Genomic DNA, 53,261 nt, shown 5'->3' with positions numbered 1-53,261 from the left:
CTCTGCTGCTGCTTCTACCACCTCACCATACCATGCTGCGTTTGAATTCTATACATGTGTTAAACTGCTGAATGCTGTTTACAAACTGGATACTAAATGCCTATTATTATTTGACATTTGAGTAAATTAGCAGATGCTGTTATGCAGCGCAACTTACAGGAGCACTTAGGGTTAAGTCAGGCGGACAGGACATCAGATGTTTCACCTTGTCGGCTCTGTGAATCGAACTAGCGACCTTTCGGTTACTGGCGCTAGGCTTTACTCGCTAGGCTACATTGCCTCCCTTTTTGTTCTGCTGTCCCCACCTGTCCCCACCTGCTTTGTGTCTGTCTCTATGGGGAATGAAGATTAGTACATTCCTTACCCATTGTTTTGTTTAATTGTGTACTTTGTTATAATGCTTTTGGGTTAAGGATTATTCCAAAAGTAATTTGATATTTTATTCAATAAAATTTGAAAGTGGCCAAATCTTCTCTGTGAATTTTCCTTACAGAAAATTACATTTCAGACCCTTTGGAGAGTTGCCATTCCATTCACTCCGGTCCAGCCATTATTATGAGCCCTGCTCCCTTCAGTAGTCTCCATTATTATGAGCCCTGCTCCCTTCAGTAGTCTCCATTATTATGAGCCCTGCTCCCTTCAGTAGTCTCCATTATTATGAGCCCTGCTCCCTTCAGTAGTCTCCATTACTATGAGCCCTGCTCCCTTCAGTAGCCTCCATTATTATGAGCCCTGCTCCCTTCAGTAGTCTCCATTATTATGAGCCCTGCTCCCTTCAGTAGTCTCCATTATTATGAGCCCTGCTCCCTTCAGTAGTCTCCATTATTATGAGCCCTGCTCCCTTCAGTAGTCTCCATTATTATGAGCCCTGCTCCCTTCAGTAGTCTCCATTATTATGAGCCCTGCTCCCTTCAGTAGTCTCCATTATCATGAGCCCTGCTCCCTTCAGTAGTCTCCATTATTATGAGCCCTGCTCCCTTCAGTAGCCTCCATTATTATGAGCCCTGCTCCCTTCAGTAGCCTCCATTATCATGAGCCCTGCTCCCTTCAGTAGTCTCCATTATTATGAGCCCTGCTCCCTTCAGTAGTCTCCATTATTATGAGCCCTGCTCCCTTCAGTAGTCTCCATTATTATGAGCCCTGCTCCCTTCAGTAGTCTCCATTATTATGAGCCCTGCTCCCTTCAGTAGTCTCCATTATTATGAGCCCTGCTCCCTTCAGTAGTCTCCATTATTATGAGCCCTGCTCCCTTCAGTAGTCTCCATTATTATGAGCCCTGCTCCCTTCAGTAGTCTCCATTATCATGAGCCCTGCTCCCTTCAGTAGTCTCCATTATTATGAGCCCTGCTCCCTTCAGTAGTCTCCATTATTATGACACGTCTCCCTTCAGTAGTCTCCATTATTATGAGCCCTGCTCCCTTCAGTAGTCTCCATTATTATGAGCCCTGCTCCCTTCAGTAGTCTCCATTATTATGACACGTCTCCCTTCAGTAGTCTCCATTATTATGAGCCCTGCTCCCTTCAGTAGTCTCCATTATTATGACACGTCTCCCTTCAGTAGTCTCCATTATTATGACACGTCTCCCTTCAGTAGTCTCCATTATTATGACACGTCTCCCTTCAGTAGTCTCCATTATTATGAGCCCTGCTCCCTTCAGTAGTCTCCATTATTATGAGCCCTGCTCCCTTCAGTAGTCTCCATTATCATGAGCCCTGCTCCCTTCAGTAGTCTCCATTATTATGAGCCCTGCTCCCTTCAGTAGTCTCCATTATTATGAGCCCTGCTCCCTTCAGTAGTCTCCATTATTATGAGCCCTGCTCCCTTCAGTAGTCTCCATTACTATGAGCCCTGCTCCCTTCAGTAGTCTCCATTATTATGAGCCCTGCTCCCTTCAGTAGTCTCCATTATTATGAGCCCTGCTCCCTTCAGTAGTCTCCATTATTATGAGCCCTGCTCCCTTCAGTAGTCTCCATTATTATGAGCCCTGCTCCCTTCAGTAGTCTCCATTATTATGACACGTCTCCCTTCAGTAGTCTCCATTATTATGAGCCCTGCTCCCTTCAGTAGTCTCCATTATTATGAGCCCTGCTCCCTTCAGTAGCCTCCATTATTATGAGCCATGCTCCCTTCAGTAGTCTCCATTATTATGAGCCATGCTCCCTTCAGTAGTCTCCATTATTATGAGCCCTGCTCCCTTCAGTAGTCTCCATTATTATGAGCCCTGCTCCCTTCAGTAGTCTCCATTATTATGAGCCCTGCTCCCTTCAGTAGTCTCCATTATTATGAGCCCTGCTCCCTTCAGTAGTCTCCATTATTATGAGCCCTGCTCCCTTCAGTAGTCTCCATTATTATGAGCCCTGCTCCCTTCAGTAGTCTCCATTATTATGAGCCCTGCTCCCTTCAGTAGTCTCCATTATTATGAGCCCTGCTCCCTTCAGTAGTCTCCATTATTATGAGCCCTGCTCCCTTCAGTAGTCTCCATTATTATGAGCCCTGCTCCCTTCAGTAGTCTCCATTATTATGAGCCCTGCTCCCTTCAGTAGTCTCCATTATTATGAGCCCTGCTCCCTTCAGTAGTCTCCATTGTTATGACACGTCTCCCTTCAGTAGTCTCCATTGTTATGACACGTCTCCCTTCAGTAGTCTCCATTGCTATGAGCCCTGCTCCCTTCAGTAGTCTCCATTACTATGAGCCCTGCTCCCTTCAGTAGTCTCCATTACTATGAGCCCTGCTCCCTTCAGTAGCCTCCATTATTATGAGCCCTGCTCCCTTCAGTAGTCTCCATTGTTATGACACGTCTCCCTTCAGTAGTCTCCATTGTTATGACACGTCTCCCTTCAGTAGTCTCCATTGCTATGAGCCCTGCTCCCTTCAGTAGTCTCCATTACTATGAGCCCTGCTCCCTTCAGTAGTCTCCATTACTATGAGCCCTGCTCCCTTCAGTAGTCTCCATTATTATGAGCCCTGCTCCCTTCAGTAGCCTCCATTATTATGAGCCCTGCTCCCTTCAGTAATCTCCATTATTATGAGCCCTGCTCCCTTCAGTAGTCTCCATTATTATGAGCCCTGCTCCCTTCAGTAGTCTCCATTATTATGAGCCCTGCTCCCTTCAGTAGTCTCCATTATTATGAGCCCTGCTCCCTTCAGTAGCCTCCATTATTATGAGCCCTGCTCCCTTCAGTAGCCTCCATTATTATGAGCCCTGCTCCCTTCAGTAGTCTCCATTATTATGAGCCCTGCTCCCTTCAGTAGCCTCCATTATTATGAGCCCTGCTCCCTTCAGTAGTCTCCATTATTATGAGCCCTGCTCCCTTCAGTAGTCTCCATTATTATGAGCCCTGCTCCCTTCAGTAGTCTCCATTATTATGAGCCCTGCTCCCTTCAGTAGTCTCCATTATTATGAGCCCTGCTCCCTTCAGTAGCCTCCATTATTATGAGCCCTGCTCCCTTCAGTAGTCTCCATTATTATGAGCCCTGCTCCCTTCAGTAGCCTCCATTATTATGAGCCCTGCTCCCTTCAGTAGCCTCCATTATTATGAGCCCTGCTCCCTTCAGTAGTCTCCATTATTATGAGCCCTGCTCCCTTCAGTAGCCTCCATTATTATGACACGTCTCCCTTCAGTAGTCTCCATTATTATGAGCCCTGCTCCCTTCAGTAGCCTCCATTATTATGAGCCCTGCTCCCTTCAGTAGCCTCCATTATTATGAGCCCTGCTCCCTTCAGTAGTCTCCATTATTATGAGCCCTGCTCCCTTCAGTAGTCTCCATTATCATGAGCCCTGCTCCCTTCAGTAGTCTCCATTATTATGAGCCCTGCTCCCTTCAGTAGTCTCCATTATCATGAGCCCTGCTCCCTTCAGTAGTCTCCATTATTATGAGCCCTGCTCCCTTCAGTAGTCTCCATTATTATGAGCCCTGCTCCCTTCAGTAGCCTCCATTATTATGAGCCCTGCTCCCTTCAGTAGTCTCCATTATTATGAGCCCTGCTCCCTTCAGTAGCCTCCATTACTATGACACGTCTCCCTTCAGTAGTCTCCATTATCATGAGCCGTGCTCCCTTCAGTAGCCTCCACAGTACATGGGAGACAGAACTCTGACATCACATACTAAAGAAATGACTGACATAACATAATTTTTGGCCGGTTAAATGCAACAACAACAAATTATTTATAAAATCAAATATATTAAAGCTTCAATATGTAAATTTTTTTGTGTGACTCGACCAAGTTATACACAATATATACAAAAGCATCTGGACACCCCTTCTAATTAGTGTATTTATGTCATTCTTATTGAAAGCTAGTCTGATAAGCTGTAGATATGTTCTATGAGCACTATTTCTATGCTTCACATTCTTAATGTTAGTGCTTGCAGCATTTACTTGTGGTTTTGTTACACCAGCTTCAAACAGCTGAAAATACACCATTTTATGGAAAATATATTTCACAGCGATTTAATTGGTACAATGATTCTCTACACAATGAGGTGCTTGTTTTGTCACACGAACTGAAATTAAGCAAACTACACTGGGAACACTTAAAGGGAACACAAAGGGAACACTTAAACAACACAATGCAACTCCAAGTCAATCACACTTCTGTGAAATCAAACTGTCCACTTAGGAAGCAACACTGATTGACAATACATTTCACATGCTGTTGTGCAAAAGAATAGACAACAGGTGGAAATTATAGGTATTTAGCAAGACACCCCCAATAAAGGAGTGGTTCTGCAGGTGGGGACCACAGACCACTTCTCAGTTCTTATGCTTCCTGGCTGATGTTTTGGTCACTTTTGAATGCTGGCAGTGCTTTCACTCTAGTGGTAACATGAGACGGAGTCTACAACCCACACAAGTGGCTCAGGTAGTGCAGCTAACTAACTAAATAAAAACTACTATTCCCTTGAAAAGGTCAGCTTTGTGCAAGTCTAGTTTAGACCTATGGAACATTCCATTGATAGAACTGAATAAGTAAGTTAATCCCTGCTCTAAACTCTCAACACACTTTAGACCAGTGGTTTCTCTTTTTTTATAGTCCCGTACCCCTTCAAACATTCAACCTCCAGCTGAGTACCCCCTACAAGTAATTACCAGTAGGAGGGGCGTAACAGTGGATTGATAGATGAGTGTCCACACTAATAATTACCAGTAGGAGGGGAGTAACAGTGGATTGATAGATGAGTGTCCCCACTAGTAATTCCCAGTAGGAGGGGAGTAACAGTGGATTGATAGATGAGTGTCCCCACTAGTAATTACCAGTAGGAGGGGAGTAACAGTGGATTGATAGATGAGTGTCCCCACTAGTAATTACCAGTAGGAGGGGAGTAACAGTGGATTGATAGATGAGTGTCTCCACACAGTAGTAATTATTAGTGTCCTGTTCTCTCAGCATCATACAGTAGTAACAACATATAATGATTAGTGTTCTGTTCTCTCAGCATCATACAGTAGTAACAACATATAATGATTACAGTAGTAACATATAATATAATGATTATTAGTGTCCTGTTCTCTCAGCATCATACAGTAGTAACAACATATAATGATTACAGTAGTAACATATAATATAATGATTATTAGTGTCCTGTTCTCTCAGCATCATACAGTAGTAACAACAGAATGATTAGTGTCCTGTTCTCTCAGCATCATACAGTAGTAACAACATATAATTATTAGTGTTCTGTTCTCTCAGCATCATACAGTAGTAACAACATATAATTATTAGTGTTCTGTTCTCTCAGCATCATACAGTAGTAACAACATATAATGATTACAGTAGTAACATATAATATAATGATTATTAGTGTTCTGTTCTCTCAGCATCATACAGTAGTAACAACATATAATGATTAGTGTTCTGTTCTCTCAGCATCATACAGTAGTAACAACATATAATGATTACAGTAGTAACATATAATATAATGATTATTAGTGTCCTGTTCTCTCAGCATCATACAGTAGTAACAACAGAATGATTAGTGTTCTGTTCTCTCAGCATCATACAGTAGTAACAACATATAATTATTAGTGTCCTGTTCTCTCAGCATCATACAGTAGTAACAACAGAATGATTAGTGTCCTGTTCTCTCAGCATCATACAGTAGTAACAACATATAATGATTAGTGTCCTGTTCTCTCAGCATCATACAGTAGTAACAACATATAATTATTAGTGTTCTGTTCTCTCAGCATCATACAGTAGTAACAACATATAATGATTAGTGTCCTGTTCTCTCAGCATCATACAGTAGTAACAACATATAATGATTAGTGTCCTGTTCTCTCAGCATCATACAGTAGTAACAACATATAATGATTAGTGTCCTGTTCTCTCAGCATCATACAGTAGTAACAACATATAATTATTAGTGTTCTGTTCTCTCAGCATCATACAGTAGTAACAACAGAATGATTAGTGTCCTGTTCTCTCAGCATCATACAGTAGTAACAACATATAATGATTAGTGTCCTGTTCTCTCAGCATCATACAGTAGTAACAACATATAATGATTAGTGTCCTGTTCTCTCAGCATCATACAGTAGTAACAACATATAATTATTAGTGTTCTGTTCTCTCAGCATCATACAGTAGTAACAACATATAATTATTAGTGTTCTGTTCTCTCAGCATCATACAGTAGTAACAACAGAATGATTAGTGTGTGTGATCATAAAATATTTATTTTCACCTGAATAAGACCCATTTCTATGTACTGAACACAACCCCTATTACTGTACTCCATTTAGTGTACTGTCATATTCTGATCAATATTAAAACATTTCCACCTCTCTTCTTCCATCTATTACTGTACTGTCATATTGTGATCAATATTATAACATTTACACCTCTCTTCTTCCATCTATTACTGTACTGTCATATTCTGATCAATATTAAAACATTTCCACCTCTCTTCTTCCATCTATTATTCCATCTGTCATATTCTGATCACTATTAAAACATTTCCACCTCTCTTCTTCCATCTGGTTGATTAAATTTATTAGTCACATCTGTCACATGTACATTTCATTCAGTTGATTTGAGTTTAAACACAAACAAGATTGTTGTGTCAAGAATTTGACAAATAAACATGCTGCAGACAACAATATGTACAAACACCAAGAAGCCCAATAACAACAAGATCAATGATTTCTAAATGAAAACAGTTTTACAACACAGTGTGGTGATTCATTCTATTAATGGATGACTAGTTGACAATGTCTGTCAACTTCAATGGTGTTTATTCATGAATATTTACAATCATATGTTTACACACTAGAGAGTTATTCTACATTGTTGCTCCAGTGTGTCTTACTGAACATGACCATTAGAGTGAAACATCATGTTGTGTTTGACACAGGGACCACATGACACAGGGACACTGAAGAGGTGTCATAAACCCTAAACCCTGGATAGAGGGGCTCAGTGAATGTGGTGTTGAATGTGTGCAGGTGGGTCAGTGTGTCAGAGGAGACACTGTAGAAGGACAGAGTGCCGGCTGGCCAGTCCAGATACACTCCTACATGGTGGGAGCTGGAGGGGGGCACGTCTAAGGTAATGTGAGCATTATTGTGCCAGGCATATAAACTGTTGTCAGAGCAGCGTAGACTCCAGGACTTGTCATTCCATCCAAGCCCACAGTCATTACCTCCTCTCCTGCTGATTCCTTTATATGTCACTCCTATAACAGCCCCACTCCCACTCCACTCTACCTCCCAGTAACAGCGCCCAGTCAGACGCTCTCTACAGAGCACCTGTCCACGGTCCTCAAATCTCTCTGGGTGATCAGGATACGGCTGCTTCTGTCTCCTCCGTGTCACCTTTCTGTTCTCCTCAGACAGAGAGAGAGTCTGTGTGCTGTGTTTGGGTTCAGTGTGAGATCACAGGCATCTGGTGGATGAAACCAGACACAATATTAGAAATCATCACCATTCACATTCGAATGTTAACTCACTTTTCACACTCAATCTGGACAGTTTTATCTCCATCTCTTCATTCAAAGACTCAATCATGTACATTCTTACTGACAGTTGTGGCTGCTCTGAGTGATGTATTGTTGTCTCTACCTTCTTGCCTTAGTGCTGTTGTCTGTGCCCAATAATGTTTGTACCCTGTTTTGTGCCAGTATCATTTTATCTGCCATTTTGTGTTACTACCATGTTGTTGTCATGTTGTGTTGCTACCATGTTGTTGTCATGTTGTGTTGCTACCCTGCTGTGTTGTCATGTGTTGCTGCCATGCTATGTTGTTGTCTTAGGTCTCTCTTGATGTAGTGTTGTCACTCTTGTCGATATGTGTGTTTTGTCCTACTGTTGTTTTTTAAATATCCCAGCCCCAATCCCCGCAGGAGGCCTTTTGCCAACTGGCCCAGTGTCATCCTGGTTTGGCTGTCATTGTAAATAAGAATTTGTTTTTGACTGACTTGCCTAGTTAAATAAATAAAAAATTAAATTTGTAATATTTGACCTTTACTTAACTAGTTGGACAACATTCTACAGGCCACAATCAACAGCCTGATCAACTGATCAATGCAATGAAGATGTGTTGCGCTGCAGGAGGAAAATGATGTTCTGCATATTATATATATATATATATATATATATACGTATACTGACTGGTTTTCTGATCCACTCACCCAACGTTTTTAAAGGTATCTGTGACCAATAGATATCTGTATTTCCAGTCATGTAACATCCATAAATGATGGCATTATTTATTTCGTTCAACAGGCTGATTTCCTCATATGAACTGTAACTCAGTAAAATCTTTGAAATTGTTGCTTGTTGCATTTAGATTTTTGTTCAGTATAAAAATAACTATAACATGTATCAATCTTTATCAGTGTATAAACCACCACCCCAAAAGGTACTTAGTGAGGGCAAAGGGGCAGGTGCTGGGGAACAGATAGACCTCAATCGGCAGGGTAGCCTAGTGGTTAGAGCGTTGGACTCGTAACCGGAAGGTTGCAAGTTCAAATCCCGAGCTGACAAGATACAAATCTGTCATTCTGCCCCTGAACAGGCAGTTAACCCCAATGTTCCTAGGCCATCAGTGAAAATAAGAATTTGTTGAACAGGCAGTTAACCCCACTGTTCCTAGGCCGTCAGTGAAAATAAGAATTTGTTGAACGGGCAGTTAACCCCACTGTTCCTAGGCCGTCAGTGAAAATAAGAATTTGTTGAACGGGCAGTTAACCCCACTGTTCCTAGGCCGTCAGTGAAAATAAGAGTTTGTTGAACGGGCAGTTAACCCCACTGTTCCTAGGCCGTCAGTGAAAATAAGAATTTGTTCTTCACTGACTTGACTTTTTAAATAAAGGTTTAAAAAAAAAATAATAATAATCTGTGCAACTGCCTGCACACACACACACACACACATTTAGAATGTAACACAAACATTCCACACACATACATTAGAAATGTGTGTGGCATGTTTGTTACACACATTTCTAATGTAACACAAACATGCCACACACATACATTAGAAATGTGTGTGTGTATGTGTATGGCATGTTTGTGTTACATTAGAAATGTGTATGTGTGTGGCATGTTTGCGTTACATTAGAAATGTGTGTGTGTGTAACAAACATGCCACACATTTACATTTCTAATGTAACACAAACATGACACACACACACACACACATTTATAATGTAACACAAACATGCCACCCACATACACAGACACACACATTGTCAAAGCAACTCTTTCTAAACTTTGGTGTTCCTGATTTCTGCTTCTGTAGAACTACAGCTGATATTTAATATGACCAAGTAAGTAATGATGGTGGTCTTTGACTTGGACTGAACTTGAATTAAGACTTATTCTTAGTCATATTCTTCACAGAAGTCAACACTCACATTTTCTAAGCCCAGGTTTCATTGTGTACTCTCCACCATGTTCCACACTGTAGCGGTAAGCAGAAGAACAGACAGTGATTGAGTGACACACACACACACACACACACACACACACGGTCTGCATATAACTTTGTCCAAGTGGTTGAAGAATGTTTGTCTTAACTAGCCTGATAACTCAAACATGTCTGATATGAACATTGACATAAACCCTCTACACACTTGAGTTTCTCCAGTCTGCAGTGTGGATCCTCCAGTCCAGCAGAGAGCAGTCTGACTCCTGAGTCTCCTGGGTGATTGTAGCTCAGGTCCAGCTCTCTCAAGTGTGAGGGGTTTGACCTCAGAGCTGAGACCAGAGAAGCACAACCTTCCTCTGTGACTTGACATCGGGACAGCCTGCAAAGGGTAAAATCATTTTAAAACCACACTGCTATTCTTTAGTGGTGAAAATACAGTGACAGTATATTTGATCAACATATTCAGATATATCAGTGTCCTGAAACCTGCTATGTATATTCATAAATGAACGTATCATTATTAGATAGAAACATGTATAGTACAAATATTTGAATAGACTGACCAGACCAGTTTAAAAAGCAGTATCAGTCAAAAGACAGACAGTGAGGTGTCAGATTTCGATTGTATTGAGTATACAGTTCACACCATATCTATTTTGACAGTGAAGCTAACATTTTAAACGTTGCTGTACAGTCATGGCCAAAAGTTTTGAGAATGACACAAATATGAATTTCCACAAAGTTTGCTGCTTCAGTATCTAGAGATATTTTTTGTCAGATGTTACTACTAAGTATAATTACAAGTATTTCAAAAGTGTCAAAGGCTTTTATTGACAATTACATGAAGTTGATGCAATCCGCCCTGGCATGCTGTCAATTAACTTCTGGGCCACATCCTGACTGATGGCAGCCCATTCTTGCATAATCAATTCTTGGAGTTTGTCAGAATTTGTCGGTTTTTGTTTGTCCCCCCGCCTCTTGAGGATTGACCACAAGTTCTCAATGGGATTAAGGTCTGGGGAATTTCCTGGCCATAGACCCAAAATATCGATGTTTTGTTCCACGAGCCACTTAGTTATCACCTTTGCCTTATGGCAAGGTGTTCCATCATGCTGGAAAAGGCCTTGTTCGTCACCAAACTGTTCCTGGATTGTTGGGAGAAGTTGCTCTCGGAGGATGTGTTGGTACCATTCTTTATTCATGGCTGTGTTCTTCGGCAAATTTGTGAGTGAGCCCAGTCCCTTGGCTGAGAAGCAACCCCACACATGAATGGTCTCAGGATGCTTTACTGTTGACATGACACAGGAATGATGGTAGTGCTCACCTTTTTTCCGGATGCCCCAAACAATCAGAAAGGGGATTCATCAGAGAAAATGACTTTACACCAGTCCTCAGCAGTCCAATCCCTGTACCTTTTGCAGAATATCAGTCTGTCCCTGATGTTTTTCCTGGAGAGAAGTGACTTCTTTGCTGCCCTTCTTGACACCAGGCCATCCTCCAAAAGAATTTGCCTCACTGTGTGTGCAGATGCACTCACACCTGCCTGCTGCCGTTCCTGAGCAAGCTCTGTACTGGTGGTGCCCCGATCCCTCAGCTGAATCAATTTTAGGAGACGGTCCTGGTGCTTGCTGGACTTTCTTGGGCGCCCTGAAGCCTCTTAGAAATGTTTTTGGGGGGGGATTCAGTTCATTTGCATGGCAAATCGGGATTTTGCAGTTAATTGCAATTAATCTGATCACTCTTCATAACATTCTGGAGTATATGCAAATTGCCATCATACCATCTGAGGCAGCAGACTTTGTGAAAATTAATATTTGTGTCATTCTCAAAACTTGTGGCCATGACTGTATACGCCAAAATTTTGGATTTGAGATCAAATATTTCATATGAGGTGACAGTATATAATGTCACCTTTTTGGGGGGGGGGGTATTTTCATACATACGTTTCAACATTTAGGAATTATAGCACTTTATGTATCTAGCCCCCCCCCCCCAAAAGGCCACAACAAAACATGCTAACCTCTCACCATTACCAATAACAGAGGCTACAACAAAACATGCTAACCTCTCACCATTACCAATAAAAGGCTACAATAAAACATGTTAACCTCTCACCATTACCAATAACAGAGACTACAACAAAACATGCTAACTTCTCACCATTACCAATAACAGAGGCTACAACAAAACATGCTAACCTCTCACCATTACCAATAACAGAGGCTACAACAAAACATGCTAACCTCTCACCATTACCAATAACAGAGACTACAACAAAACATGCTAACCTCTCACCACTACCAATGTCGGGTTCGACATTTTGAACATTAAGATATTTAATAAATGATAGAGAAAAAGCATAGGATTAAAGGAGAAAGTGAAGGGTTCTCTGTAGAAGGACAGCTGTGGAATGTGTTGAAATGTGTTGGGGGATGGGAGCAGAGCACCGTGTTGATACAGGGGAGACAGATGGACATCTGTGGATTATAGGTGAAGGAGGGGTTGAGGTCAGGAGGTGAGAACAGCAATGTGTTGATACAGGGGAGACAGATGGACATCTGTGGATTAGGTGAAGGAGGGGTTGAGGTCAGGAGGTGAGAACAGCGATGTGTTGATACAGGGGAGACAGATGGACATCTGTGGATTAGGTGAAGGAGGGGTTGAGGTCAGGAGGTGAGAACAGGAACGTGTTGATACAGGGGAGACAGATGGACATCTGTGGATTAGGTGAAGGAGGGGTTGAGGTCAGGAGGTGAGAACAGGAACGTGTTGATACAGGGGAGACAGATGGACATCTGTGGATTAGGTGAAGGAGGGGTTGAGGTCAGGAGGAGAGGAGAGCGATGGGTTGATACAGGGGAGACAGATGAACATCTGTGGATTAGGTGAAGGAGGGGTTGAGGTCAGGAGGTGAGGACAGAGATGTGTTGATACAGGGGAGACAGATGAACATCTGTGGATTAGGTGAAGGAGGGGTTGAGGTCAGGAGGAGAGCGTTGGGTTGATACAGGGGAGACAGATGAACATCTGTGGATTAGGTGAAGGAGGGGTTGAGGTCAGGAGGAGAGCGTTGGGTTGATACAGGGGAGACAGATGGACATCTGTGGATTAGGTGAAGGAGGGGTTGAGGTCAGGAGGTGAGAACAGGAACGTGTTGATACAGGGGAGACAGATGGACATCTGTGGATTAGGTGAAGGAGGGGTTGAGGTCAGGAGGTGAGAACAGCGATGTGTTGATACAGGGGAGACAGATGGACATCTGTGGATTAGGTGAAGGAGGGGTTGAGGTCAGGAGGTGAGAACAGGAACGTGTTGATACAGGGGAGACAGATGGACATCTGTGGATTAGGTGAAGGAGGGGTTGAGGTCAGGAGGTGAGAACAGCGATGTGTTGATACAGGGGAGACAGATGGACATCTGTGGATTAGGTGAAGGAGGGGTTGAGGTCAGGAGGTGAGAACAGCGATGTGTTGATACAGGGGAGACAGATGGACATCTGTGGATTAGGTGAAGGAGGGGTTAAGGTCAGGAGGTGAGGACAGGTCACCTGAAGGGAGTAATAAGGGTTTGGGATCTTGTTACTATTTTTCTGTTAAACCGTAAGAAGGATTGGAGAGAAGGAGGAGTGTCTTGAGTGGAATATAAATATCTGGATGGGAGAAATGTTGGGTTGTCTGCTTACAGCTGTACTTTGGGAAGAATTAAACTTGGTTAAAGCTTCTCTAGTGTCTGTGGGTTATTTACTCTATTTACTCGATCACAAATAACAGAGGGGGTATGATCCTCATGCCTCTATAACTTTCTCATTCATCATCATTCATGATTCATTCATGATTATTCATAATCATGGTAGCATCCACATGAATGTAGAAGTGTTCAGAAACATCTTCTATTCCTACTGACAATACAAGTGAAGTGACTCCAAAAAGATACAGGACATTTTTCACCATTCTGTTTCTATTGGGAAAAACATCATTCAAAACACAACCAAACAAACTGCTAGTGCATTGAACAAGTTAGTAGAATCACAAGCTTGATGTAATCACTGCAGGCAAGGAATATGGGACTAAATACTAATCTTATGACTACTTTAATTAATATACTATAAGTGAATTTGTCAAAATGATTATGACATTCTCAAATGGGATAAATAGACACAGAGTGCTTTCATTTCTAAACAGTAACACTTGTATGAAAATACCCTCAAATTAAAGGTGACATTATATACTGTCGCCTAATATGAAACATTCTCTCTCAAATCCTAAATGCTGGAGCATAGCACCACATTTAAAACAGAAAACACTGTCCAAACACGTATGATGTGGACTATGTGTTCCTTGGTAAACACATGTAGATCTGGTGAACAGTTATCACTTGTTGACCAACTACAGGAACACTGACCTCAGAGTCTCCAGTTTACAGTGGGGATTCCCCAGTCCATCAGAGAGCAGCTCCACTCCTGAATCCTTCAGGTCATTGTTACTCAGATCCAGCTCTCTCAGGTGTGAGGGTTTGACTCCAGAGCTGAGACCAGAGAAGCACAGCCTTTGTCCGTGACTCCACAGCCCGACAGTCTGACAGAGAGATCATCATGACTTCACAAACACACTGTTCATTTAACACCAGCAGTGTAGAAGGACAATGGCATATGCATTTAGTTTATTCTCTCAAAAAACATATAGATTCATCTTTAATCTCCTAGAATTGTATGGTCATATTGTTATACTAATGTGAACATCAATGCACTGGTTAAATATGTTTTTCAATAATAAATATTTTCTCTGAACTGTATATTTCTTTCTGATGATTAGTACTTAAATGTATTTGATGTACTCACAGAGCAGCTCTGGAGGCTTTGACCACTGGCAGCAGCCTCAGAAGACCTTCCTCTGATCTGGAGTATTTCTTCAGGTCAAACACATCCAGCTCCTTTTCTGAAGTCAGCAACACAAAGACCAGAGCTGACCACTGTGCAGGTGACAGTTCATCACTGGAGACACTTCCTGATCTCAGGTAGCTTTGGATCTCCTCCACTAGAGAATGGTCATTCAGTTCATTCAGACAGTGGAACAGATTGATGCACCTCTCTGGAGAGGGATTCTCCCTGATCTTCTCCTTGATGTACTTGACTGTTTCTTCGTGGCTCTGTGAGCTGCTTCTTGTCTTTGTCAGTAGACCTCGTAAGTGCTTCTGATTGGACTCCAGTGAGAGGCCCAGAAGGAAGCGGAGGAAAAGGTCCAGATTTCCTGTCTCACTTTGTAAGGCTTCATCCACAGCACTCTTGTAGAAAGTAACTTCAGGCTTGTCTCTAACCAGCGCAGAAATGTTCCTGGACGTTGATTGAGGTTTGCACATTAGATTCCCATTGTTGTTGCTGAATGAAAGGAACACATATACAGCAGCCAGAAACTCCTGAATGCTCAGATGCACGAAGCAGTACACCTTGTCCTGGTACAGTCCACATTCCTCTTTAGAGAGCTGTGTGCACAATCCTGAGTACAATGAGGCTTCATTGACATCAATTCCAGCCTCTTTCAGGTCTTCTTCATAGAAAATCAGATTGTGATTCAGAAGCTGTTGAAAAGCCAGTTTTCCCAGTGACAGAATGCTCTCTTTATTCCAGTCGGGACCTGTCTCTTCTTTCCCAAGATACTTTTCATTCTTCTGATTGGTGTGAAACACCACAAGGTGTGTGTACATCTCAGTCAGAGTCTTGGGCACCTCTTCTCTCTTATGTTTCAACATGTGTTCAAGGACTGTTGCAGAAATCCAACAAAAGACTGGAATGTGGCACATGATGTGGAGGCTCCTTGATGTCTTTATGTGTGAGATGATTCTGCTGGCCAGGTCCTCATCACTGAATCTCTTCCTGAAGTACTCCTCCTTCTGTGGGTCATTGAACCCTCGTACCTCTGTCACCTGGTCAACACACTCTGAAGGGATCTTATTGGCTGCTGCAGGTCGGGTAGTTATCCAGAGGAGAGCAGAGGGAAGCAGATTTCCCTTGATGAGATTTGTCAGCAGAACATCCACTGAGGTTGACTTGGTGACGTCACAACAGATCTTGTTGTTCTGGAAGTCTAGGGGCAGTCGGCACTCATCCAGACCATCAAAGATGAACAGAACTTTGTACTTGTCGTAGTTGGAGATTCTTGATTCTTTGGTTTCCATTGAGAAGTGATTGAGAAGTCCAATCAAAGAGTGTTTTTCCCCTTTCATCTTATTCAGCTCCCGAAAAGGGAATGAAAATACAAATTGGACATCCTGATTTGCTTTTCCTTCAGCCCAGTCCAGAATGAACTTCTGCACAGAGACTGTTTTTCCAATGCCAGCGACTCCCTTTGTCAACACAGTTCTGATTAGTTTTTCTTGTCCAGTTAAGGGTTTGAAGATGTCGTTACATTTGATTGCAGTCTCTGGTCTTGCTTGTTTCCTGGTTGTTGTCTCAATCTGTCTCAGCTCATGTTCATTATTGACCTCTCCTGTTCCACCCTCTGTGATGTAGAGCTCTGTGTAGATCTTATTGAGAAGTGTTGGGTTTCCTTGTTTAGCGATCCCCTCAAATACACATTGAAACTTCTTCTTTAGATTAGATTTGAGTTCACGTTGGCAAATCACAGCAAGCTCATCTGAATGAAGAAATAACACAGATGATATTAATATTATGTATGATTTAATGTTATAAAGTGTTGAACAGTTTTCAATTATATTAATGTATTCTCTTAACTCTGTATAAATGTGTAAATGTTTTCATAATGCATTACACACTGGAGTGACTGATGATATTGTTATTGGTATTTTTGATGGTATTATTATCTCTCTCTCTCTCTCTCTCTCTCTGTCTCTATTTTGGTTAGGTCGGGGTGTGACTGTTACTATAATTTAATTATGCCAATGTGCTTTCTTCAATTGAAAGCCCTTAATCTATTTTCTGAGAATTTGTAAGATTTCTTGTTTGCATAAAATAGACGCAGACCAGTCTTTCAATAATAAGTCATAGAATTTATTCTCGGAGCGCGCTGACACTTAACCACATGCATCAGTTTATATACAGATCATAACTTCATTTCACTGCTTTAACCGAATCCCCTCCTCGACCGGGACAAAGTGAGGTGAAAAGTTCATTCTAACTTACTAACACACTCCCAGATAACTTTTTACCCCTCAACATTATCGATCACCACTGAACTGACAGTTTTATTAGACAGAAAACCTAGGAATGCACTTACTGCCTTATCTAAAAACCCCAGAGCTAAGTTTCAGTTGGGTCAACCATAGGCTAACGACCTTATGTGTTTATTCAGTCCCCAACCCATTTGTTTCTGCCTAGTTGGAATGGTGTTCATTAACATTTTATTACTCCTTGTCCGTGTCTCACAATCCCTTCTTATGAACTCATATTGTTAATCAGATATAATATAACAGAGTATAAGTTTACTTTCAGTTCCATTTAAAATGATTTGTTCAGTCATATTAAATCATAATTTCCTAACAGTGACTAGGGGGGGTGTTCCTTCTAGGTTGTGTATTTCTATGTTGGCCTGGTATGGTTCCCAATAAGAGGAAACTGTTTATCGTTGTCTCTGATTGGGGATCATATTTAGGCAGCCATTTCCCCACTGGTTTAGGTGGGATCTTGTTTCTGTGTAGTTGCCTGTGAGCGCTGTTTGAGGTTCACGTATCATTTATTCTTTGTTTTTTTTTGTTCGGTTCTCTTATAATAAAAAGATGTCGAACCGATTCCACACTGCGCTTTGGTCTGAGTCTGATTCCAACGACGATCGTGACACTGTATAAATGAATCAACACAACACATTCTGTTGCTACTTGATGAGGTCATCAGGGGTTGTGTTAAGGCTGCTACAGTACTTTAGCTACAGCTTTTAAATGTTTGTTGTAAAACAGCATTCAACATGAGGCAGACAGCTCTTACTTTTCTCCAGTGTGTCAGCAAGCTCCTTCTGGTTCATTTTCCTCAGGATGTGCAGTGTGATCTTCAGAGCCCCCTCTCTGGCACTGCTCTCATGCTTCTCATCTTCAGCATCCACTTCCTTATCCTGCTTCTGACTCTCAAAGCCTTGTGGGAGTTCTGGACTAAGAATCCTCTTGAACCTCTTCAGCTCGTTGTTCACAAATGTCATAAAATTCTCCTCAAGCAACTGAAATAAATAAAGTAAATAAGTTAAGCAGGAGAAGAAACACTTTCTCATGAACACATTAATGAATGATTGACAGATCAACCTTACTTGAGGTAAACAAAAACAAATGTACATAACAGGACCACATACACTGAATATGGAGGCCAGGTCTGTTTGATGACTCTGGGAAGACTGACCACTGAGAATCTCTGACTCTGATCTCTCCTGTTGGTCTCTGTTGACAAAACATCCAAGGATTGCACACACACACACACAAAATACATTAAAAAAATTAAGAAATGGGAAAATGGGAGAGGAGAAATGACTAGAGACAGTGTTGTTTAACTCGCTGACCATGACCCCTGAGTTCTTCTTACCTTTGTTCAGTAGAAAAGTCTCCCTTTCTAAAGTTTATAGGTATACCCATAGACCGGTCACTCTTCATGGACACACAGCTGGGTACAGGGGAGGCTGGTCTCTCCTGCTTGATTGGACTTCAACACAACAGAGACAAACATTACATCTCTCATCTACTCTGAGCTCAAATGGAGAAAAATAAGAAGAGTTTCATTCCAAAACACAACATATATATATTTTTTTTAAGTATGTAAAAGTCATTTTCTTGTTTCAAGCAATTACGAGAGCAACAAAACTATTAACAAGGGAAGGACTGGATGAACATGTATCTGCTACCTGTACATATTACAATTCATATACACAAAGACAGCAGGCAATATTATTAACAACTAACTATGAAGAACAATATACACATGTCACACAACTCACTTTGTGAACACACAACATCCCATAAGTCCAGAAAGATGTTATTGAGTCCAGCTGTTGGATGGGCAGAGATGTTGCTCTCTGTCACTGCTTGAGGGAGACTGAGAATATTGTGTAACCTGCAGAGTCACGATGATGGGCAGATGTCCGGCCCCCTAGCAACCTCCCTAGCAACCACCCTAGCAAACTCCCTAGCAACCACCCTAGCAAACTCCCTAGCAACCACCCTAGCAAACTCCCTAGTAACCCCCTAGCAACCTTCCTAGCAACCTTTCAGGGCACATTTTGAGAAGCTGGTTTATGGTTCCCCCTAGACTCTCAGGCTCTTGGGGGGTTGGGAGTGGAGTGTACTGCTTGGGGTTGTGAGGTGCTGATAACAGTTACCGCAGGGAATTCGTAACAGAGATTTTCCCAAGACAATCGTTATTAATGTTTTACTTGAAAACGCTCTTAATCTAACGCCTGCCTCACACCACTCGTAGAACAGCTAAGTGCATTGTCACTTTGAACACAGAAGATCTCTGCTAAACATAATATCACATGGTTTATCCATCTCTCAGTGACCACCGATAACTTCAGAACAAAGCTGACTACAAATACAAAGTTGCCAAAGTTGTCTTTGCGATTGATACAAACAAGCGACGTATAAAATGATGCTTCAAATGAAAACTGAGATGACGGGATTAAAATATAAAACAGCTACAGACGCTTTTCATTCATATTGAAATACATTTCATGTTCAATCAATTCAGTTTTATTTGCTACTTTTAAACTGCTGTCTGTAATTTGTCTCAATTTATTTAATGATGTTTAGACTGGAAAGAGGTGGAGGGTGCTCAACCAGTGTGAGTCGAGGTCCAACCCCAGAATTCTATCCTCATTGAAAAGGAAAATGCGCAACCATCGCTCACCATTACTTTCATCAGAATAACCATACAAAGACAATGGACAAGTTCATGTAGGGCAGGGGTGTCAAACTCATTCCATGGAGGGCCTAGTGTCTGCTGCTTCTTGGTTTTCCTTTCGATTAAGACCTAGACAACCAGGTGAGGGGAGTTCCAAGTACAAAGAAGGAGTGAAAACCTGCAGACACTCTGCCCTCTGTGGAGTCTGACACATGATATAGAGCAGGGGAAGACACTTAGGGAAAAACTCTCTTCAGTTGGTGGTGCTGATCAGAGAAGGTGGTAGAATATACAGGTTGGGCTTCAGGGTGAGGGGCTACTGTTGTCAATGTCTCCACCTAGTGGTCAAATACAGAAATGGAATCAGTAAAAGCCACCTGACACCCGACTCAAGTGGATGTTCATATTACCCATAAAAACACAGAAATTGTAGCATAGTTTATTCCTCCATAATGTTTCACATGGTGAAATCTATTAACGTTTTGGCCTTTTGGCCTTTTGGCCGTTTTCGGCAACAGCTCAGAGATTGCACCTACAAAGGTTCTAACGATGAACTGGGCTTCAAGATGATTTTGGGAAACAGGGCCCTGATAAAAACATCTTCTAAATAAAAAACAAATATGTTTACATACAGATCTCATATTACTGTACACTTTTTTCTTTACATAGTTGAATGTGCTGACAACAAAATCACACAAAAATGATCAATGGAAATCAAATTTATCAACCCATGGAGGTCTGGATTTGGAGTCACACTCAAAATGAAAGTGGAAAACCACACTACAGGCTGATCCAACTTTGATGTAATGTCCTTAAAACAAGTCAAAATGAGGCTCAGTAGTGTGTGTGGCCTCCACGTGCCTGTATGACCTCCCTACAACGCCTGGGCATGCTCCTGATGAGGTGGTGGATGGTCTCCTGAGGGATCTCCACCCAGACCTGGACTAAAGCATCCGCCATCTCCTGGACAGTCTGTGGTGCAACGTGGCGTTGGTGGATGGAGCGAGACATGATGTCCCAGATGTGCTCAATTGGATTCAGGTCTGGGGAACGGGCGGGCCAGTCCATAGCACCAATGCCTTCCTCTTGCTGACACACTCCAGCCACATGAGGTCTAGCCTTGTCTTGCATTAGGAGGAACCCAGGGCCAACCGCACCAGCATATGGCCTCACAAGGGGTCTGAGGATCTCATCTCGGTACCTAATGGCAGTCAGGCTACCTCTGGCGAGCACATGGAGGGCTGTGCGGCTCCCCAAAGAAATGCCACCCCACACCATGACTGACCCACCGCCAAACCGGTCATGCTGGCGATTTTGCCAATCTTGGTGTTCTCTGGCAAATGCCAAACGTCCTGCACGGTGTTGGGCTGTAAGCACAACCCCCACCTGTGGGTGTCGGGCCCTCATACCACCCTCATGGGAGTCTGTTTCTGACCGTTTGAGCAGACACATGCACATTTGTGGCCTGCTGGAGGTCATTTTGCAGGGCTCTGGCAGTGCTCCTCCTGCTCCTTCTTGCACAAAGGCGGAGGTAGCGGTCCTGCTGCTGGGTTGTTGCCCTCCTACGGCCTCCTCCACGTCTCCTGATGTACTGGCCTGTCTCCTGGTAGCGCCTCCATGCTCTAGACACTACGCTGACAGACACAGCAAACCTTCTTGCCGCAGCTCGCATTGATGTGCCATCCTGGATGAGCTGCACTACCTGAGCCACTTGTGTGGGTTGTAGACTCCGTCTCATGCTACCACTAGAGTGAAAGCACCTCCAGCATTCAAAAGTGACCAAAACATCAGCCAGGAAGCATATGAACTGAGAACCACTCCTTTATTGGGGGTGTCTTGCTAATTGCCTATAATTTCCACCTGTTGTCTATTCCATTTGCACAACAGCATGTGAAATTTGTTGTCAATCAGTGTTGCTTCCTAAGTGGACAGTTTTGTACAGTTCTTTATTAAAACGTCTGTTGTTTGTTACATTTGACTGGGTAAAACCAGTACCACAATCAGTACTACTGACTTCTCTGAGAGTGAGGCAGATGTATTGCAGCATTTTGCACACAAAAAAACATGATGATTTTTCTTTCTGAAATGAAACCATCAAGTGATAGATTTTAATACCCCATAAAGACAAAGTGAAAACAGATTTTTAGTATTTTTTGCTAATTTATTTAAAAAAAACGATGAAATACTTTCTTTACATAAGTATTCAGAACCTTTACTTAGACTCTAAATTGTGTTCAGGTGCATCTTGTTTTCCACTTATCATCCTTGAGCTTTTTCTACAACATGATTGGAGTCCACCTGTGGTTAATTCAATTGATTGGATATGATTTGGAAAGCCACACACCTGTCAATATAAGGTCCCACAGTTGACATTGCATGTCAGAGCAAAAACCAAGCAATGATGTTGAAGGAATTGTCCATAGAGCTCCGAGACAGGATTGTGTTGAGGGTACAAAACAATTTCTGCTGAATTGAAGGTCCCAAAGAACACAGTGGCCTCCATCATTATTAAATGGAAGAAGTTTGGAACCACCAGGACTCTTGCTAGAAGCATGGTGGTGGCAGCATCATGCTGTGGGGATGTTAATCAGAGGCAGAGACCCTTTCAGAATAAGGCTGTAACGTACCAAAATGAGGAAAAAGTCAAGCGGTCTGAATACTTTCCGAGTGCACTGTAACTGTTCTGTGATTGGTCTGAGGCAGGAGTTAGATTACGAGTGTTTTCAAATGCGATTTTAATAAGGATGAACGTAGCCTAACCGGGCCCAGATCAGTTCACATTATAGGCCTACCAGTAGCAGGACAGAGAATGGAGCCAAGGCCAGATATTTTTCACAACATTTCCTACAGAGACCATCAGGTCAGTCAGCATGATAAGTGACTACAGCTCAAACCTACTCTGACTATATAATGTCTGACGATTACCTAACTTTATGTGCCCCCTCTTTATTCAGCCAGCTTTGTTCTGACTTTAACTAGGCTAGTACTGATAGAGAGATAAGACCTGGGTTCTATCAGGTGGTCTATATATATACTGGCAGTAGGAGTGGCTAGTACTGATAGAGAGAGAAGACCTGGGTTCTGTCAGGTGGTCTATATATATACTGGCAGTAGGAGTGGCTAGTACTGATAGAGAGATAAGACCTGGGTTCTATCAGGTGGTCTATATATATACTGGCAGTAGGAGTGGCTAGTACTGATAGAGAGATAAGACCTGGGTTCTATCAGGTGGTCTATATATACTGGCAGTAGGAGTGGCTAGTACTGATAGAGAGATAAGACCTGGGTTCTATCAGGTGGTCTATATATATACTGGCAGTAGGAGTGGCTAGTACTGATAGAGATAAGACCTGGGTTCTGTCAGGTGGTCTATATATATATACTGGCAGTAGGAGTGGCTAGTACTGATAGAGAGATAAGACCTGGGTTCTATCAGGTGGTCTATATATATACTGGCAGTAGGAGTGGCTAGTACTGATAGAGAGATAAGACCTGGGTTCTATCAGGTGGTCTATATATATACTGGCAGTAGGAGTGGCTAGTACTGATAGAGAGATAAGACCTGGGTTCTATCAGGTGGTCTATATATATACTGGCAGTAGGAGTGGCTAGTACTGATAGAGAGATAAGACCTGGGTTCTATCAGGTGGTCTATATATATACTGGCAGTAGGAGTGGCTAGTACTGATAGAGAGATAAGACCTGGGTTCTATCAGGTGGTCTATATATATACTGGCAGTAGGAGTGGCTAGTACTGATAGAGAGATAAGACCTGGGTTCTGTCAGGTGGTCTATATATATATATATATATACTGGCAGTAGGAGTGGCTAGTACTGATAGAGAGATAAGACCTGGGTTCTATCAGGTGGTCTATATATATACTGGCAGTAGGAGTGGCTAGTACTGATAGAGAGATAAGACCTGGGTTCTGTCAGGTGGTCTATATATATACTGGCAGTAGGAGTGGCTAGTACTGATAGAGAGATAAGACCTGGGTTCTATCAGGTGGTCTATATATATACTGGCAGTAGGAGTGGCTAGTACTGATAGAGAGATAAGACCTGGGTTCTGTCAGGTGGTCTATATATATACTGGCAGTAGGAGTGGCTAGTACTGATAGAGAGAGAAGACCTGGGTTCTATCAGGTGGTATATATATATATATACTGGCAGTAGGAGTGGCTAGTACTGATAGAGAGATAAGACCTGGGTTCTATCAGGTGGTCTATATATATACTGGCAGTAGGAGTGGCTAGTACTGATAGAGAGATTAGACCTGGGTTCTGTTAGGTGGTCTATATATATACTGGCAGTAGGAGTGGCTAGTACTGATAGAGAGATTAGACCTGGGTTCTGTTAGGTGGTCTATATATATACTGGCAGTAGGAGTGGCTAGTACTGATAGAGAGATAAGACCTGGGTTCTATCAGGTGGTCTATATATATATATATACTGGCAGTAGGAGTGGCTAGTACTGATAGAGAGATAAGACCTGGGTTCTATCAGGTGGTCTATATATATACTGGCAGTAGGAGTGGCTAGTACTGATAGAGAGATAAGACCTGGGTTCTGTCAGGTGGTCTATATATATACTGGCAGTAGGAGTGGCTAGTACTGATAGAGAGAGAAGACCTGGGTTCTATCAGGTGGTCTATATATATACTGGCAGTAGGAGTGGCTAGTACTGATAGAGAGATTAGACCTGGGTTCAAAACACACCTCCTGTCACGCCTTGGTCTTAGTATTTTGTGTTTTAGTTAATTAGTTGGTCAGGCCAGGGTGTGACATGGGTTTATTGTTTGTTGTATTTGGTGGGGTTTTTAGTTATTGGGATTGTAGCTGATTAGGGGTGTGTGTTTCATAGGTTTGGCTGCCTGAGGTGGTTCTCAATCAGAGTCAGGTGATTCTCGTTGTCTCTGATTGGGAACCGTATTTAGGTAGCCTGGGTTTCGCTTTGTATTTCGTGGGTGATTGTTCCTGTCTCTGTGTTAGTGTTCACCAGTCAGGCTGTAATAGGTTTCACGTTCCGTTTTGTTGTTTTGTATTTATTCGTTATTTCATGTATAGTTTCGTTATTTGTTTTCACTAATAAACATGAGTAACAAACACGCTGCATTTCGGTCCGACTCTCTTTCGACAAACGAAGAACGTCGTTACAGAATCACCCACCACACACGGACCGAGCAGCGTGTCAACAGGCAGGAGCAGCCCAAAGAGGAGCAGCCCAAAGAGGAGCCACGTATTAAGGATTTCTGGACATGGGAGGAAATCCTTGACGGGAGAGGACCCTGGGCTAAACCAGGGGAGTGTAGCCGCCCAAAGGTGCAGCAGGCGAAGAGGAAACAGGAGCTGGAAGGAAAAGGACCCTGGGCTCAGCCTGGTGAATATCGCCTCCCTAAGGAGGAACTAGAAGCGGATGAAGCGGAGAGGCGCTGGTATGAGGAGGCAGCACGGCGACGTGGATGGAAACAGGAGCAGCCCAGAATGGAGTACAGTATGGATATTACGACGTGGGAAGAAATAGACAGGTGGGCGGCCGACCCAGAGAGAGTGCCGGAGCCCGCCTGGGATCCGCTGGAGCAGTGCGAAGAGGGCTATAGGAGAATGGAGTCGAAAAAAAGACACGGCGGCGCAGAGCGAAGCCCCAAAAATTTCTTGGGGGGGGGGGGTCGGAGGGGGAGTGGCTGAGTCAGGAGACAGACCTGAGCCAACTCTCCCTGTTTATCGTGAAGAGCCAAGGAGGAGACCAGAATCGGTGTTGGAGGTGTTAATGGGGAAATTGGAGGAGAAATTAATGAGGGAGTTGCTAGTTTGGTGCTTTAGGTACAATATTCGTCCGACGGAGCGTGTCGGGGATTTAATGGCACCTGGGTCTGGGTCAGCGCTCCATACTAGTCCTGAGGTGCGTGTTAGTCGGCTGGTGAAAAATGTGCCAGCCTCACGCACTAGGCCTCCTGTGTACCTACCTAGCCTTGCACGTCCTGTGCCAGTCCTGCTCTCAGGCTCTCCAGTACACCTTCACGGTCCAGTCCATCCTGTGCCACCTTCACACACTAGTCCTCCGATGGTAGCTCCCCACACCAGGCTTCCTGTGCCTGTCCTCTATCCAGTACCACCTCCACACCCCAGCCCTCCGGTAGCAGTTCCCCGCACTAGGCTTCCTGTGCGTGTCCTCGGCCAAATACCACCAGTGCCAGCACCACGCATCAGGCCTTCAGTGCGCCTTGCCTGTTCAGCGCAGCCAGCGCTTTCTCCCTCTCCTGCGCTGTCGGAGTCTCCCGCCTGTTCAGCGGTTCTAGAGCCTTCCTCCTCTACAGCGCTGCCGGAGCCTCCTGCCTGCATGGAGCAGCTAGAGCTGCCAGTTTGCATGGAGCAGCCAGAGCTGTCAGTCTGCATAGAGCAGCCAGAGCTGCCAGTTTACATGGGGCAGCCAGAGCTGTCAGTCTGCTTAAAGCAGCCAGAGCTGTCAGTCTGCATGGAGCAGCTAGAGATGCCAGTCTACATGGAGCATCCAGTGTTGCCAGCCTGCATGGAGCAGCTAGAGCTGCCAGTCTGCATGGGCAGCCAGAGCTGTCAGTCTGCTTGGAGCAGCCAGAGTTGCCAGTCTGCATGGAGTTGCCAGTCTGCATGGAGCAGTCTGCATGGAGCTGCCAGTCTGCAAGGAGCTGCCAATCTGCATGGAGGAGCTGCCAGTCTGCATGGAGCTGAATCTGCAGAGCTGCCAGTCTGCAAAGAGCTGCCAGTCTGCATGAAGCAGCCAGAGCTGCCAGTCTGCATGGAGCAGCTAGAGCTGCCAGTCTGCAAGGAGCTGCCAGTCTGCATGGAGCAGCCAGAGCTGCCAGTCTGCCTGGAGCAGCTAGAACTGCCAGTCTGCAAGGAGCTGCCAGTCTGCATGGAGCAGCCAGAGCTGCCAGTCTGCATGGAGCAGCCAGAGCCGCCAGTCAGCCAGACTCTTCCAGATCTGCCAGACAGCCAGACTCTTCCAGATCTGCCAGACAGCCAGACTCTTCCAGATCTGCCAGACAGCCAGACTCTTCCAGATCCAGTCAGCCAGACTCTTCCAGATCTGCCAGTCAGCCAGACTCTTCCAGATCTGCCAGTCAGCCAGACTCTTCCAGATCTGCCAGTCAGCCAGACTCTTCCAGATCTGCCAGTCAGCCAGACTCTTCCAGATCTGCCAGTCAGCCAGACTCTTCCAGATCTGCCAGTCAGCCAGACTCTTCCAGATCTGCCAGTCAGCCAGACTCTTCCAGATCTGCCAGTCAGCCAGACTCTTCCAGATCTGCCAGTCAACCAGACTCTTCCAGATCTGCCAGTCAACCATACTCTTCCAGATCTGCCAGGCAACCAGACTCTTCCAGATCTGCCATTCAACCAGACTCTTCCAGATCTGCCAGTCAACCAGACTCTTCCAGATCTGCCAGTCAACAGACTCTTCCAGATCCGCCAGTCAACCAGACTCTTCCAGATCCGCCAGTCAGCCAGGATCTGATCCGCCAGTCCGCCAGTCAGCCAGGATCTGCCAGATCTGCTAGTCAGCCAGGATCCGCCAGTCGGCCAGGATCCGCCAGTCAGCCAGGATCCGCCAGTCAGCCAGGATCAGCCAGTCAGCCAGGATCCGCCGGTCAGCCAGGATCCGCCAGTCAGCCAGGATCTGCCAGATCTGATAGTCAGCCAGGATCCGCCAGTCAACCAGGATCTGCCGGATTCAACTGCCTGGCTGGGCTTCATCTCGGTACTGGGCTTCTTCTCGGTACTGGGCTTCTTCTCGGTACTGGGCTTCTTCTCAGTGCCGGGCTGCCCCTCAGTCCCGAGCTGCCCCTCAGTCCCGAGCTGCCCCTCAGTCCCGAGCTGCCCCTCAGTCCCGAGCTGCCCCTCAGTCCCGAGCTGCCCCTCAGTCACGAGCTGCTCCTCTGTTATGTAGGTTTCTGGGTGAGGACTATTCGGCCATGGTCGGCGGCAAGGGTGGATCATCCCAGGACGCGAAGGGGAGGAACAATGACATTTATGAAGTGGGGTCCACGTCCGGAGCCGGAACCACCACCATGGACAGACGCCCACCCGGACCCTCCCTATGGTTTTGAGGTGCGTTCGGGAGTCCGCACCGTAGGGGGGTTCTGTCACGCCTTGGGCTTAGTATTTTGTGTTTTAGTTTATTAGTTGGTCAGGCCAGGGTGTGACATGGGTTTATTGTTTGTTGTATTTAGTGGGGTTTTTAGTTATTGGGATTGTAGCTGATTAGGGGTGTGTGTTTCATAGGTTTGGCTGCCTGAGGCGGTTCTCAATCAGAGTCAGGTGATTCTCGTTGTCTCTGATTGGGAACCGTATTTAGGTAGCCTGGGTTTCGCTTTGTATTTCGTGGGTGATTGTTCCTGTCTCTGTGTTAGTTTCACCAGTCAGGCTGTAATAGGTTTCACGTTTTGTTGTTTTGTATTTATTCGTTATTTCATGTATAGTTTCGTTATTTGTTTTCACTAATAAACATGAGTAACAAACACGCTGCATTTCGGTCCGACTCTCTTTCGACAATCGAAGAACGTCGTTACACCTCCAGGCTGTGTAAGGGCTATTTTACCAAGAAAGAGAGTGATGGAGTGCTGCATCAGATGACCTGGCCTCCACAATCCACTGACCTCAACCCGATTGAGATGGTTTGGGATGAGTCAGACAGCAGATTGAAGAAAAAGCAGCCAACAAGGGCTCAGCATATGTGGGAACTCTGTCAAGACTGTTGGAAAAAGATTCCAGGTGTAGCTGGTTGAGAGAATGCCTAGTGTGCGCAAAGCTGTCATCAAGGCAAAGGGTGGCTATTTGAAGAATATAAAATATATTTTTATTTGTTTAACACTTTTTTTTGTTACTACATGATTCCATATGTGTTATTCCATAGTTTTGATGTCTTCACTATTATTCTGCAATGTAGAAAATAGTAAAAATAAAGAAAAATTCTTGAATGAGTAGGTGTTTTAAAACATTTGACCGGTAGTGTACATAAAGTATGTAGGCACCCCTTCAAATAAGTGGATTTGGCTATTTCAGCCTCATCCGTTGCTGACAGGTGTAGCACACCACCATGCTATCTCCATAGACAAACATTTGCTGTAGAATAGCCTTACTGAAGAGCTCAGTGACTTTCAACTTGGCACCTTCATAGGATGCCACCTTTCTACCAAGTCAGTTCGTCAAATTTGTGCCCTGCTAGAGTTTCCCTGTAAGTGCTGTTATTGTGAAGTGGAAACATCTAGCAGCAACAACGGCTCTGCTGAAACGCATAAAAATGGTCTCTCCTCGGGTGCTAAACTCACTACAGAGTTCAAAACTGCCTCTGGAAGCAACATCAGCACAATAACTGTTAGTTGGGAGCTTGATGAAATGGGTTTCCATGGCCGAGCAGCCACACACAAGCCTAAGATCACTATGCGCAATGCCAAGTGTCGGCTGGAGGGGTGTAAAGCTCACCGACATTGGACTCTGGAGCAGTGGAAATATGTTCTCTGGAGTTATGAATAACACTTCAAAATCTGGCTCTCCGTCAAATGAATCTGGGTTTTGTGGATGACAGGAGAACGCTACCTGCCGCAATGCCCACTGTAAAGTTTGGTGGAGGAGGAAAAATGGTCTGCGGTTGTTTTTCACTAAAGGGCAAAGCCCCTTAGTTCCAGTAAAGGGAAATATTAACGCTACAGTATACAATGACATTCTAGACAATTCTGTGCTTCCAACTTTGTGGCAGCAGTTTGGTGAAGACTTTTCCTGTTTCAACTTGACAATGCCCCCGTGCACAAAGCGAGGTCCATACATAAATGGTTTGTCGAGATCGGTGTGGAAGAACTTGAATGATCTGCACAGACCCTGACCTCAACCCCAATCTTGTTTGGATCAATTGGAACGCTGACTGCGAGCCAGACCTAATCGCCCAACCTCAATAATGCTCTTGTAGCTGAATGGAAGTAAGTCCCCTCAGCAATGTTCCAATATTTAGTGGAAAGCCTTCCCAGAAGAGTGGAGGCTGTTAGAGCAACAAAAGGGGAACAACTCCCTATTAATGCCCATGATTTCAGAATGAGATGACAAGGTGTCCACATACTTTTGGTCATGCAGAGTATGGCTGCATAGCATTTTGTCTACATTTTGGCATATTAACTAATGCTTATTTCTGAAGATTAACTCAGGTTTTGGCCCAGCGGCTAAGGAGTTGGGGCTTTGGCAGGAGTTGGACCTGTGGCTGAAAGGTGGCCAGTTCGAATCCCGGTCCAGCACTGGAAAAAATGGGCGGAATTGATCTGACCACTGGAGGACTGCTGGGTTCACATCCTCAATACAATGTATTGTATTGCATTGTATTGTACTATTGTATTGTACTGTACTATATTGTATTGTATTGTACTGTATTGTATTGTATTGTACTGTACTGTATTGTATTGTATTGTACTGTATTGTATTGTATTGTACTGTATTGTATTGTACTGCACTATTGTACTGTATTGTACTGTATTGTACTGTACTGTATTGTACTGTATTGTATTTGTACTGTATTGTACTGTATTGTACTGTACTGTGTTTTACTGTACTGTATTGTACTGTACTGTACTGTATTGTACTGTACTGTACTGTATTGTACTGTACTGTATTGTATTGTACTGTATTGTATTGCATTGTATTGTATTGTACTGTACTGTATTGTACTGTATTGTATTGTACTGTATTGTACTGTATTGTACTGTACTGTATTGTACTGTACTGTACTGTATTGTACTGTATTGCATTGTACTGTATTGCATTGTACTGTATTGTATTGTATTGTACTGTACTGTATTGTACTGTATTGTATTGTACACTGTACTGTACTGTACTGTATTGTATTGTACTGTATTGTATTGTACTCTATTGCATTGTATTGTACTGTAATGTATTGTACTCTATTGTACTGTACTGTACTGTATTGTACTGTACTGTACTGTACTGTATTGTATTGTACTGTACTGTACTGTTTGTATTACTGTATTGTACTGTACTGTACTGTACTATATTGTTGTACTGTATTGTATTGTACTGTATTGTATTGTATTATGTACTGTACTGTGTTGTAATGTATTGTATTATTGTACTGTATTGTACTGTATTGTACTGTACTTATTGTACTGTATGTATTGTATTGTACTGTATTGTACTGTATTGTACTGTATTGTACTGTACTGGATTGTAATTGTACTTTGTATTTGTACTGTACTGTATTTGTACTGTACTGTACTGTTGTATTGTACTGTACTGTATTGTACTGTACTGTATTGTACTGTACTGTATTGTACTGTATTGTATTGTACTGTACTGTATTGTACTGTTCTGTATTGTACTGTATTGTACTGTATTGTATTATATTGTATTGTACTGTACTGTATTGTACTGTATTGTACTGTACTGTGCTGTATTGTATTGTACTGTATTGTATTGTATTGTACTGTACTGTAAATGTACTGTACTGTATTGTATTGTACTGTATTGTATTGTACTGTATTGTATTGTACTGTATTGTACTGTACTGTACTGTATTGTACTGTGCTGTATTGTATTGTACTGTATTGTATTGTATTGTACTGTACTGTATTGTACTGTATTGTATTGTACTGTATTGTACTGTATTGTATTATTGTACTGTATTGTACTGTATTGTACTGTATTGTATTGTACTGTACTGTACTGTATTGTATTGTACTGTACTGTATTGTACTGTACTGTATTGTATTGTACTGTACTGTACTGTATTGTACTGTCCTGTATTGTATTGTACTGTATTGTACTGTACTGTACTGTGCTGTATTGTACTGTATTGTACTGTAAAGAAGTCAGCCAGAGATGACTTGGATTAACATTCATAAGAGATGCCTCCCTGGCCACCAGTGCATATTTCTAAACTATGTTTGCATAGAAAGACAATACATTCTAAAATAACTATGCTGGTATTCTTTTATCCATTATATAATTGTTTATTAAATTATATTCTATTTAAAAATGTTACTCTGTAATAGTATTAGCCATAATTCATAAATGGTACCATGCAGGATTCTATATGGAACCATTTTGGTTTAGTGAAGAAGAACCTCTAGAGTTCTGATCAAAGAACCCTATAAAAGTGATTCTATATAGAACTTTTAGTGGTTCCGGATATGAAGCAAAATAGAACCCTGTTTGGTTTAAACAGGAGTGAAGAGTGTGTTGATAAAACGGTTTATATTGTCAGAATTCAGCTTTGTAACAACGATCAGAACTAGTAAAAACAATAAGGTAATGCCTGCCAACATACTAGGCAATAATTAACAGGAGGCAAAGTGGTCATGTCATGTGAAAATTATATCAAACATCTTACATTGAAACGAGTCCAGACAGGATAGAGAAGCCCTGGTTTAGCAGACGCTCTTATCCAGAACGATTTACAGTAAGTGCATTCATCTGAAGAAAGCTAGTTGAGACAACCACATATCACAGTCCAAAGCCACTGGAAGTAGGGCAGCTGAGGGTGCTGAAGGATCTGAATTTAAAAATACATTTTTCTTCACAAAAGTAGTGCACTGGACCTTTACCAGTCCTGTATTAGTGGACCCATATATCCGTCTGTATTAGTGGACCCATATATCCGTCTGTATTAGTGGACCCATATATCTGTCTGTATTAGTGGACCCATATATCCGTCTGTATTAGTGGACCCATATATCCGTCTGTATTAGTGGACCCATATATCCGTCTGTATTAGTGGACACCATATATCCGTCTGTATTAGTGAACCCATATATCCGTCTGTATTAGTGGACCCATATATCCGTTTGTATTAGTGGACCCATATATCCGTCTGTATTAGTGGACCCATATATCCGTCTGTATTAGTGGACCCATATGGCCGTCTGTATTAGTGGACCCATATATCCGTCTGTATTAGTGTACCCATATATCCGTCTGTATTAGTGGACCCATATGGCCGTCTGTATTAGTGGACGCATATGGCGTCTGTATTAGTGGACCCATATAGCCGTCTGTATTAGTGGACCCATATGGGACCCATATGTCTGTATTAGTGGACCCATATATCCGTCTGTATTAGTGGACCCATATAGCCGTCTGTATTAATGGACCCATATAGCCGTCTGTATTAGTGGACCCATATAGCCGTCTGTATTAGTGGACCCATATAGCCGTCTGTATTAGTGGACCCATATAGCCGTCTGTATTAGTGGACCCATATAGCTGTCTGTATTAGTGGACTCATATATCCGTCTGTATTAGTGGACTCATATAGCTGTCTGTATTAGTGGACCCATATAGCTGTCTGTATTAGTGGACCCATATAGTCGTCTGTATTAGTGGACCCATATAGCCGTCTGTATTAGTGGACCCATATAGCCGTCTGTATTAGTGGACCCATATAGCCGTCTGTATTAGTGGACCCATATAGCCGTCTGTATTAGTGGACCCATATAGCCGTCTGTATTAGTGGACCCATATAGCCGTCTGTATTAGTGGACCCATATAGCCGTCTGTATTAGTAGACCCATATATCCGTCTGTATTAGTAGACCCATATAGCCGTCTGTATTAGTAGACCCATATAGCCGTCTGTATTAGTAGACCCATATAGCCGTCTGTATTAGTAGACCCATATATCCGTCTGTATTAGTAGACCCATATAGCCGTCTGTATTAGTGGACCCATATAGCCGTCTGTATTAGTGGACCCATATAACTGTTTGTAGTGGGCCCCAAAAACATTTCTAATGGATATAGCGTTTTGGAAATACACTCCTTGTAAATTCTTAAACAACATTGTCTTCTTACCTCTTAGATTTGGTGTCATGTTCACCAGAGTTTCATTTTAGAGGCAGGAACCCCCTCCACTCTCTTCCCAGAGAGACTCATTTTAGAGGCAGGAACCCCCTCCACTCTCTTCCCAGAGAGACTCATTTTAGAGGCAGGGCCCCCCTCCTCTCTCTTCCCAGAGAGATTCATTATAGAGCTCTGACCCCTAAACAGAGATCCAGCATGTTGGTTGTGGTTAACACAGTGACACCTCATTATTGAAGGTCAATTGTTCTCTTTTATTTGTTATCTTTTTGAGAAATAAAACATTTACTGACAGACACATCCAAACAGTCAGGTGATTTAATGCATCACATGAACATGTAGTGGTGACTGATATGTTTCACCTCTTCTCCATGTAGAGAAACTATTGATAATAATATCTCACTTTCTCCGTTAATCATTTCACTCATTCTAGTGTGTTGCTTTGTTCAACAGGTATGCTATTATTATGCTATTACTACATTTAATTCATAATAACAATGTTAAGAAAAGGATGTTCAGTGTTTTGATACCAAATTACACAGGAAGCAGGAGATCTTGTAATTTTAAAACAACAAATGTTTTGATATTTTGAAAGAGCATTCAGAACTATGACACATGGACATTTTTACAAATTGTAAAATAACCAGATATACGAATCCTATAATACGATATATGAACAATATGTTTCTGAATTTGACTTGCCTACGCCCAGTTAGCACCATTCTGTATGACTGAACTGACAGGTAGCTGTCCCAGGTGAAATGGACTGTTAGATCTGAGTGTTTAACTGTCATTCACTATACTAAAATAACACCATACATTTAATGTCTCTACACATTTTACAATAATCCCTGGGAAGAGTCTTACCTTGTAGCCTGAATTCACAACCAGAACATGTCAAGTCATTGAGATATTTTCCGTTCTGCTGAGAGAGCACCTTCCTGATGACAAGTGTCTCTGTATCTATGTTCTATGTACAATAATATCTGGTCAAAGTCTAGTGACTCAACACCATAATATAGCATAAACATAACAATAGTTTCACCTTTGGCCAGTAAAGACCATGGCATATTATAACATGTAGAATCATTATGATGATCCAGGTTCATACTACAACATGTAGAATCATTATGATAGATCCAGGTTCATACTATAACATGTAGAATCATTATGATGATCCAGGTTCATACTATAACATGTAGAATCATTATGATGATCCAGGTTCATACTATATGAATGGTCCAGTTTCAACATATCTCTAACTTTAAACGATACAATGTGGTCCATGCACGGGCCCAAATTGGACATTTTCACTTAGGGGTGTACTCACTTTTGTTGCCAGCGGTTTAGACATTAATGGCTGTGTGTTGAGTTATTTTGAGGGGACAGCAAATTTACACTGTTATACAAGCTGTACACACTACTTTACATTGTAGCAAAGTGTTATTTCTTCAGTGTTGTCACATGAAACGATATACTAAAATATTTACAAAAATGTGAGGGGTGTACTCATTTTTGTGATATACTGTATATCAGACCAAATAGCAGCAGGAATGGTTATATAGCTAGAGACACAATACTGTTAAAATATATATCAGTAGATTATGGAAAGCAGTTATTGCAGCTAAATACAATTATAATAAACCACATATACAATCCACCCACCTGAGCTGCATCAACACACCCTCCAACCCCACCTGGGACCCCTCCAACCCCTCCTGGGAGCACCCCAACCCACCCTCCAACCCCTCCTGGGACCACCCCAATCCACCCTCCAACCCCTCCTGGGACCACCCCAATCCACCCTCCAACCCCTCCTGGGACCACCCCAATCCACCCTCCAACCCCTCCTGGGACCACCCCAACCCACCCTCCAACCCCTCCTGGTACCACCCCAATCCACCCTCCAACCCCTCCTGGGACCACCCCAATCCACCCTACAACCCCTCCTGGGACCAACCCAACCCACCCTCCAACCCCTCCTGGGACCACCCCAACCCACCCTCCAACCCCTTCTGGTACCACCCCAATCCACCCTCCAACCCCTCCTGGTACCACCCCAACCCACCCTCCAACCCCTCCTGGGACCACCCCAATCAACCCTCCAACCCCTCCTGGTACCACCCCAACCCACCCTCCAACCCCTCCTGGGACCACCCCAACCCACCCTCCAACCCCTCCTGGTACCACCCCAATCCACCCTACAACCCCTCCTGGTACCACCCCAACCCACCCTCCAACCCCTTCTGGTACCACCCCAACCCACCCTCCAACCCCTCCTGGTACCACCCCAATCCACCCTCCAACCCCTCCTGGTACCACCCCAATCCACCCTACAACCCCTCCTGGTACCACCCCAACCCACCCTCCAACCCCTCCTGGTACCACCCCAATCCACCCTACAACCCCTCCTGGTACCACCCCAACCCACCCTCCAACCCCTCCTGGTACCACCCCAATCCACCCTACAACCCCTCCTGGTACCACCCCAATCCACCCTCCAACCCCTCCTGGTACCACCCCAATCCACCCTACAACCCCTCCTGGTACCACCCCAACTCACCCTCCAACCCCTCCTGGTACCACCCCAACTCACCCTCCAACCCCTCCTGGTACCACCCCAATCCACCCTCCAACCCCTCCTGGTACCACCCCAATCCACCCTCCAACCCCTCCTGGTACCACCCCAATCCACCCTACAACCCCTCCTGGTACCACCCCAACCCACCCTCCAACCCCTCCTGGTACCACCCCAACCCACCCTCCAACCCCTCCTGGTACCACCCCAATCCACCCTCCAACCCCTCCTGGTACCACCCCAATCCACCCTCCAACCCCTCCTGGTACCACCCCAATCCACCCTCCAACCCCTCCTGGTACCACCCCAACCCACCCTCCAACCCCTCCTGGTACCAACCCACCCTCCAACCCCTCCTGGTACCACCCCAATCCACCCTCCAACCCCTCCTGGTACCACCCCAATCCACCCTCCAACCCCTCCTGGTACCACCCCAACCCACCCTCCAACCCCTCCTGGGACCACCCCAACCCACCCTCCAACCCCTCCTGGTACCACCCCAATCCACCCTCCAACCCCTCCTGGTACCACCCCAATCCACCCTCCAACCCCTCCTGGTACCACCCCAACCCACCCTCCAACCCCTCCTGGTACCACCCCAATCCACCCTACAACCCCTCCTGGGACAAACCCAACCCACCCTCCAACCCCTTCTGGTACCACCCCAACCCACCCTCCAACCCCTCCTGGTACCACCCCAATCCACCCTCCAACCCCTCCTGGTACCACCCCAATCCACCCTCCAACCCCTCCTGGTACCACCCCAATCCACCCTCCAACCCCTCCTGGTACCACCCCAATCCACCCTCCAACCCCTCCTGGTACCACCCCAATCCACCCTCCAACCCCTCCTGGTACCACCCCAACCCACCCTCCAACCCCTCCTGGGACCACCCCAATCCACCCTCCAACCCCTCCTGGTACCACCCCAATCCACCCTCCAACCCCTCCTGGTACCACCCCAACCCACCCTCCAACCCCTCCTGGGACCACCCCAATCCACCCTCCAACCCCTCCTGGGACCACCCCAATCCACCCTCCAACCCCTCCTGGGACCACCCCAATCCACCCTCCAACCCCTTCTGGTAACACCCCAATCAACCCTCCAACCCCTCCTGGTACCACCCCAACCCACCCTCCAACCCCTCCTGGGACCACCCCACCCCAACCCACCCTCCAACCCCTCCTGGTACCACCCCAATCCACCCTCCAACCCCTCCTGGTACCACCCCAATCCACCCTCCAACCCCTCCTGGTACCACCCCAATCCACCCTCCAACCCCTCCTGGTACCACCCCAATCCACCCTACAACCCCTCCTGGTACCACCCCAACCCACCCTCCAACCCCTCCTGGTACCACCCCAATCCACCCTCCAATCCCTCCTGGGACCACCCCAATCCACCCTCCAACCCCTTCTGGTACCACCCCAATCAACCCTCCAACCCCTCCTGGTACCACCCCAACCCACCCTCCAACCCCTCCTGGGACCACCCCACCCCAACCCACCCTCCAACCAACCCCTCCTGGTACCACCCCAATCCACCCTCCAACCCCTCCTGGTACCACCCCAATCCACCCTCCAACCCCTCCTGGTACCACCCCAATCCACACTACAACCCCTCCTGGTACCACCCCAATCCACCCTCCAACCCCTCCTGGTACCACCCCAATCCACCCTACAACCCCTCCTGGTACCACCCCAACCCACCCTCCAACCCCTCCTGGTACCACCCCAATCCACCCTCCAACCCCTCCTGGTACCACCCCAACCCACCCTCCAACCCCTCCTGGTAACACCCCAACCCACCCTCCAACCCCTCCTGGTACCACCCCAACCCACCCTACAACCCCTCCTGGTACCACCCCAACCCACCCTCCAACCCCTCCTGGTACCAACCCACCAAACCCGATCTCTATGAAATGAAATACTAATTCAAGGTACACAATTGCACAAGAACTATAATGAACGGTCAATCTGTTGGGTAAAACCCACTACAGTAGTTATTTTATGGTTTCAGGAGTAAATAACCAGCTGTGTTGTTTGGCTCGTCCCATGGATTCTAGCAGTGGATAGTTATAAATAAATGATGTCTCTAAAAGTGCTGATCCAATGAGGTGTGATTGTATTCATCTTAGTTCCAACATCTCTTTAGCTGCTGTGCCAACCTGATAACATTTAACGTATTTGCTGACAGTGGTGAATTATCATTCAGAAATAACAGTTTGGGGGAACAAGGTATGATAATATAGACTACATCTGATAAGACAGAGGATGCCTCTTTCCAAAACATGTCCCCTGGTCACAACCAGTACATATGATTAAAGGAGCCCAAGGCACCTTGATTACATAGATCACACAGAGGAGAGGTTATGATTTGTATTAAATTGTGTTTTCTAGGTGGAAGGTGAACCCTGTTTCATGAGATTAAAATGTATCAGCTGGTGATTAGGATTGTTAGATGAGCCCACTAAGTTCCTGATGAACTCAACTGGTGAGCCTCTTTAGCATCTAGTTCCATGGACACACTGATTACAATGTCCTTCACCAAGGTCAGATGACTTTCAGTCAACAGTCTCTTGTGTGTCTTCACTCCGTAGCCCACATTCTAGTCTGTCTCTGATGATGTCATTTAGAACACCATTCAACTCAGTGTTCTGACAGTTTCTTTAATGCAACAGCAAACATTGGTACTGATTCTCCCTCTTCCTGTTGTCTCCTGTGGAACCTGAACCTTTCAGCATCAACTAGTGGGTCCTGTGAAACATGTCCTTTAAGTATCTCCACAATATCCCCATACGTCTTATTACCTGATCTGTCTGGCTGTAGCAGGCTGTCTAGTAAATGACACGTCTTCGGCCCCATTACACTAAAACACGTAGGCACAATGTTGCCCTCATCAATGTAATTTAAAAGTACAAAATCTTCAAACCGTTCTGTATATGAGCTCCACTGCTCAATACTTTCATCAATCTGTCTAATGGATCCAACAATTACAGACATTTTTCATTTCTCAGTAAGCTCCTGATTGTCACTCACTTCTATATTGTCCTCAACCAGAGCAATATTTGCCTCAGTCCTGTGATCTTTGTCACACCCTTATTTGTTTCCCCTGTCTTTGTGCTTGTCTTCACCCCCCACCAGGTGTCTCCCATCTCCCCCTACTATCCCCTGTGTATTTACACCTGTGTTTTCTGTTGCCAGTTCGATTTGTCCCATCAAGTCCTACCAGTGTGTTGCTGTGATTCCTGTGCTCTAGTTTTTGTTTGTCCTAGTCTTCCCAGTTCTGACCTTTCTGCCTGTCCTCGTGCCTGCCGTCCTGTACCTGCCTGACTCTGATTTGGATTATGATTCTTTGCTTAGCTTACCTTTTGCCCGCCCTTTGTTCTAAAATAAAAATAATGAAATCAGTCAATTGAAATTAATAAATTAGGCCCTAATCTACAGATTTCACATGACTGAGAATACATATATGCATCTGTTGGTCACAGATACAGTTAAAATCGGAAGTTTACATACTGTTACGCTTGTCGATGTCGATGTTGGATCGGACCAAGGTGCAGCTTGGAAGGCGTACATCATTCCTTTATTAAACTAAAACACTAAATACAAACGAACGTAAAGCTCTGTAACGCTAAACAGAAACTATACAAAAACAAGATCCCACAAACTACAGGTGGAAAAAAAGGCTGCCTAAGTATGATCCCCAATCAGAGACACCGATAGACAGCTGCCTCTGATTGGGAACCATACCCGGCCAACAAAGAAATAGAAAACATAGATTGCCCACCCTGGTCACACCCTGATATAACCAAAATAAAGAATAAAAAGGATCTCTAAGGTCAGGGCGTGACACATACACCTTAGCCAAGTACATTTAAACTCAGTTTTTCACAATTCCTGACATTTAATCCTGGTAAAAATGTCCTGTCTTAGGTCAGTTAGGATCACCACTTTATTTTAAGAATGTGAAATGTCAGAATAATAGTTGAGAGAGTGATTTATTTCAGCTTTTATTTCTTTCATCACATTCCCAGTGGGTCAGAAGTTTATATACACTCAATTAGTATTTGGTAGCATTGCCTTAAAATTGTTTAACTTGGGCAAACGTTTCGGGTAGCCTTCCACAAGCTTCTCACAATAAGTTGGGTGAATTGTGGCCCATTCCTCCTGACAGCTGGTGTAACGGAGTCAGGTTTGTTGGACTCCTTGCACACACATGCTTTTTCAGTTCTGTCCACACATTTTCTGTGGGATTGAGATCAGGGCTTTGTGATGGTCACTCCAATACCTTGACTTTGTTGTCCTTAAGCCATTTTGGCACAACTTTGGAAGTATGCTTGGGGTCATTGTCCATTTGGAAGACCCATTTGCGACCAAGCTTAAACTTCCTTACTGATGTCTTGAGATGTTGCTTCAATATATCCACTTAATTTTCCTATCTCATGATGTCATCTATTTTGTGAAGTGCACCAGTCACTCCTGCAGCAAAGCACCCCCACAACATGATGTTGCCACCCCGTGCTTCACGGTTGGGATGGTGTTCTTCGGCTTGCAAGCCTCGCACTTTTCCCTCCAAACATAACGATGGTCATTATGGTCAAGCAGTTCAATTTTTGTTTCATCAGACCAGAGGACATTTTTCCAAAGAGTACGAATACTATTGTTTGTACAATGAACGTGGTACCTTCAGGCATTTGGAAATTGCTCCCAATGATGAACAAGACTTGTGGCAGTCTACAATTTCTTTTCTGAGGTCTTGGCTGATTTCTTTAGATTTTCCCATGATGTCAAGCAAAGAGGCACTGAGTTTGAAGGTAGGCCTTGAAATACATCCACAGGTACACCTCCAAATGGCTAAAATCAGAAGCTTCTAAAGTCATGACATCATTTTCTGGAATTTTCCAAGCTTTAAATTCACAGTCAACTTAGTGTATGTAAACTTCTGACCCACTGGAATTGTGATACAGTGAATTATAAGGGAAATAATCTCTGTAAACAATTGTTAAGTTAAGGAAAAATGTGATGCATCCTGCACCAAGTAGATGTCCTAACCGACTTGCCAAAACTATAGTTTGTTGACAAGAAATTTGTGGAGTGGTTGAAAAACTAGTTTTAATGACTCCAACCAAAGTGTATGTAAACTTCCAACTTTAACTGTAAATAGGAGCGTGGATCAGAAAACATTCAGTATCTCGAGTGACCACCATTTGCCTCATGCAGCGCCATACATCTCCTTCGCATAGAGTTGATCAGTCTGTTGATTGCGGCCTGTGGAACGGAGTCCCACTCCTCTTCAATGGCTGTGCAAAGTTGCTGGATATTGTGTGTGTGTGTGTGTGTGTGTGTGTGTGTGTGTGTCCAGTGTGTGTGTGTGTCCAGTGTGTGTGTGTGTCCAGTGTGTGTGTGTGTCCAGTGTGTGTGTGTGTCCAGTGTGTGTGTGGTGCATCTGAACCGTTCTCACAGGGTGCAGGATCACAGAAAGAGACAGACACAGTTACCATGGTTATTGTTTACAGGAATAAACTGGTCCAACCTGGCATGTGTGTGTGTTCCTCCATGTATTTAAATGTCATTTTTGATCAAACATAAAACACATGGTTAGAGTGAAACATCATGTTGTGTTTGACACAGTGACCACCTGACACAGGGACACTGAGGAGTCATCATCCCAAACCATAAACCCTGGATAGAGGGGCTCAGTGAATGTGGTGTGATATGTGTACAGGTGGGTCAGGGTGTCAGAGGAGACTCTGTAGAAGGACAGAGTGCCGGCTGGCCAGTCCAGATACACTCCTACTCTGTGGGAGCTGGAGGAAGGGACGTCTATGAGAGTGAGATTGTCATTGTGGCACGCTCTGTAACTGTTCTCAGAGCAGAACAGACTCCAGGACTTGTCATTGTATCCAATCACACAGTCATTACCCCTTCCTCTCCTGCTGATTCCTTTGTATGTCACTCCTATATCAGCTGCTTTCCCACTCCACTCTACCTCCCAGTAACAGAGTCCAGTCAGACCCTCTCTACACAGCACCTGTTCATCATCCTCAAATCTCTCTGGGTGATCAGGATACGGCTGCTCCTCTGCCCTCCATGTCACCTTTCTGTTCTCCTCAGACAGAGATAGGTGTATGTTTATTGTGTTTGGGTCCAGTGTGAGATCACAGGTATCTGATGGATGAAACCAGACACAATATTAGGAATCATCATCATTCAAACTAGAATGTTAACTCACTTTTCAATAACTAATTTAATGTAGATGTTTCTAGAAATTAAAAAAGAGAAGTTAAGGTAACTTGAGACTTTTGAGTGATCATATTTTATACTGTATGGTAATATAAAACACACCTATTCCCATTAATTACACACACACACACACACACACACACACACACACACATTGTCAAAGCAACTCTTTTTAACTTTGGTGTCCCTGATTTCTGCATCTGTAGAATTAACGCTTATATTTAATAATATGACCAAGTAAGTAATGATGTTGGTCTTTGACTTTGACTTAACTTGAATTAAGACTTATTCTTAGTCCTATTCTTCACAGCAGCCAACACTCACATTTTCTAAGGCCAGGTTTCATTGTGTACTCTCCACCATGTTCCACACTGTAGCGATAAGCAGAAGAACAGACAGTCATTGAGTGATACACGTCACCTCACACACACACACACACACACACACACACCCCTCATAACTTTGTCCAAGTGGTGTTAAGAATGTTTGTCTTGATAACTCAAACATTTCTGATATGAACAGTGACATAAACCCTCTACATACCTGAGTTTCTCCAGTCTGCAGTGTGGATCCTCCAGTCCAGCAGAGAGCAGTCTGACTCCTGAGTCTCCTGGGTGATTGTAGCTCAGGTCCAGCTCTCTCAGGTGTGAGGGGTTTGACCTCAGAGCTGAGACCAGAGAAGCACAGCCTTCCTCTGTGACTAGACAGCCTGACAGCCTGCAGAGAGTAAACCATTTTAAAAACCACACTGCTATTCTTTGGTGGAGAAAATAATTGCAGTATATTTTTCCAACATATTCAGATACATCAGTGTCCTGAAACCTACCATATCTATTCATAAATGGAAGTATCATTATTAACAATGACAAATGATCAAAGTACTGCTTGTAGATACTAACATGTATAGTACAAATATTTGAGTAGACTGACCAGACCATTTTAATAAGCAGTATCAGTCAAAAGACAGACAGTGAGGTATCAGATTTCGATAGTATTGAGTATTTTGTCCACACCATATCTATGTTGACAGTGCAGCTAACATTTTCAATTTAGTTCTATAATCCAGCATTTTGGATTTGAGATCATATGTTTCTTATGAGGTGGCAGTATATAATGTCACCATTTATTTGAGAGTATTTTCATTCATATTGTCACGCCCTGACCATAGAGAGCCCTTGGTTCTCTATGGTGTAGTAGGTCAGGGTGTGACTAGGGGGTGTTCTAGTTCTATATTTCTATGTTGGTGTTTTGTATGGTTCCCAATTAGAGGCAGCTGGTAATCGTTGCCTCTAATTTGGGATCATATTTAGGCAGCCATTTTTCCCACCTGTGTTTGTGGGATATTGTTTTGTGTTTGTGCACCACTACTTTCACGTGGCGTTGTTGGTTTATTGTTTTAGTTTAATCACGCTTCAATCACGCTTGGTCCGTCTCTCCTCACGATCGTGATACATATGTGTAACGGCGTTCTTCGTTTGTCGAAAGAGAGTCGGACCGAAATGCAGCTTGTTGGTTACTCATGTTTTTTAATGAATGAATCGCGGTACATGAAATAACTGATATAAATAAATAACAACAAAACGGAACGTGAATAACAACAAAACGGAACGTGAAACCTAATTACAGCCTATCTGGTGAAACTACACAGAGACAGGAGCAATCACCCACAAAATACACAGTGAAACCCAGGCTACCTAAATACGGTTCCCTATCAGAGACAACAAGAATCACCTGACTCTGATTGAGAACCGCCTCAGGCAGCCAAACCTAAACTAAACACACCCCTAATCAACCACAATCCCAATGCCTACAAAAAAACAATACGACAACACAATAACATAAACCCAAATCAAATCCAATTTTATTTGTCACATACACATGGTTAGCAGATGTTAATGCGAGTGTAGCGAAATGCTTGTGCTTCTAGTTCCGACAATGCAGTAATAACCAACAAGTAATCTAACTAACAATTCCTAAACTACTGTCTTATACACATTGTAAGGGGATAAAGAATATGTACATAAGGATAAATGAATGAGTGATGGTACAGAGCAGCATAGGCAAGATACAGTAGATGGTATCGAGTACAGTATATACATATGAGATGAGTATGTAAACAAAGTGGCATAGTTAAAGTGGCTAGTGATACATGTGTTACATAAGGATGCAGTCGATGATATAGAGTACAGTATATACGTATGCATATGAGAAGAATAATGTAGGTAAGTAACATTATATAATGTAGCATTGTTTAAAGTGGCTAGTGATATTTACATAATTTCCCATCAATTCCCATTATTAAGTGGCTGGAGTTGAGTCAGTGTCAGTGTGTTGGCAGCAGCCGCTCAATGTTAGTGGTGGCTGTTTAACAGTCTGATGGCCTTGAGATAGAAGCTGTTTTTCAGTCTCTCGGTCCCAGCTTTGATGCACCTGTACTGACCTCGCCTTCTGGATGATAGCGGGGTGAACAGGCAGTGGCTCGGGTGGTTGATGTCCTTGATGATCTTTATGGCCTTCCTGTAACATCGGGTGGTGTAGGTGTCATGGAGGGCAGGTAGTTTGCCCCCGGTGATGCGTTGTGCAGACCTCACTACCCTCTGGAGAGCCTTACGGTTGAGGGCGGAGCAGTTGCCGTACCAGGCGGTGATACAGCCCGCCAGGATGCTCTCGATTGTGCATCTGTAGAAGTTTGTGAGTGCTTTTGGTGACAAGCCGAATTTCTTCAGCCTCCTGAGGTTGAAGAGGCACTGTTGCGCCTTCTTCACGATGCTGTCTGTGTGAGGGACCAATTCAGTTTGTCTGTGATGTGTATGCCGAGAACTTAAAACTTGCTACTCTCTCCACTACTGTTCCATCGATGTGATAGGGGTGTTCCTCTGCTGTTTCCTGAAGTCCACAATCATCTCCTTAGTTTTGTTGACGTTGAGTGTGAGAGTTATTTTCCTGACACCACACTCCGAGGGCCCTCACCTCCTCCCTGTAGGCCGACTCGTCGTTGTTAGTAATCAAGCCTACCACTGTTGTGTCGTCCGCAAACTTGATGATTGAGTTGGAGGCGTGCGTGGCCACGCAGTCGTGGGTGAACAGGGAGTACAGGAGAGGGCTCCAGAACGCACCCTTGTGGGGCCCCAGTGTTGAGGATCAGCGGGGAGGAGATGTTGTTACCTACCCTCACCACCTGGGGCGGCCCGTCAGGAAGTCCAGTACCCAGTTGCACAGGGCGGGGTCGAGACCCAGGGTCTCGAGCTTGATGACGAGCTTGGAGGGTACTATGGTGTTGAATGCCGAGCTGTAGTTGATGAAAAGCATTCTCACATAGGTATTCCTCTTGTCCAGATGGGTTAGGGCAGTGTGCAGTGTGGTTGAGATTGCATCGTCTGTGGACCTATTTGGGCGGTAAGCAAATTGGAGTGGGTCTAAGTTGTCAGGTAGGGTGGAGGTGATATGTTCCTTGACTAGTCTCTCAAAGCACTTCATGATGACGGAAGTGAGTGCTACGGGGCGGTAGTCGTTTAGCTCAGTTACCTTAGCTTTCTTGGGAACAGGAACAATGGTGGCTCTTGAAGCATGTGGGAACAGCAGACTGGTATAGGGATTGATTGAATATGTCCCCGTAAACACACCAGCCAGCTGGTCTGCGCATGCTCTGAGGGCGCGGCTGGGGATGCCGTCTGGGCCTGCAGCCTTGCGAGGGTTAACACGTTTAAATGTTTTACTCACCTCGGCTGCAGTGAAGGAGAGACCGCATGTTTTCGTTGCAGGCCGTGTCAGTGGCACTGTATTGTCCTCAAAGCGGGCAAAAAGTTATTTAGTCTGCCTGGGAGCAAGACATCCTGGTCCGTGACTGGGCTGGATTTCTTCCCTGTAGTCCGTGATTGACTGTAGACCCTGCCACATGCCTCTTGTGTCTGAGCCGTTGAATTGAGATTCTACTTTGTCTCTGTACTGACGCTTAGCTTGTTTGATAAGCCTTACGGAGGGAATAGCTGCACTGTTTGTATTCAGTCATGTTGCCAGACACCTTGCCCTGATTGAAAGCAGTGGTTCGGCGCTTTCAGTTTCACGCGAATGCTGCCATCAATCCACGGTTTCTGGTTAGGGAATGTTTTAATCGTTGCTATGGGAACAACATCTTCAACGCACGTTCTAATGAACTCGCACACCGAATCAGCGTATTCGTCAATGTTGTTATCTGACGAATGTCTGACATGTCCCAGTCACGTGATGGAAGCAGTCTTGGAGTGTGGAGTCAGCTTGGTCGGACCAGCGTTGGACAGACCTCAGCGTGGGGGGCTTCTTTTTTTAGTTTTTGTCTGTAGGCAGGTATCAGCAAAATGGAGTCGTAGTCCAGCTTTTCCGAAGGGGGGGCAGAGACCTTATATGCGTCGTGGAAGTTAGAGTAGCAGTGATCCAAGGTTTCCACCCCTGGTTGCGCAATCGATATGCTGATAAAATTTAGAGTCTTGTTTTTTCAGATTAGCCTTGATAAAATCCCCAGCAACAATGAATGCAGCCTCCCGGATAAATGGTTTCCAGTTTGCAAAGAGTTAAATAAAGTTAGTTTAGAGCCATCGATGTATGTCTGCTTGGGAGGGGGATGTCACTATGCAGCTGTAGTCCCTGTCCGAAGAGAATTCTCTTGGTGAATGTCCCGGTCTACGGCGTTGTGAGGAATTCTAAATCAGTGGACTAGAGGATTTGAGTTCCTGCATTCTGCCTAATCGCACCATGCTCGTTAGCCATAAGGCATCACTTCACCCTCTTCTTGCCAGAAGGTGTTTGTTTCTGTCGGCCTTGATGCGTGGGCTTCGTTGGCTGCACCGCTTCGGATAGCGTCTCTCAGTGAGCCATGTTTCCGTGAAGCACAGAACGTTACAGTCTGATGTCCCTCTGGAATGCTACCCTTGCTCGGATTTCATCAACCTTGTTGTCAAGAGACTGGACATTGGCCAGAAGAATGCTAGGGAGTGGTGCACGGTGTGCCCGTCTCCGTAGTCTGACCAGAAGACTGCCTCGTTTCCCTCTTTTTCTGAGTCGTTTTTTGGGTCGCTGCATGCGATCCATTCCGTTGTCCTGTTTGTAAGGCAGAACACAGGATCTGCGTCGCGAAAAACATATTCTTGGTCGTACTGATGGTGAGTTGACGCTGATCTTATATACAGTAGTTCTTCTCGACTGTATGTAATGAAACCTAAGATGACCTGGGGTACTAATGTAAGAAATAACACGTAAAAAAACAAAAAACTGCATAGTTTCCTAGGAACGCAAAGTGAGGCGGCCATCTCTGTCGGCGCCGGAAGTAAAAATCATGTCACCGCCTGACCAACTAATTAACTAAAAACACAAAAATACTAAGACCAAGGCCGTGACAATATGTTTCACAGTTTTGAAATGAAAGCACTTTCTGTACAGTTGAAGTCGGAAGTTTACATACACTTAAGTTGGAGTTATTAAAACTTGTTTTTCAACCACTCCACACATTTCTTGTTAACAAACTATAGTTTAGGCAAGTTGGTTAGGACATCTACTTTGTGCACGACCAGTCATTTTTCCAACAATTGTTTACAGACAGATTATTTCACTTATAATTCACTGTATCACAATTCCAGTGGGTCAAAAGTTTACATACACTAAGTTGACTGTGCCTTTAAACAGCTTGGAAAATTCCAGAAAATGATGTCATGGCTTTAGAAGCTTCTGATAGGCTAATTGACATAATTTCAGTCAATTGGAGGTGTACCTGTGAATGTATTTCAAGGACTACCTGTCAGGACCCGGTTACGAACCCGGGTCTCCAGAGTGAGAAACAGTCACTTAACCAACTGAGCCACGAATAGTCGGCAGAACCCAGAAGATGAGGCAGACACAGCCGTACTTGAGACGGTGTATTTAATAAAGTAAAAAGTGAAGTCCTTCAGGAAAACATGTAACTCCACAACCTCAAAAGGAATTCCACAAGAACAAAGGTAATCCTCCAAGACATAAAGGTAAATCCACAAGGTGGTAGGTATAGCATAAAAAGCCTCAAAAGATACTCAAAAATAAATAAACAAGAACAAAAAACAGAATTCCACAAGAGCGTCCACCGGGATCAACAAGAGTTCACAGAATACTAGGGCTGGGTGCTAACATACAAACACAGAGCAAAGAACTGAGGAAAACTAAGGGTTTAAATACAATCAGGGAAAACGAGGCACAGGTGCAAATAATAATGGGGATCAAGGGAAAACAAAAGGTCAAAAAGCACAATGGGGGCATCTAGTGACCAAAAACCGGAACAACCCTGGCCAAATCCTGACAGAATCTCCCCCTAGGAACGGCTCCTGACGTTCCTACCAGCTCTCTCGGGGTGGAGGGCCCTGAACTGACGAATGAGGTCAGGGTCCAGTATGTCTTTGGCAGGAACCAAGGAGCGCTCCTCGGGACCGTAGCCTTCCCAGTCCACCAGATACTGCCAGGACCGCTGCACCCGGCGGGAATCCAGTATCCGATGGACGGTATAAGCCGGCTGGCCTCCAATGACACGAGGCGGAGGGGGAGGTCTGTCTGCCGGGACAAGGGGAGAAAAAACAACAGGTTTTAATAAGGAAATGTGAAACGTGGGATTAATCTTAAGGGATCTGGGTAAGTGTAGGCTATAAGAAACTGGGTTAACTCTCCTGGCAACCTTAAAGGGACCGATGTATTTTTGGGACAGCTTGCGAGACTCCACCCATAGTGCTAAGTGTCTTGTGGAGAGCCAGACCCGGGACGGCGACGTCTGTTGGCTTGTTGTTGGTACCTCTGTGAGGAACGCATAAGATTAAGACGGGTCTTCCTCCACATAAGCCAACAGCGTCTGACGAACTTCAAGGCTGAAGGCACTCTGACCTCTGCCTCCTGGTCCGGGAACAATGAAGGGGCATAGCCAATTTGACACTCGTGCGGGGACATACCAGTGGAGGAGGAGCGCAAGGTGTTGTGCGCGTATTCGGCCCAAACAATAAAGGACGACCATGTGGACGGGTTGTTACGAGTCATACATCGGAGGGTGGTTTCCAGCTCTTGATTCATCCTCTCTGTTTGGCCGTTGGACTCCGGATGGTACCCTGAAGATAGACTGGCAGAAGCCCCCATGAGTTGGCAGAAGGCCTTCCAAAACCTTGAGGCGAACTGGGGACCTCTGTCAGAAACCATATCTTGAGGAATGCCGAAGACTCGGAACACATGATTAATTACCAACTCAGCCGTTTCCTTGGCAGAAGTTAACTTAGTCAGAGGGACGAACCTGGCCGCCTTTGAAAACCTGTCGATTATGACTAGGATAGTAGTATTGCCATGGGATGGAGGAAGGCCAGTAATAAAGTCCAATGAGATATGGGACCAGGGTCTGTGGGGAACAGGTAAAGGGTGAAGGATTCCTTGAGGGCGGAGGTGAGAAGATTTGCCCTGGCAGCACACGGGGCAGGCATTGACGAAAGTGGCAACGTCTTCTCTTATGGTAGGCCACCAGAACTTACGCTGGATGAACTCCAAGGTGCGACCTACGCCCGGGTGACAGGTGAGGTGAGAGGAGTGCCCCCACAGAAGGACCTGAGTCCTCACTGCCTTGGGGACAAACAACCGATTGGCAGGACCTCCTTTCGGGTCCGGTTCGATAGCTTGAGCTCGTCTCACGGTATCCTCAACTTGCCACGAGAAGGGAGCCACGATCTTAGCAGCAGGAAGGACAGGCATATCCGTGTCATCTCGAATGGCAGGAGCGTAGACTCGGGACAGGGCATCCGGTTTGAGATTCTTCGACCCGGGCCGATAGGTGAGGATAAACTGGAATCGATTGAAGAAAAGAGACCATCTAGCTTGTCTAGAGTTCAACCGCTTCGCCTGCTGGATATACTCCAGATTTTTGTGGTCCGTAAGCACTTGAAACGGGTGAGAAGCCCCCTCGAGCCAGTGTCTCCATTCCTTCAATGCCATCTTAACCGCTAGGAGTTCACGATCCCCCACATCTTAGTTCCTCTCAGCCGGGGTAAGCCGGTGTGAGAAGAAAGCGCACGGATGAAGCTTCTTGTCTTCACCCCTCTGAGACAGGACAGCTCCAACACCAACCTCTGATGCGTCTACCTCCACCACAAACGGTTCATCCGTAGTCGGTAGTATCAGGATGGGAGCAGAGAGGACGCGCTGCTTGAGTCCTTGGAAGGCCGTCTCAGCTTCTCTTCCCCACAAAAACCTTGCATTGCCACCCTTGGTTAAAGCTGAGAGAGGGGCTGCCACCAAGCTGAAGTTCTTGATGAACTTGCGGTAAAAGTTTGTGAAGCCCAGGAAACGCTGAACTTCCTTAACGGATTTGGGGGTGGGCCAATCCGCTACCGCCCCTACCTTCCTGGGGTCCATTTGGACTCGACCGGGTTCCACTACAAATCCCAGGAATTGTACTCGGGATGAATGGAATTCACATTTTTCCGGCTTAACGTACAGATGGCTGTCTAGGAGGCGTTTGAGTACTTGTCTGACATGCTTTGTGTGTTCTTGAAAGGAGCTCGAAAAGATGAGGATGTCATCCAAGTAAACGAACACAAATATGTTAAGCATATCCCTAAGCACATCGTTTATGAGCGCTTGGAACACCGCTGGGGCGTTGGTCAGGCCGAAGGGCATCACCAAGTATTCATAGTGACCAGTAGGCGTGTTGAAAGCGGTCTTCCACTCGTCCACCAGGTCTGATCCGCACAAGATGGTATGCGTTCCGCAGGTCAAGCTTAGTGAAAACAACTGCTTCCTGGAGCAGCTCGAAGGCTGTGGCCATAAGGGGTAGCGGGTAACGGTTACGGACGGTTATGGCATTGAGTCCCCGGTAGTCGATGCAAGGACGTAATCCACCGTCTTTCTTGGCCACAAAGAAAAACCCTGCTCCCGCCGGGGAGGTGGATGGACGCATGAGGCCTGCTTCCAGAGCGTGCTTGATGTAGGTATCCATAGCAGCTCGTTCGGGTGGAGATAGGGAAAAGATCCGACGCCTGGGGGGGCAAGTGCCCGGAAACAGGTCGTTGGGGCAATCATAAGGTCTATGGGGTGGTAGCATGGTGGCCCTCTGTTTGCTAAAAACCAGTTTGAGGTCATGGTAACACTCGGGAACTCGGGTCAGGTCGATGGATTCTAAAGACTCGGGAGTAGAACTCGGGAATTCGGGAAAATACAAGTAGCTTGGCACGTAGGACCCCACTGCTTGATAGTGCCCACAGACCAGTCGATGTGAGGGTTATGGCTGTGAAGCCAGGGGTATCCAAGGACGAGAGGGAACTCGGAACAGGAGATCAAATGAAAGTTCATCAATTCCTGGTGTTGTGAAACTGAAAGTCGCAAGGAGGTAGTGACATGAGTGACAAGTCCAGATCCCAAAGGGCTTCCATCCAATGTAGTAACCCTCATGGGGTCACTTAGAGGTTCAGAGGGAACGCCATTCTCCTTCGCCCAGACACCATCCATGAAGTTACCTGCGGCTCCAGAGTCTACCAAGGCTTGAAGGTGAAGCTTGTGGTTGTCCCCGGAAAGGGTGACTGGAATGAGCAGACGGGAGTTGGATGGATGGGAGGAGGTTATGTTTCCCGTTACAGTCCCCCCCGGTCTGTACGGGACAGAGCGTTTCCCTGGAGCCCGGGACACGTGGAACGGAAATGACCCGGTTTGCCGCAATATAGACAGCGTCGCTCCTCATCCGGCGGCCTCTCTCAGCCTGGGAGATGCGTCCAATCTGCATGGGTTCCGGTGGAGCCAGCGAGGATAAAGGTGGGGACTCGGAGCTGGGACTGATAGGGGCTAGAGGTCTACGGTTGAGTTCTCTCTCTCTCAGACGCTGGTCAATGCGTGAGGCCAACTTGATCAGGGACTCGAGATTGTCCGGTGGTTCCCGAGTGGCCAGTTCATCTTGGATATTGTCAGAAAGGCCTTTCAGAAAGCACACCGTGAGCGCCTCGTTGTTCCAGCCACTCGCTGCTGCCACCGTGCGGAACTGGATGGCATAGTCCGTCACGCTGTGCCAACCTTGGTGGAGAGTCAGGAGCTGTTTGGCTGAGTCAGGACCACTGCTTGGGCCTTGAAACACTCGTTTGAATTCCTCAGCAAAGGCAGAGTAGCTGGCACAGCAGGAACTATGGGCATCCCACACAGCAGTAGCCCAGGCCAGGGCTTTTTCCGACAGCAGGGTGATGATATATGTGATCTTAGACCGGTCGGTGGGAAACGACGAGGGTTGCAGCTCGAAGGAGAGAGAACATTGGGTGAGAAACCCTTTACAAGCACTTGGATCACCTGAGAACCGTTGGGGAGGTGGAAGACGAGGTTCAGCCAGGGGGTTTACTGCCATGGGTACGTGAATCTGAGGTACTGGGACGGGAACTGTTGCCGGGGTAAGTCGATCAGATATCTGCTTTATGGAAGTCAGCATGATGAGAATGTCTAGCCATTAAGGCCTCTTGCTGAGCCAGGACGGCTTCGGACAGTCTCCTGGTGGTGGGACAGCATGGCAACAAGGTCCTGGGAACTGGCTGCCTCTGGGTTCATTTTTGGTTCTGTGTTTCTGTCAGGACCCGGTTACGAACCCGGGTCTCCGGAGTGAGAAACAGTCACTTATCCAACTGAGCCACGAATAGTCGGCAGAACCCAGAAGATGAGGCAGACACAGCAGTACTTGAGACGGTGTATTTGATAAAGTAAAAAGTGAAGTCCTTCAGGAAAACATGTAACTCCACAACCTCAAAAGGAATTCCACAAGAACAAAGGTAATCCTCCAAGACATAAAGGTAAATCCACAAGGTGGTAGGTATAGCATAAAAAGCCTCAAAAGATACTCAAAAATAAATAAACAAGAACAAAAAACAGAATTCCACAAGAGCGTCCACCGGGATCAACAAGAGTTCACAGAATACTA

The 53,261-nt window shown here is 44.9% G+C and overlaps 1 protein-coding gene and 1 pseudogene across 1 annotated transcript; both read right to left on the bottom strand.

The window, feature by feature from the left end:
- Positions 1-6,269: 6,269 nt before the first annotated feature.
- On the bottom strand, positions 6,270-18,713 carry LOC135532085 (NLR family CARD domain-containing protein 3-like; annotated as a pseudogene).
- Positions 18,714-40,630: 21,917 nt separating this feature from the next.
- LOC135532087 (stonustoxin subunit beta-like) lies at positions 40,631-43,069 on the bottom strand (the record flags this gene model as incomplete). Its single annotated transcript, XM_064959730.1, has 3 exons — positions 40,631-42,277; positions 42,677-42,723; positions 42,896-43,069. Coding segments are annotated over 3 exons (778 nt in total), but the record flags the coding sequence as incomplete, so codon positions are not given.
- Positions 43,070-53,261: the final 10,192 nt, after the last annotated feature.

This window comes from Oncorhynchus masou, unplaced genomic scaffold (genome assembly GCF_036934945.1).
Source record: "Oncorhynchus masou masou isolate Uvic2021 unplaced genomic scaffold, UVic_Omas_1.1 unplaced_scaffold_1715, whole genome shotgun sequence".
NCBI lineage: Eukaryota > Metazoa > Chordata > Actinopteri > Salmoniformes > Salmonidae > Oncorhynchus > Oncorhynchus masou.
The sequence above is the reverse complement of the archived record's forward strand: the minus strand, read 5'-3'. Positions and strand labels throughout refer to the sequence as shown.